This window comes from Coffea arabica, chromosome 4e (genome assembly GCF_036785885.1).
Source record: "Coffea arabica cultivar ET-39 chromosome 4e, Coffea Arabica ET-39 HiFi, whole genome shotgun sequence".
Taxonomy (NCBI): domain Eukaryota; kingdom Viridiplantae; phylum Streptophyta; class Magnoliopsida; order Gentianales; family Rubiaceae; genus Coffea; species Coffea arabica.
In genome coordinates this window covers 7824431-7892870 of record NC_092317.1, presented here as the reverse complement: position 1 = coordinate 7892870, position 68440 = coordinate 7824431, and the positions used below count along the sequence as shown (strand labels likewise).

Below are 68440 nucleotides of genomic sequence, written 5' to 3'. Positions count from 1 at the left end.
TTTCTCAAAAAAATACAGTAATGACTTAGTAATTGTATTTGTGTCAAAAGTAAAAATTGACTACTTTAGTTATATTTGTTTCATCGTGTTGGATTGTATTCAAATAACTTTTGTTTGATTACTTTTATGGGTTTCAATTGTGAAATTATAATGGATAATAACTTGGTGATATGTTGATATTTTAATATTTGATTATTTGCTAAAATTTGACTATAATAAAATTAGATGACAAATTTTTATTAGTCCTGCGGGCTATGTTTTTAGAACCGGACCGGATATCGACTCGGTCGAGGTCAGGGGTCAGGGGTCAATGGGTTCGACCGGGGGTCGATAGGGGTCGAACCGGATGACGTCATAAATAAAAATTATTTAAAAATTAAATTATTGTATATAAAATATCCAATAACATATTGATATTAATAAAGGTATATTTATATATATTTGATGTTTCAAATATATTTAACAAGAAAATACAAAGAAATTAGAACAATCAAGTAACAATTTATATTATTTAATAAACATTAACAAGTTTAGAATTAAAATTATGGATTTAATTGAAAAATAACATCAAATTTTAGGACAATATTTATAAAGTATGAAATATTTGAGGTATATTAATAAGTTTTTACAATTTAGGGGGTCAAAACATAATATTAAAAAAGTTTGAACTTTTTTTACAAAAGCTCCTGTTGGACCGGTTTTTCCGGTTCTGTACCGGTCAAACCAGGTTTTTGACCGGAGTTGACCGGGTTTTAAATCTCCCGGTTCTGATGACCAACTCGGACCGGACACTTGACCGGTTCCCGGTTCAACCGGTTGGACCGCCGGTCCGATCCGAGTTTGAAAACACAGCCTGCGGGTGGAAGCGGGGCGGGGTGGGGGCAGGGGCGTTCCTCCGCCCCGACCCAGCCCCGTTGCCATCCCTAGTTGTAGTTTACTATCTCTTTTTTTTTTTTTGGTTAAAATTAATGAATAACAATTGGTTAGTAGCTAGTAGTATTTTCTCAATTTTTACACTGTTCCTTTTGTAACCAATCCCATCCTTGTTTGGAAAGTAAAATTTATCCAAAAAATTTTTATGTTTTTCATGAACATATTTTTCAAACACATTTTTACTTCATAAATATCAAATCGTTATAGTATATTTTTCTCTTGAGAATAGCAATACAAACAGGCATTCTTAAGTCTTGTTTGATAACCCAATTCGGTACTTAAACTTAATGGGTTTAAATTTTAATATGTTTAACCATGTTTGATAACTAAATATTGAACATTTAAATTAATTAAGTAGTAATGACTTTCATAGGCAAAAATTGTTTCAAAAGATAAGTGATAAACTATTCACTTATTACTAATGTGACATACATTCAATTCTATCAAATTTAGTATTTAACAACTCAGTAACTCAAACGGATTCAGACTTCAAATTTTAGTTTTCAAATTTCAGTTTTATTAAATGCACTCTTAGTTAAACACTTCTGTGGTCATGGAACTAGGTCCCACAAATTCTTTTCTTTTTTTTTTCTTTTTGGTCTGTGGTTGAGATTAACATCGGCAAAAAATGAGTACATGGTAAAAAGTGATATTTCATGTAGCTTTGTTTAAGCTGTTCACAGTTTTTTGGGTTAATTGTGGAATACACCCTCAAAAGACCTAATGGTCCTGGTTTATTTCTTTCATTCTTCAATTAAATCAATTTTTGCTTGTAAAGTCTTCGTAATTTTTCCGTTGTAATTTAATCAACTAAGCAACCCCAAAAGCAACAGCAACCTTGTCACGTGCTATAGAGACACCTTTTACAATGAAGATACAAACATACCCTCAATGAAATCAACAATGGTTGCAGCCAAAAAAAAATACAAATTTCAACAAGATGAATTATTTGTGGAAACGAGACGTAACTCCAGTTCCGTTGGAATCGGCAATCAATCCTATTTCCGATAGGGGCAGTTGACAATTGAATCCGATTTTGACCACATTTCTGTTCCAAAATCAATGATTGGTTGATTTTTTGAGGGCTTATTGTTATTTTGTCACAATAGGTGATGATGTCTTTTGATGAAATAATGTGCAATTCGGGGCTACAAATTGGTTGATTGTGTGAAGGCTTGAAAAACACTTGGCTAGAAGGGGCCTATTTCTGAGAGTGGTACTTGCAATTAACAAAAGTTTCTTATGAAACTCTGGCCCAAAAGCCATACTTTTTTTTGGAATTTTACCCGAATGTTTTAACTTGCCAGAGCTGTTGGAAATGCTCTTATCTTTAGAACGTAGAAAAATGCTGAGCCAAAGAAATATGATATTGTTTTGGTGGCTGAAGATAGAAAAGAATAGATTAGCCCTCCCACTGATCAGATGCTATAGACGTGGTGGAAGCATTTCTTTACGTACCAGAGAGTGATGGGGAAGTAGCAAGCATGTTTTCGTTTCGTAACACCTAAAACAAACTTTAACCAGACAGGCATGTATTTTTCAATATGCTAGCTACTATTATCTGCAGAATTGAGACAAATGAACCCATGTACATGCTATAGAGTAACTGTTACGATTTAGAAAAAATTTGACTCAATGCACTGAACAGAACAAATATACTGATTATTTGGAAGGATTGAGCTGTTGTTGGTTTTATCTTATTAGATTTGCCCTTGGATTACATCTTCAAGACATTTTACATTCATTTAGATGGTGTATTTTTTTTGGATATTTACTTCGAAACTTTTTTATAACTTACTGTAGTTCTCTATTTTCTAGAAAATCACCTTCCTTATCCCTTATATCGCCTGCCATCCATCACCGACAACTTTCACTGCCTGTATCCATTTTCACTGCAGTACTTTATTTAATGTACTTTCTTTTTAATATTTTTTTCGAAAACTTGCAAGTGTCTTTTGTTTTCTGAAGCAGGTTAAAAAGAGGCCATTTAAATAATAAGAAGCCTACTCTTTTCTTTCTTACAGGGTCGGCTGTGGACCTAAATAGAGAATTACACTTTTGAACCACAAGTTTTGTATTTAGTTTTTATATATATATATCTTGCAATATTAAAAGAATTTGTCAGGAAATATGAAAAAGCCCTAGAAAAAGTGTTCAACCCGAAAATAGTGTCACTATCCAAAATGTCCTTCTTCTGGCTGTCAATTAATGAAATTATCAGTCCTCCTATATTCCAAGGTTTCAACCTAACATGAAAGAAAAGAAGAAACATGATAAGGGTATGCTTGGAGTTGTCCCGGCATAGGCTACATCTAAGGTTATGGTAACTTATAAAGAAACACTTCTGATACAAATACTTTTAAATTATCAAAAGTTAGACTCCTTCAATTACAAAAAAAAATTAGTTACCAAACATTTAAAACGTGCTTTTGATACTTAAAAATGCTCCCTTTTTTTTTTTGAAATTAAAGCACCGTAACTTCAAACGGGTCGTAAGTCAACCATCTGTCAAATTCACTTTAGTCATTTCGAGGTGTAAAATGTTGCACATGCCACGAAAGGGTGGATTTGAAAACTCGAAGAAATAGTCCCCACCCGCTTCTGCTTTGCTATAGTAGCTTCACTATTTGAAGAAAAACGTAGAAATCTCTATAAGAACCTGGAGCTTCGTTTGTCAATTGTCATGATTGATGAAGCATTTTTTGTCATCTATGCAGTTACAAATTACAATAATATATCATAAAAGTTCAGTATACTGTTTGTTTTGAATCAGTACCCTAGATGTCAATTTCATATATGCGTACAGAAGAAACAAAATGCAAATTTTGAAGCAGAGATTACTTGACAGAGAGGAAAAATCACTGTAAATTGAAAACAAAGAAAATTATAAATAACTCTGATCACTTGCCTGTCTCCTATCTGTTACAGTAGTGAATTGGGCAAGCAATCATGCCTAATTGCCTATGCCAAGAAGCACCTGGAGCCAAAAAACATGCACTACGGACTATAGCCCCGTGTCAAAAGGCGGGGAACAGGGGCCGTGATTGTTCACACGAAAATTGCATGATTTCTTCGACAACGATTCTTATTTTGTTGTTTGCACATTTTTAATTTTCATATACGTGTATATATATACATACACGTGTATCTGTTCTCTGATGATACATGTATATGTGTATGTATGTGCATTTCTTTCACGATATCATCTTTAAGGAAATATTTATTTTCTTACAAGTATTGTGCATGCGTTATTTTGAAACCTTTGACTGCATTAATTATCAAGGAAAGCTTCATGATTAGAGAAAGGAATGCAAGTCCAATGGATATTGTGTTCCTGTTCTATTTTTTGATAGTAAATGGAAATCGCTCTTGTATTAGGGAAATGTCTTTTCAATGCTCTAACGCTCACGCCGATTATTGACTGAATTATTTCATAACGTTCTAAGCTCAGCTCACATATTGGTTTAATGGGCGAACAGTCCAACTCTTATAACGTACTGTAGCCTTAGGTGGCGAAGTCCTGATACTGAGGTGCCAAACTCTTATAACGTACTAAATTATTTCATGACGTTCTAAACTCAGCTCACATATTGGTTTAATGGGCGAACAGTCCAACTTTTATAACGTACTATAGCCTTAGGTGGCGAAGTCCTGATATTGAGGTGCCAAACTTTCCGGTCGATATGAATCCCTAGGGAAGGTCAACCTGTTATCCTTAGAGTAATTTTTATCCGCTGAACTATGGTTTTTTTTTTTTAAATCTTTTCAATGAGCTACTCCTGTACAGTTGGGATGAAACTTAGAAGAGAAAAGTACAGAAGTCTGGACCACCTTATTTACATCATTCGACGGTCATTGGCTTTGATACCATCCCCACGGTTCAAGGGAAAAAGAAAAAGTATTCAGATGGAATAGAAGCAAAATTGATCTTATCGATATAAAATGCTTAATGTTTAAATGCTGCCCCTTATATTAGAGATGCTTTTGTATCAATTTTACATAGAATTAGGACATGAGAAAAAGAAGAATAATTCTTCACACATCGCATTTCATACGTCTCCTGTTTCCTCATTTTTTTCGTTTAACATAGAGATTAATCGAAATTTTCATACATGGTCGGAAACTTCTGCGCCCACATTGCTTTTTACAAGCATTTAGATTAACATAGTCAGAGATATCATACTTGGCAGGAAAGATTGACAAGTGAACACTGCTCTCTTTTTTTTTAAAAAAAAACTTTGGTAAGCAAGAGACGATATTAATTCTTTTTCTTTTTCATCTTGGTAAGAAAAGCTTTTTCTGATTAAATGCTAATGATGCAATCAGATAAAAGCAATAAATTGGATGGAACAAAAGAAAAACTGTTGCTGAATTTCGAGACCAATTTCTCACAAAAACATTTGTCACTGGATGACAAAAATTTTGACTTTCAACCATTGTTTTAAGCATTAATTAATATTCTATACTGACAGTGTATACACTTTCATCATTGGATGTATGACACATAATTCGAATTTGAATTTGAAATCCAAATTTTATACATATGTCATGCATCCAATCGTGATAATGTATATATAAGATTTACTCTTTGGGCGCAGAGTCCCCTCATTTATGGTTTTCACTATTTTCAGAAGATATGTTCATGATCTCAAAATGACATCCTTCTAATATGTTGCAGGATGGAAATTCCAGCTATCTGTCAACTCAATGCATTCACGCCTACGCTTTGCTAGTTTGAAACTACAATCATTGTTAGTTGAAGAATTGAGAATGAAAGAGCCTAGGGTAGAAGATCATGTGGATTTCGTGGCAACGGCAGTCAAAAAACTATTATTTTCATGTTTCATAAACATCTAAAACAGGTTCATGAATCACAGTGCATTAATGTGGTATCGTACCTGCACCTTTTGAATATGGAAGTTTCAATGGTTTTGTGACACATTCGTCCTGGTACATATGACTCTTGTTGTTGCTGTTTGAGGATAGAATGGTGGTTAATATGGTAAGAAAGCTCCGTAGATCTATTGTGCATGCATATACACTACAAGATTGTTAAACAAAATTCACCTATATATATATATGCCAAAATTAGCAATTAGCATCTTCTTCTTATGATAGAGTGAAGGATGTTTGTGGATATAAGACCTAGAAAATCATGAAATGCTCCCAAAAATTGACCAAAAACTCTGAAGTAGTTATTGACTAATTACTTCCACAAATACAAATCTGAATAATTCCTTTTAAACACATCTGACTTAAGGTACAAAATTAATCAAGTATGTCTGGAGAGGAGACCTCAATTCCATGCATTTTCTTACGAAAGTAAGAATTCGGCAAATAAATCTAAAGTCCCGGGTTACCTTCAAAAGCCGGCAACTTTTGAAGGCTCCAAGGAGACTTATCTACCCAAACCCTTCTCCCCCAAGACCGATGTGGGATTGAAACCCCGACAAGGGCCAAGCCTCCATAGGCTGCTGCTACAAGGTGGCTTCACTAATCCACGCACCCACACCCCAAGCTAGACGACCCCAATAGTATGTTTCTTCCATGGATTAACAATTAACAATTCAAAGAAAGCCTGGATTAACCACTAGGCTCCTTACTGAATCTCTTGTTCTCCTTCCATACCCATGTCGAAGGATACATCAATCAATCAATCAATCAATGCAATGCAAGTTTCTTCTTGTTTGTTTGGATTGGTAGGCTAGAAGAGCTGAATGACTGGGGATGTATCTATTCCAATTTCCAAGACTTGCAGTAACCTAACGTGGCCGTACGTACTCTATTTATTTTTTTATTTCCCCCAGCCCTCTCTTATTTGTCCTTACGTACGCTCTATTACTAAACGCAACGGGTAAGCTGTCAAATTGCCTTTACAGGTTAAATTTGGACCAGAAGGCTCAGCCACATATTATGACTAATGAGATACATACAACTGGTGGGGGCAACTTATGCTCGATCAAGTCCTAATATTAATACTTCTAGGTACAAATCAAATTCTAATTGAACAATTTTTCAAGGTGGAAAGACGTTGGAAAATCTCTAAAAGCTGATAATATGGCTGGCAATGGTTAGTATTCAAACAAAAAGGAGTCTTGCAAAGGCTATGAGATTCCGGTTGTCCACGGCATCGAAATGTGTTGCATGGAGGGAAAATTCAACGATAAAGACCTAAGACAAGCATCATTGTATATCGATGACTAAGTTGATACATTGATACTTGTGTTTGATCTTTAAAATTGAATTTTACTCGCACGCACAAGATTTCCTTGGCTTGACAACTGGAATCTCATAGCCAACGCGACTGTAGTCTCGAGGACCAAATTATTGTATCAATGACTAAGTTGATTGTCAAGATAAGTTAGATCAATTGATAAGTGCTGACTACTTTTTAATAAAAAATTGTGTTTTTGAATTTTACTATCGATATGAAAACTGTGTTGGTGAATAATATATAATCGAACTATTGCTTCGTTGATATACTCTAATCTAGCCCATGGTGGTAACAGAAAGTGACAGTACACAAACTTTAATCGAACAAAAAAAAATGATGACTAAGCTGACTACCAAAGATATATCAACAAATACAGCACATTTTTGAGGCTTGCTTGCTCATGTATTACTCATAGTAATTTTTGCAACATCAACGTTATTTTAGGGTTGAAAAAGTTGTGCCTCAATGAATAAATTTTGGAGTATCTATTAGGAGTTGTTAACTACAAGTTACCAAACTGCGCTAGCTACTTTGGTTTGCTTGTCTAGCTTTAGTCTTTCACTTATTTTACTTTCTTTTTTTTTTTTTACCTCCCACCCATCCTCATTCTCTTCCTACCCTCAATTATTACACTCAAAATTCGAACTCTAAATCTAGCAGCAGAGACAGTTCTAAGAGCTCTTTTTCTGACCATTGGATCAATCCCAGCGGTTTTACTTATTTTACTGCCATAGACCGCTCTGAGATAAAAGAGAACCTAAAGTTAGAAACATATCCCAATCCCAATAATGGTGTCAAGCTGAAATATAGGACGTTGCCTGCTACATATTGTACGTTAATCTTTTAAGGAAAGGAAGCCTTGGCTTTGTTCTACTGATTTGTCTGGTTAAAACTTAGAAGGTAAAAATTTCTGAACTCATTCTTTAATCTTTTATGCACTTCATCTGGGTAGAACGACCAAAGCTTAATTGACATGAGGTTAAATTGGCTTCTTTGGACTGGGGCCTTCCTTTTTCAGCCTGGTAAACGACCATGACCTATCACGAGGAAACTGGAGAGTACGGAGTGGTAGACTGGTTATGTATGCATGACAAATGATGGCACTAGAATTCTAGTCAAAGTCGAATTAGCCCATTATCAGAACAACAAATTAGCTTTTAAAAGAAATTCTTCCGCAATCAAATGTCACCACATGGGGTCATTGTGTTTTATTTCGCCTTAATTGGGATTATTTTGTTAAATTTTTTTAGTATAAGTAGAAGATTTCGAACTTAAAATCTTTAACTCAAATTACTCCGAACCATTCAATCTATCTATCCGTCCACTTGTTAATGTTTGATAAGCGATGATTCCATCCACCTCTCCTATTAAAGATGAGGATTCCACCATGGTTTTATTGATAATCTATTTCCTCAAACCAATGTGTTGTGCCAAGGATTTTATTCACAACTTTTAAGCAGTAATGATACACAAAACTTGGGATCATTGTTTACTGCGAAACGCGTATCAAGAATGCACTAGTGACAAAAGATAATTAAGCAAATATCACAAATTATCATTATACTATTTAAAATTCCCTATTTTGTTCATTAAACTTTTTATTTATCCAAAGTGGCCCTTCAACTAATTAATACTACATGCATTTTGCGATCAAAAAGTGTATATATCTAGTCTCATTAGTTGAGTGATTGAAAATGTAATTTTTTTTTATTAGTTGAGTGACAAAATATACCTTATTTTATTAATTAAATGACCATTTTGGCAAGATAAAATGTCTAGTGATCAAAACAAAGAATTCCAAATAATGTAGTGGCTCTTTTTGCCATTTACTCTAAATAAGTTGTTGTCATCTACTTTTCAGTGTCCAAGAACACATCATAAACAGAAACAAGAAAAAAACAATAATTGGGCACAAGTTAGAAGCATGTTTGACTATTGAAAACAAGTAGGTAGTCGGCACCGAAGTGAATGGGATACCTTCCTTTTAATTTCTTGTCAGCAGTCACAAAGAATAGAGCATTAATTAACATGTCTTCTTCAACTACTCATTTTCTCTTTGACGAAGAGACATATACCTTACCTTCGATCAAATTTAATTGAAGAGACAAAACTAAAAATTCTAAAGTGCATGGTACTTTAGAGTGATCCTGGATTCAATGGCCTTGGAGTTCCTTGTTCATGCATTTTCATGCTCTAATTTTTTATTCCAAAGACTAGATTTATCATTTTTGAGAGAAACAAAATGGACAGAACATATTTGGCCGCTCGCATATATAAATGCAGTAGGTTTTTCCTTTGATATCATGACTATGGTTAGTAGTATACAGATACGATGCAGTATAAGCTGTGAAGCCAACTGGATACATGTGAAACACAATTTCACTCTTTCATGAACCTGTTTGGTTGTCACAATACATGAACCAAAATTGTCTTCACAATACGTGAACCAAAATTGTCACAATATGTGATGGTTTTCGTTGACCATTTTCGATGAAATTTCTATTCACATCGAGTCCTCTCCCCCTTCCCCTTAGATTAGGCTAGGTTAGGTTATAGGAATCCTATCGTTACGACAAAAAAAAAAAAAAGAACCTGTTTGGTTGTTACTCGGAAATGACATGGATAATCACTAGTATTTTAGAGAGAAATAACTAAAGGATAAATTAATAACGAAGTCCCTTTACATAGTGTTTATTTGCAGGGAAAAGTGTGGAAAAGTGAAGGAAAGTTAGTTATTTTTTTCTTCATGCATGTTTGGTTGGCAGGAACGTTGAAAAATTTTCTTGCATTTTCCTGCACTTTCCTGTCTTGCAAATTTTGCAGGATTTTGAAGGAAAATATTTAGTTACTAACAGAAGTTTTAATAACTGCTACTAGCCGTCATTAACTTCTTATATTCTCTCAGTATTTTTCTTAGTAACCAAACGTGTATGGGAAACTTATTTTCATTTTTCTTGACCTCACTTTCCTTCACTTCACTTTCCCGTATAACTTTCCTTCTAATCAAACAGAGCCTTAGCGGTTTGGTTTCATAATATTCCAACATTGAGTTCTTGCACTTGAATTTCTCTTCATTTAAGTCTTATATATTTTAAACAATGGAGTCAATTTAGTCGATCAATTGGTTCCTATTCCTATACCAAAATGAGAATTAAAATTTGACCCGAAATCTTATTGTGTATCAGATATTATAAGCGCATATATAACTTCAAAGTGTAATCGAAGAAACAAAATATAGCTTTATAATTATCAACAATGGATTCTCTACCTCGAATGCATACTTCACTTAATTATAAAGTCTTACTGTGATGTGCGTAACTAGATCTTCTTTGACAAAATGATTATCAATTTTATTAAAAATATTTTGTGGAGTACACATGAAATGAGAGATAAGAAAAAATTTAGGGTCCAAATGAACGAAATTGATTTATAGAATTGACTTTGAAGACTTTATATACAGAGTTTCTAAAACTTGGATAACTGAATTGTGAACTTTTGGAAAGAGTTCAATGAATCCCAATTAATGCACCGGACAAAAAAAGAAATTATTTTAATTTAAATGATTCTACCAAAGCGTATTGATGGGGTGGTCTTCACTGTCTTATCTTATTATAGGAATGGTTCTGAAGGGAGAGCTAATTTCCATTTAGGCGAATGTTACATTACCTGACTGAAATGAAATTCTAGACCTAATGGCCCCATTTATCTCAAGTTTCAAAAAAAGGAGTAGATTTTCTTGAGTATAACGAAACTTTTGGTGGTTATGAATTGTTTGGTAGCACATTTTTGGGCTAAAAGGGTCAGCCTCATGCTCACAGAAAATAGCAGAACTCAAATGGCCCTCACATTTAAAGCTCAGTAAGTGAAGACCTGGATAAATTGAACTGTCAAACTTCTGGGATCAATCAAAGACTTTGGTGCTAGCCAGATGGGAATATAGAGACTTCGATGAAGACCTGGATAAATGACGAATGATAAATGCTTTGTCATTCAAGACCAAGACAAAATGGCAAATCTGTTCATGAGAAAAATGATGGAAGTAATTTGGAAGAAGGAAACTCAACAACGGCCATTCTTGGATAAGATTGGTCCGGGACAGGAAGCGCGAAATAAGGAGCAGAAGCAATAACTAGAAGAAGAAGAAAACGACGAGGGAGAGAAACAGAGGGAAAAAAAAAACAAAAACAAAAAGGATGGAGTGAACCTCGCAACCGATCTTCTGTCCCACACTCTGTGTTACTCTCTGTCCCACTTTTTATTATATTGCTATTTCTCCTATATAAACATCATGTTTTAATTTTTTTTTTGTTTCCTTAAAATCCAATAAATATTAATTGAGTAATACACAAAATTTAACAAACTCAAAAAACCAAAATACATAAAAAAAAAATGAGATTTTTTATGAATTTTCTGCTGTATTTTTTAATTTTCTATTATATATTACTTTTTTGAAGCTACTGTATTTATTTTTTATTCAATTAATACTTATTGAATTTTAAGAAAGCAAAAAAGAACTAAACCGTGATGTTTATGTAGGAGAAATAGCACAGGATGTGGGTGAACCTACCCTACTTCTTATAGATTTTTTCCTTTTAGTTTGCACATGGACCAATTGTTAACCAAGTCAATGGTTAAGGATAAGGGTTTGAACCAACTTAATCAATTTGATTTTTCTTTAACCGATTGAAGTTTAACATGTTCTTACGAAACTGAATTCAAGTGTTTTGAACATATAAGTTTCACAGTACTATATATGCTCTGTGGAGTTGAATTCAAGCTGTACTCAAAAACTTCAATGACAACTAATGTTTGTTGACGTGTAATTTGATTAGTTGATGATAAATTAAATTCAATCGAAATCTTATAGAACCAATATCAAATCGAATGCAACTAATCTAGTTTCTCTTTCCTTTCATGCATGAGTAAGAAAATCGATTTATCAGCTGTTGTCACTCTTAATTACTAACAAAAAATTAAAAAAAAAAATTCTACCATTATATTCTTAGTGAGTGTGATGCATAGTACGAGACAAAGTTTACCTTAACTTTTTTTTTTATATATATATATACTTTTCTTTCTCATATTATTGTACCAAATTTAGTTTTGGCCTTCCACAAATTATTAACGTGAGATAGCTTGTGCAGTAGGAGAAGTAACGGGGCAGCCCAACTTGAGTTCAGCCCTTCAGGCCCTCCTAAAGGTGCCCAAGCTTCTTCACCTATGAGCTAATCACACATGCCTGTGCTGTCAATATAATGCAGCAGCCATACATCATTTCAGTTTTTCCTAATATCACGTACTTCCAAGTTATGCCCAGAATTTTCTTTCTTAACTTGTTAGTTATTCATCCATCAAAATCTCTAGCTAAGGAAATTCACTTGTAAATTGTTACTACCAATTTCTTCAAGTTGTAACATCCAGTGGATGCGTACGAATACGAAAAGCTCTATGCATAGAAAATTTAAGGGAGAAAGGCAATTTGGAAACCAACTCTTAGCAGCCACCATGCACACAACTATACACAGACATGGACAAGAAGTAGATTTATGCATCCAGCTGATGGAACATTTCTGGCGTTTGCTGCAGGAACACAAAATTCTCCTTGGATAACGAAATTTCATGCGCAAATGTCAAGTGCCTGGAACCTATTGGACCGTCCAAAATTCATTCATGAACATTTAATAACAAAACTCCGACTTGAGTTTCTACTTATATTGTTTGCAGTCTATTCTGTCCCTTTTTTTTTTTTCCTACTTACATATTGTTATCCAATTTAGAGGGGCTGAAACCAACCAAGTGAGAATCTTATCCACTGATGATATGCAACAAGAGAGAATCTTATACTCAAGTGTTTCAAGTTCACTTATTTTTTTCCCAAACAAGTCTACCATTATCCTCTCAAAGCTAACAAGTGCGTATTCCACAACTTTTTCTTTGTAGATTTAAAAGCTAGCTAGAGGAGTAAATAGACGTTGACATAAGCAGTATTTTCCATCATGCAGTTGATCTTTATTCTTGTCCATCTAGAGGCTCATTGACCTGCCTGCTCTGTGCCAATCAAGTACAGAATATTGTTAATTACTGGCTATTATCTTTGGATTGAAACTAAAGATACTATAGTCGAATAGCTTTCAACTAGCATGCTACCTCCATTGCTCCATTACTAGCATCTTCAGGTATCATCTGTATAGCCTAGCTTATGTTCTCCGTATCTTGATGTTGTTTGAAAATTAGAACCCTAGCAGTTGCTTTTTTTTTTTTTTTTTTTTTTCTGGAAAGAAAATCGTGACATGTTTGATGGGAAAGAAGGAACAAACACATACATCTGATTTGAAAGAAGGTAGCAAATATTTCTTGCCCGTACGTACCTAAAATATTCTAGACAGTGGTCCAAAACATATATATGACAAAACTATAGTCACAAATTCTTCTTCTGGGAAATTGCCTTCAAAGGCAGCCAAAATCAAGAACGAAAATGGTCCTAAGAGATGAAACTATTTCAAGCCGTCAAATCAATCTTTCATGAATGCATGCAGCTATAAATCTTATCCCTAGTACGCGGAATGCAGATTCAATGTTGTTATTCAAAAAAAATGTTGTTGTCCTTGTGATTGCAACTTGGAAGTCGCATGCAACATGAATAGAGCTGGCTGGGAAATCAATTTTTATCGTAAAAGAAGAATGACCAAACAAGCATGTCAATTTTGATTGATAATGATACAAGTTTAGAGAGATATCAAAACGATTTTTTGTTTTTCGAAAAGAACAAAAAGTTCCGTGCTTTCGTACTTTGGTCTTCTTTTTTTATGATAACTAACGGAAAAACAGTTGGATACCACAAAGAAAAATTCAAAAACAACAAAGGTGAAAGGTGACAGTCTTCTAGTTGAGCCTAATTTTTCAGTCCTTTCAGCGCACGGGTCTTTTTCCTTTCTTGCTTTGCTCTTCTGATCTTTTTGGTTTTTTGGGACGTGGTAACATTTTACCACAAATTCCTGTGAGGACTTAGGGGTGGTAGATCTTATACTTAGCTTTGTTTCTTTTGTGTCGATTCTGCCTTTTACCCAGTTTAACAATGTCTCCTTTTACACAAAATTCAATGTGAGAATCTGTTAGTTTTGCACTTTACATCTTTCATTTTCGGTCGAGAAATATTTTGTACTTTAGTTGCAACTTGCAATTTCACAGGGTGTAAGATGATTCAACCTTTAAGAAAATTTTTAAGCGTTATTTTTTTGAACATGCGTCATGGATTTATTGTCTAAGATAAACTTTAGGTACTGTTAGTAGAAATAAATCATACTCATTTGGCAGATTCATCACTACCTATAATGTTTTTTTCTCTTTTTAGGGGATCAAAAGGAATGCCTTAAGACAGCTAAAATTCGCTAATATGACCAACATCTAATTATATGCTCCTAAGAGAGATTTGATAACATCAAAAGGATCTGAAAAGAGTGCAACTCCAACTAGAAATTAAGAATAGTCTTTGCAAGAATATCTGCACACATGTTACCTTTGTGCCAAAGACGTTTTAATGGCATTCCCAATCTTGATACATTTACTCTCTAACTTTCCCTGCCAAATTGAAATGACTATATGATCCTTGTCAACATCTCTAATTTTTTTTTATATATATATATAAAATGTTCGTGTATATTCGACTCCAGTCATCATCATAGATTAAGGCATGCTTCCAAGACTATAGGTTACTTATGGGGGAGATCATTTACAAGGATTTTCACAGATCATGTACCAATACAGCTCTCACGTTAGCAGTAATATTTAAACATGTAACCTTTTATAAGAAAGTGGCTCATCTTTACCAATTGAGCCTACTTTTTTTTTTTTAAATAAGTGAAATGTTTTGAACACAAGATTTTCTATTTATAATTCCTTTTACATTACTACCTAATTCAATTCATAACTGAATTAACTTGTGTTGGCACATCCTGAATGAGATGAATTCCAAGCAAGCGAAGAGTGAGATTCCACTTCCACTTGCCTAAACCCCGTATCCCAACTGTCTAGACTGGTTGGAACTAGCTTGTAAACATAGAGGACCAATTCTCTTCGTGGGCGAGATGGAGGCCCAGATTGCAATGAATCACTCAAAACACACTTCACTAAGTTGGGCAAACAACTTTAAAAGCCCAAGTCAAATATAGAAATGGACGCAACTACACCTAAAGCCATAATAGTATGAGCCCAAGGTGCTTAAAAACCAGTTTTCTTAACTCTTGTCAAGCCCATCTCCAGCCCCAGAAAAAACATCAAAGCCCAAATCACTTCCTTAAACCTTATCTCCAATTCATTTTCTCCCTTTTCTCCCTTTTCATCAAAATTTCAAACTTTCCTTTACTTTCAGTAGTTCACTGTTCTAAAACCCTGAACCCTGATTCCCCCTAAATTGAATTCCTACTAAAACAAGGAAAGAAATGTCTTTTTGATTAAACCCCAAAAAAAAAAAAAACACATTTCATCAATGGCAATTTCTACTGCTTAGAAATGTCTTTTTGATTAAACCCCAAAAAAAAAAAAACACATTTCATCAATGGCAATTTCTACTGCTTTCGGATATTCTTGTCGCCCTTATATCTCCCTCCGCTGTCCTCTCCGCCTTTGCCTTCATCAAGTAGTATATATATGTATTTTTTCATTTATTTATTTAATAATTGTTTTTATCTTTAATTATTGCTAAAGTTTTGTTCTTGTTCCCTTTTCTTTTCTTTTTTTTTTTTTAATTTCTGTAGGTACGTTTGAGCTGTGCAGCAGCAATGGAGACAATTGATGAGGCAGAAAACCAGAGAAGTAATTTTTTAAACTTTTCTTCTTTTTTTTTAATTCTCAATGATGGTTATGTATGATTAGTTTTTTTTTTTTTTTTTTTCATTGGTGGGTTTTTGTTCTTTGTGAAGTTTTTATTTTGTCTTTTTTTCCCCTGATTTTGTGTTGGGTTGGTGGAAATGAAGATAGTGAAAGGATTGGTGGAGATGGTCAGAAGGCATCCCAATGGAAAAAGTTGAATTCTGCGGACCTCGGAATTCGTAGTTCGATGATTCCAAGGCCAACGAGGGCGGTTCTTAATGGTCTCAAAAGAAAAGGTGCGACTATTTTGTGCGTATAACTGAAATGGGCTTTGTATTGTATTGGGAATTTATAGTTCAAGTGTTAGAATGAATTCAAATGGACATTGCTAGCTCAGAAATTTGATCTTGACGACTTTTGCTGGGGTAAAAAAGTTCAAGTGTGATTCACTATTGCTATGTAGATGAAAGAATCCGACAACTTGTTCGGCTTTTAGGATCATCAACTGACACTACACTAGATGATAATTGTGGAAATTGTTTGGAAATTGTTTTGTCAAAATTTTTATAAAAAAAAAAAATGCACACACACACGGAGAGAGAGAGAGAGGAATTACAATTGAATGTCATATTTTTTTTTTATTTTTGGGGGGGTGAGGGTGGACGGGGGTGATTATAGAGTTTTAGGTTTCATCAGTTTTATTTGTGTTGTTTTCGACATTTGATATCATGAATAGAGCACTCCGTTTCCTGGTATTTTATTTGTTTTTTTTTTCTTTGTCTGCATATGTGTGTGGTGATGTATCATTTGATAAAAGCACACACGTTCTCCAGTACTGTTCTAGTTTTCCTAAGGAAATCCTCCTAACATTTATTGTAGGATTTGAAGTTTACCTCGTGGGAGGTTGTGTAAGGGATCTTATATTGAGAAAAACTCCAAAGGATTTCGATATCATTACTTCAGCTGAACTTAAAGAGGTTAGTCTTGACTTCTCTCTTCCTTGTATCATGTTAGACAAGGAGTATTTCTTTGCTAACGGCCATTTTTTCTGTGATTAATACCAATGGGCTTTTCAAACTTTGTATATTCTATATTAGGAAGTGGACTTTCAAAAACAAGTTTAGCTCAATAAGAATGGCTTGATTTCCTGTAGGGCATCACTCTCTTGATCTTGGATTTTCATTTCCTCTGGTTTTCATTCTGTTCATGACCATTCAGCTTATTTTCTAGTGGGCTTTTAATAGTCGGTCTTGCCTTAGCCAAGGTACCAGAAGGCTGATAAGTTGACCCCCAGACTCTTATGGATATAATGTGGATTTGGTGATGTGCCAGGAAAATTTTGGATTTACCTCTTACAGCATAATGTCAGAAATAAAAATGTTATTGGGTACCATCTCAAATTTAAATGCAATTCTCATGCTTTGATTATCCGAAATAATATCTGCTTCTCAAAAATGGAGAGTACCATTTACTTGCTTTACAATTTACACACATGCAAAAGTTGCATTGGTTCTGAAAGTTTTCTGGGTCATATGTTGGTGATTTGTCATTGTTTAGTACGGCTTATTCTTTCTCTTGGAAAACCATGAGTAGTCAAACTAGACAATTGCTGTGCAATGAAAGAATAGGCTATATGTTGAACTGCTAATATTTCCAAGCCTTGTGGAAGTTTTGAGGATCTATTTGTAGGTCCTCACTGAATTTAAAAATACTGCATTCATAACATAGAGAATAAGTTTTGCCAATATAGCTCCCTCTATGTACTTATTTGTCAATACAGTAACAAAAAATTTGCACTGTGATAATAGCCTTCATTTTGCAGGTGATGAGAACATTTTCACGATGTGAAATAATTGGGAAACGTTTTCCTATCTGCCATGTTCATATTGGTGACAATATTGTAGAGGTTTGACAATTTGGTTTTTTATTAGAAGCGACAAAGTATATCAGCTATTTATGTATCATTTATACTTTTTCAATAAAATGTTCTTGATATAATTCAGATTAATTTCAATAAAACAGGTTTCAAGCTTTAGCACTTGTGGAAGAAATTCTAGAAGGGACTTCAGTTTGGTTTTTGAAAAGCCTGTCGGATGTAACGAGAAAGACTACATTCGCTGGAGAAATTGCTTGAAAAGAGACTTCACAATAAACGGGTTTTGGATTTGACCATTACTTTCTGAAATATAAGTATAAATTTTGTCAGAAGAATCACCCCACCACCCCCCTGCAGTTTTTCTTTTTGGGGTAGGCTGAGGGTACTGAGGACTTTTCAAATTTGCTACTTTACTTCCATTTTATATCTAAAACCCCCTTCTACTCCTTTTTCATTTTTGCAGATTGATGTTTGACCCTTATGCAAAGTTGATATATGACTACATCGGAGGAGTGGAAGACATTAGGAAAGCTAAAGTGTGCATGTATCTCTGAGGAGTTTCATTTTTCTCATCTACTAACTTTCACCCTTACACAGTGATCTAACATCACATTTTCTTTTGTAGGTGCGAACTATCATTCCTGCTAGTTTTTCTCTGACTGAAGATTGTGGTAAGTATCTCTATGGAAATCATTGTGAATTTCTGAATTTGCACATTGGAACTCAACACGTTAGTCTTTGGCCTCAGCATCATTTCTGCCTCACTTTTTTTTCCTTTTATTGGTTGTAATTTCTGCTTACGTTTGCAGCTCGCATTCTCCGTGCTATTAGAATTGGTGCACGTTTACAATTTCGATTTGCAAAGGACACGGCTCTTTCTGTTAAAAAGTTGACTTCTTCAATTCTAAGGCTGGACAGGGTATTGGGAATGTGTTTTTGGCATGTTATTTGTTTCTCTAATTTTTTTTTTTCACTTCGAAATGTATTATGACTTCTTTCTTAATTCCAATTTTTCCTAGGGAAGGCTCCTTATGGAGATGAACTACATGTTAGCTTATGGTTCTGCAGAATCATCGTTAAGGTTATTATGGAGATTCGGCCTTTTGGAAATTCTTTTACCAATACAGGTATAAATTTGAAGTTGCCAACATTTTAGGTGTATCCATGGGAAGCATATTTCTAAAGCAGCTTCAAAATGCAGGCAGCCTATTTTGTCGATAGTGGATTCCGTAGACGCGACAAGAGGTCCAACATGCTTTTGGTACTTTTTTCTTTTAGAAATTTTTAGGATCTTCTTTAACATTTACAAATTGTTTTACCATTTGTTTCTTGCTCTTTCTAAAATAGTATCATTCTCGATGCAAGCTTATTTTGTGGGTGAGGTTTTCAAACCTTATAACTCAGATGGATTTTGTCAATTTTTTAAGCTGCTTAGGAATTGAAACTACCTGCTGCCTGATAGAGTTAGAATGAAGACTCAAGGGAACTTGAAGTTTTAATGCCTTTATATAGATTCAATGCGGCTTGTTATCTTTTCATTTGACAACATATAGTCCCTTTTTCTAGTGTCGCAGTTTTAGAAGTTAATAGCCCATTTGGTACATTGGAATACTGTGGAAAGGCCATCTCCAACTTTTTATCCCTGTGTTGGATTTGACCTGCAGACTTGGCAACACCAATTCCTTGAAAATGCCCTTTTGAACTATATTTTTCAATTTTGATTTTGTACAAAGGCTAATGAAAACATTTCCTGGGTTCTTTGGAAAGAAAAATTGGCATGCGCTCATTTCTTGAGTAGTTACAGACTACAAGAAAATATTATACTCGTTCCTTTTGACTTCTGTTCAACTTGTTGAGCACTTTTTGATTTTGATGAACACTAGAATTATTTTAGACTTATATATATTTTGTCACTCTTTGCAGTATGCAAAAAAGGAGTTTTTTTGAACTATATCAAATATAATATGCCTGTTGCTAGATGCCTAATTGCAGTGTCGTATAAATGTCTGATAATTTTTGTTGATGTTGACAACCCTTTTCGGGTGGAAAAATGATTGACTGCATGATTCCAATATGATTATATCATATGATATAGCAATACACTATGCAATAGAAACAAAGTAAACGATGGCCCACCTTCTAGTTTTAGCTATTCCCACTTCTGTGTCTGTCGCATGGGTATGTCGTGATTTTCGGTTGCTTTTTGTTCCTGAATTCATTTACACATGGATACATGTATGTGACTTTTTTGTGTGGATTTTCCTGCAGTCTATATTTTCCAGCCTGGATAAATGTTTGGCACCTGACAGGCCTTGTCACAGTAGTTTATGGTAAGGTTTTTATTAAGCGCTTTAGCTGAGTTATTGCATTCTATGGTAGCAAATGATAATTTTAATGTTATTAGCTTTTATACAAATAGAAAATATTATTGTGGTTTAGTATAACGTGTATGATAAATAATTAATTTAATTATCAATCTAAAACATGAGCTGCTGGTAAAGAGATGCCTTTTCCCATTCGGTTTGCTGTTGACAAACCCAACCTTCAAGAATCTTCAGTAAAAGAGCATCAAATAGTTAATGGACTAAAACTGTCTAATTTGCATAATATAGGAGCCAATTGGGGTGAAATCAAACCTGTGTGGACTAAACTGCAGATTTCCTGCGAGGGCTCATTTTTTCAAATTAGTTTTTATTTGAATAAAAGAAGTTCTCTCTGTTTCTTTTCCTTTCATGCCATCGTTTCAAATTCTTAGAATTTTTATACAGCTGGTGTATGAGAGTGCAGATCATGTTGTCTTGCTTTACTAGATAGATGTCTTATGAGTGTCGGCGGAAAAGTACCTGGTAGAAAATGTTATGTTAATGGAAGGTGTAGTGGTGGAGGAGGAATGCATTAAAAGGCTTAGGATCTTGTTACTTGACCTGCAATGAGCTCTTATGAAATCTTTGTGTTCCAGGGTTGCATTATTAGTATTCCACAGAGCACTGTTTGATCACCCAAGTGACCCTTCAGTAGTTGCTGCATTCTGCCTTGCTGTTAACAATGGGGGAGATTTGTCTGAAGCATCAGATATTGCAAAAAGGATCACAAGACGGCATGATACCAATTTCGTTGAATTATTAGAACCTCAGGATCTTGACTTCGATTCTTTAGTAGCAGAAGTTAAGCATTTGGCTGCTTTAGTTCAGGACACACTTGCTAATATGACCGACGAATACTCTGTTTCGCGGGCAATGGCTCAATATCCCAAGGCACCATATTCAGATATTGTAAGCAGTAAATCCTCTTTTTTCTCCCTCAAGCATATGATGTCTGTCTTCTTTGCTGAGTGGAAGCTCGTCTACGAGTTTCATGTGGGTTTGAATGGTGATTTGGGAGTCTTAGATGCTTCACTGAAGTCAATATTGTAAATCAATGTGTTTTTAAGTCTGTTCTGCACGGGCATGATCTGGTATTAGTCAAACTAGAGGCATGAGCTCCAATTGTTGAGTTGGTGAGACCAATGCTGAAATATTTTTACTTTTCCCCTGCAGGTATTTATCCCATTAGCTCTATATCTAAAGGTGTGCAAGATTTTTGAATGTGTTCGAGCTGGAAAAGAGAGGGGATTTGTGCCAAAGCAAGGAAGCAAGATTCATCATGAGTTGTTGGCTTTGGGAAGCCTACAAGAAGTTCGTCATGTCTTCGCACGAGTTGTTTTTGATGCCTTGTACCCTATAGACCTCAAACAGTAGTAGGTGCATATTAGACGACAGAAAATCTAAAGATTGGTTTTGCTGTTATTCTCTCCCATAGCTGGAAAGGCAAAGTTTTGTCCCGTGGAATGAAAAAAAAAAAAAAATAGTGGAAACCCTTTTGACCTTTTTACCTTATAACCTTATTACCCTTTGATTAATTAATATATCTTTTTTTGATTGACCTCCTCCTTTTCTTTTATTTAATCCATAGGGGGTCAAATTCCTAATTGATGTCCAAGTTGTTACTGAATCTAGTTCAGATCTAAGAATAAAAAAACCACGCTCTGTAGGATTTGAACCTACGACATCGGGTTTTGGAGACCCACGTTCTACCGAACTAAACTAAGAGCGCTTTTTTATCCGAACAGACAAGGCTGTAAAGAAAAGGATTTATTTATAACCCCAATACTTTTTGTATGGATAGTATCATAAACACAAAAATGAAAGATTATATCCAATTCGAATCGATCTCAGTCGATCCCTCGTTACTGCTCAAAGGAGCAGTAATAGGTAGGGATGACAGGATTTGAACCCGTGACATTTTGTACCCAAAACAAACGCGCGTTATTTGTAAAAATTATTTTTATAACAATTGGTTCTACATTTGATGAATAATTTGTTAAAGAAGTTTTGAAAATGGGTAGATGGGTCGGGTCATGTTTTGATAGTTATCATAAATGGTACTCTAGTAAAACAGTTTAAAATATCTGATGATAAACCTAAAACAGAACATTTTTTATATGGTTGGATTACTGTACTCTTGTAAGGGTAACATAGAAGAAGCTTGCAGAATCACCTTTATGTAGTATTTTTTTTTGTTTACGTAACGGCACATTTAACCTAATCTAGTTTATTTCTACTTCTGCTCGAGGAGTGGGGTGGGGTGGGGTGGAGCCTATTGTAGGGAGTGGTCCAACTGAGCCGAGGGAACTTTTATGTAGTATGATTGAGGGGATGTTCTAAAAGTAGCAAATCCTAGACATCTCAAGAATGTTGAGACATTGAAAAACCTACAGTTGAGTTGGGGAGTTCTTGCATATGGTGTCGTGCAAAATTATACTACATCGAGGAATTCATTCTGTCGAATGTTAAGTCATTAGGCATTCCAAGGAGAAAATGAATGCAATGTCAAATCAAATCTATATAACTGATAGCAAACACTGAACTTTACAGCTTGTAAGTAAAGCCTTCTGTTGTTTGGAGGGTGACTGAAGCTCGTCCTCAGGAAAAAAAAGTTATAACTACAAAACTTATGAGAATGGCAACTAATATAATGAAAGGCCTTGAACAGATTTCACAGCCCACCAGGATCATGTGCCATCCTCGAAGGTAACTTCGTCCTTTTAACTGATTTTGCTAAAAAGAATGACCTATCGAAAAAATGATTGAAACAGAAAGGAAAGGAACTTATGATCGTGAATTATCAGGTCATCCCTCAAGCTTTTGCTGGTGCGGGAGGAGCAGCACCACCAGTAGTTGGTCTGCAGGAGCAACAACAACATTTCATGAAACGTATCATTATAAGAAAAAGAAATTAAATGCAACTACATGTGTTAAAGATTAATGAGAAGTACCAATGACTTGTGTATGGTTCTGCTGAAAATGGATGGATATACAGAAAGAGAAAATTAAGGATGCAAGTGACTCCAGAAGCAAAAGTAGAGAACTTACAATCCAACAAAAACTTTGAAAGCATCATAGATTCCCCATTGTGCTCCAGTGAGGGTACCAATCATGACTATACGTAGAGGAAGGCCACGAGTAAACAAACCCCACAAGCCTAGGTTCTTTACAGCCTGCAGCAAATAAATTGTAGCAGAAATGATATAAGAAATTGCAGGGGAAGGATAACAATTTCGATTTAAGGATGGTGATAAATCTTTACTTACATCACCCACGGTTGCCCCCCTGGCATTGTTGAGGAAAGAGACCAGGTTATCAGCAGGATGTGACACAATAGCGCAGAATATGCCAGCCACATAACCACCAGCAAAGCTAACTCCAAGCTGTAAGGATTTGCTACACTGCTCTTTAGGAGTTGGAATGGCATATTTGTACAAAGATTCCACTATGGTCTCAAAAGATGCAAACTTCATCATTGTGTCTGCAAAAGTACCATTCCAATTATTGCCAACCTTTCTTGGATATTTATATCAAGAACCAAACTTTGCCTGGGATATATCTAGTGACTATTTATGTAATGCAGGGCGAAATGCTTTTCAATACTCAAGCTCACAGAATAGGACTTAATGTTCTTACATAGCTGTCAGAGTAGGAGTTCCATTATACTAAAAGATGTACACTTAATCTGCCATCAAAATCAAAGAATAAAGTTTGTATAGCAAATGGTGCAACTGCAATTTCAACACCCAAATTCTACAATGCGAGGAATGTACATATCGTATCATAATGTAGAGATTAAATAATGAATTTTTACTGGAAGCTTATATAATGCCATTTTCTCAGGATAAAATTTGATCATAAATTAAACAGAAACACATGATGCAGTTAATTTATATGTCAATTGAGTCTCTCAATTTCAAGTCAAATTTGACCGTAACTTAAAAGGCAGGTTATCAGCGAGCTCATGTCTGTGCATGGGAACACATTTTTTGCAAATAAAGATGTTACAGAAGATAACTGTTTATGGCATGCACATGAAAGCCTCATGCTAAAAGCTAATTATACTTGTTACAGAAAAATATCAGCAAAATAGACTGGGAAGTATTCTTGTATTGGAAATAGCTTGCAGTTGTGAATGCTAAAAACCTTACTACAAGTTAAGACGCAGAGTAAAATGGATCATAGTTCATTAGAAAAAGTGAACTAAAGCTTTAAACCGGCAAAAGCATGCCCACGACAGAATAGGCAATGGCGAAGAATATCACTTCAAGATATAAAAATAATGAAAGAGTATAAACAAGGAAGCTTACATGGAATTTGTCGTCCCCATAGAGGAACAAGCCCCTTGTAAAGCCTGCAAAAAAAATTAATTATCTATGAGTAACATTATATAATCCATAAAAGAGGCCTTCAACTGTATCAGGAGAATGACAAACTGCATTAACTACTTGACATGGTAACGAAAACCTTACCCAAGTGGACCTTCAGCCTTGATAAACTTGGGAAGTCCATCTGATATGCCTCTGGCGAATCCAGGTTGAGTCTGGACACGAACCTTAACTGCTTCGAAGGGACAAAGGGCAACATCAGCAATGAATTCAGCAGATGCAGAGCCAGCAAGGTAGATCAAAGTTTTATACTTGGCTGCATACTCAGGACCGGCAATATCAGAGTAGTATTTCTTAAAGAATTCATAGAATCCAAACTTGCAAGCTCCCTGAGCACTATAACCAAGCAGGGTTGGCACCCAACCCCTAAAAAAACCTCTTGCACCTTGCTCCTTGAGTAAAACACCGAAACCAGAAGTAATGCCCTTGTATTTTGCAGGGTCAATCTGAATACATAAGGATTATCAAGTTAATTCAATTACTACACCATTAGCTTAACAGAAGAACAATAAAGATTTAATTAATTGCATGATGTTTTATGGCTGAATCCTGGTGACATACCACCACTGTTTCTTCCAAAAAACAAACACTAATATACCTTCTTTTTTTATATATATAATACTAAGATACCTAATGCATCTTACTACAAATTCAGACAATGAGTGGATTAAAGATTATGCCACACAAATTAGAAGCACTAAAGAGGCAAATGGCATGGCTTTAGAAGTACTCCTATAACAATGATTCACCTACATATTTGCACAACATGAAATTTCTGTTTCAATTTTTGCATCTAATCATTTTTTTCCAGCAGAGAAAACAACTGCTTCTGATCATGTACAAACGTAGAACTGAGAATGCATTAACAAAGTAACGATAGCTATTACCTTCAGCAAAGGAAGGGAAAGGTAAATGAAGAAATCCCCAAAAGGCTTTTTTTTTTTTTTGGTGCTCAAGATAGTTCAGTTCTTCTCTTACATTTTGGAATCATTGATAAAATGCTAAATACAAGATAAATGTAAATATATCGCAAGTATATTTCTCACTTAATATAGTATAAAATAAAATGTATAAAATTCAATAACAATTACAATAAAGAACCAAGATCTAATAGTCTAAACTTACTGCTTAGTATAATTTCTCTACCTAATCTAATAAAATTCCTTATCTCGCATCTCTTTCACGGACACCCTTACTACATTGATTCCAATGCAAAATAGAGCCTAACAGATAATCCGAAAAGGAGAATGAAAAAATAAAAATAAAACAGTGCATCGTCATGAATGAAGTTATTAACCTGCATATTACACTTGACCAGATCAAGAGGGGTGACAGCCATATGAGTTAGCCCACAACTAAAAATTCCTCCTGCAGTGCAAGCAGCATAATAAGCGGGCGAAAACATCTTAATCTTTCCAGTGGGCTCATTAGGCGCTGGAATCACAAAATCTTTCTTCACAATCCCTTCATTCCGTGCTGATGATGAAACACTGGAGTGCGAAAATGAAGCACTAGACATCAGAAAAGGGCTCTCCACATCAATCAATCCCCTTGACGACAACGAAGGAGGAGAATAAACAAAAGATGGGATCAAAGATGCTCTTTGAAACTTGTCTGAAACAGCCATTGCTAGTGAATACAGTCAGCTCTGCAATCGAATAGTAGTACTGAAGTGTTGTTCTTTCTTGAAACCAGTTTTTTGGCTTACTTTTTACTCTCTTTTTTTTTGGGAAGTTTAAGGAAGTGGGATGATTTGTGTAGATTTATTTGGTGATAGAATTGAGAGAAATCCCAAGAAAAAGAAGAAGGGCTGTCCGGGAGAGTTGGAGAGGGAGGGAAGAGGGGAGGAAGATGAAATTAACAAGGCCTTTTGGATGCGGATTGTAAGGGGTGTCAGTCCACTGTTCGCGCGGTTTATAGGGGCCGTTAGGGAGTTGGCTTCCTCACTCATTCCGTATTTGAGTTTGACTTTTCTTTTTTGTTGACCTGTGTTTGAATAGCTTTTGAATATTTTAAGATTGCAGACGCCCCGTGTTCTTCACAAAGTCTTCTCATTCTTTGTCCCTGAATTTTTTTTTCCCCTTTGTTCCTTTTTGAAGGATTTTGTAGAACAATTTTATCTCCAGTAATTCTTTTCATTTTGAAAAATTTATGCATCATTCCAATCAAATAAAAAAAATTGGGGGAAATTTTTTTTTTTTTAGTCATATAGTTAGACTATACTTACATTCTCGACAGGATGTCATTCACGTTAACAAATACTACAAAATGTTAGGGATAAGAGATTATTTAAAATATTATTTAAAATAATTATTATAATATTTTTTATAATATAATATATATGAGATAAAAATATATTAAAAAGATAAAAGAAATGTATTAAAAATATGATTATAATGCAAATAAATAACTTTTTTTGTAAAATAATTCCTTGTGTATAACACCGTTTAGCCACTAAAGCGCTGACATAAGATTTAGCAACATTTCCACCGGCAGCCCGAAGGACCAGACTCAGTCAGGAAACCTTACGGAACTTCTTTGTCTATACAAAATGAGCATGGGGTCATGGACAAGGGGCAGGGTGCAACCGTCCTCAACGGTTTTGGCCATTTTTAACAGCGGTGTAATTTTATTTGTATAACGTGTAACTTTAGTACAAAATTTTGCGGGTCCCACACACGATGTGAAAATTGATGCATAACTTGTTATCAGGACCGCACAAAATTTTTTGACCAAATCATGGTCATTAACTGCTCAGGACGGTTATGCTACCCCATTTCCATGGGGTCATAATAGCATGCGTGTGACAAGTTCTATAATTGAGTTCTTTTAGACCCTATTGTTCAATGTATGTGCAATTCTAGAACAAATTATTTTTTATATGAAAAAATTGAGTATACAGTTTCATTAAAAAGAAAAAAAAACCCTTGATTCATAATTGTTTTCTGAATAGGTTTTTAAAATTAATTTGGTGATTATAATGTTGATTGGTAGTTATGCAGGTAATAATATGCATTTGAATAGTTCCTCAAAAAAAAAAAAAGCATTTGAATAGTGAAGGTGAAACTCAGTTGTGATTGTGTTGGTTGACAATATAGGCTTCTGGAAGGTTATGTGATTAGATTAGAAATGTAAAATTAAGTTTGTTGTGAGAGTAAAGTTGGGCTTTTTAAAAAGTGACAAAAAAAAAAAAAAAAAGTCTACACCAAACTATAACACACCTTTTATATACAAAGTAAAATGTTGATCTGCTATTGCGTCAAATATGTAAAGTTAAAAAATGGTACATGGAATCTTAGGGCCTGTTTCATAACTCTCTATTTACTGTTGAAAATTAATTCATTTGGAGTGTTTTGAATTCAACATGCTTGATAATAGACGGAGCAATGTTTCAATTTAATAAAAGATAAAAAAAATAATAATATTTGTGCGATATTTTAATTTAGTGCTATAATTCTATTAGTTGTCAACCAACTAAATGGAGCATAATTTTATTAATATTAATTCAACACTTTAATGCTTTAAACACTTTCAAACTTCGAACACCAGATTTTAGTCTTATCAAGCGGGGCCTAGTTGAAATAGTTGGGCCGGCTGCCAGCCTATCAGCTAGTGTTGTATAACAAATTCGAATTCAGTAATTCGGAAGTTCGGATTCGGAATTTTTTGAAAATTTGGGAGTAGAATTATTGATCGAATTCGATTTCGAATTCACCAGTTCCGAATTCAATTCGAAATTCGATAAATTTCGAATTCACCGAATTCAAAACCTTTTTCCCCCTTTTTTTTGTTTGATATATTGTTATATAATATAAATTCTATATTACATACATTATAAAAATATTATTATATATATAAATATATCTATAAATATATATATTATAAAACAAAATTAAAATCATAAATTTTGATTTCAAAAACTCCGTTACTGAATTCGAACCAAATTCACATAATTCGAAATCGAAAATTCTGATTTCAATGCCGAATTCCGAATTACCGATTCTGAAAATTCCAAATTCAATTCGAATTCGATCGATAAATCAGAATTTTTCAATTTTGCCCACTCCTACTAACAGCAGAACTTTGGGGACATGTAAAGGTTTTCAACTGGCTTGGGATTTTGACACGAGACATTTGTTACTTCGAAAGAAAATTCTCGAAAATTTTTTTTTTTTTCTCCAACGTTTACTCTTATTATTACATAGTTTTCATATTATTACAGATTTAGCAAATACAATGATGCCTTTGAAGATATTACAAATCCCAGAAGATCAAATGCCAACCTGGAAGGCAGCTCTGACCTTTTCAATTTGAATGTTATCCCTAAAAAGAATGGCCTACAAAAAAATGTCTGACTACAGAGATAAGGAACTTGTGTTCTCAGATCATCAGGGAATCCCTCAAGCTTGCTGCTGGTGCAGGAGGAGCAGCACCACCGGTAGTTGGTCTGCAGGAGGAAGAGCAACATATCATTACAAGAGAAAGAACTAAAACACAAGTAGAGAGATCTTATCAATTCATGAAAAGGACTAATGACTTGAAAATGCAAATGCTGAAAAGGATATACAGGAAGAAGATCATAAAAAGATGCAAGTGACTCCAGAAGCAAAGGTTAATGAGTAACTTACAATCCAAGAGCAACCTTGCAAGAATCATACAATCCCCATTGTCCTCCAGTAAGGGTACCGATCATGAATATACGAAGAGGAAGGCCTCGAGTAAATAAACCCCACAAGCCTAGGTTCTTTACAGCCTGCAGCAAATAAATTGTAGCAGAAATCATATGAGAAATAACACAGGATGGATAACAATTTCAACCTAAGGGCAGTAAGTAATACTGCTATATATCTTTACTTACATCAGCCACGGTCGCCCCCTTGGCGTTGTTGAGGAAAGAGACCAGGTTATCAGCAGGATGTGAGACAAGAGCACAGAAAATGCCAGCGACATAACCACCTGCAAAGCTAACTCCAAGCTGAAAAGGTTTGCTACACTGCTCTTTAGGAGTTGGAACGGCATACTTGTACACAAGTTCCACAATGGTCTCGAAAGATCCAAACTTCATCATTGTGTCTGCAAAGATATCATTCTGGTTATTTGGCAAATACAAGGCTACCAATTTTTCTGAGAGTATATCTAGAAAGTAACTACCAAGTAAGAAGGAATGGAAAAAGATGTGTGTTTTTAGCAGAATAATTTTTCCAAAAGTTGCTTGTTGATATCCAAACCTCATTGTTCATTTGCTTATTTTCAGAAAACTAGAGAGTAGCAGAGAAGGATTTTCCGTGTAACGGATAGATGTATACCGACTCTTTCATCTAAACCTATGATTAAGTTCCCAAAGTAAATCACACAACTGGAAATGCGTTGCAACACCTAAAGTCTACATTATCAAGAATGTACATATCGCATCATAACATGGAGCTTAAAAATTTTTTTATAGTGATAGTAAATGAAATTGCCCTTTTCTGAGGATAAACCATGGTTTGCAAATACAAAAAAAAAAAAAAAATATCATAATGCAGTTAATGTACGTGTGTTTTTTAATGAGTCTAACGTTTCATTTTCAAAATTGGGATCGACTTGAAAAGCAGGTAATCTGCAACCTCATGTCTGTGCAGGGGACACGCGGTAACTGAAGATGTTGCAGAAGAAACTAGTTTCTGCACACGGCAGCTTCAAGCTAATTATACTTGTTGCTCAATATACTATCAGGAAAATAGATTGCCTAGTATTTTGTGATTGAATAAATAGCCTGCATTTGTGAGTCACTACTGAAAACTCTAATTGAAGTTAAGACTGAAAGACTATTACAAAAGCAATTGGAGATGATCTAAAAATATTCAATGATGTCATTGAGAAAATCAGAAAGCTAGAGCTGTAAATTGGCAAAGCATGTCCATGACAGAATAGGCAAATGACCAAGAATAACACTTTGAGAATTAAGATGTAAAGATAGCGAAAGAAAATAGACATGGAAGCTTACATGGAATTTGTCGTCCCCATAGAGGAACAAGCCCTTTGTAAAGCCTGGAAAAATATAAATTATATATAAGATTGGCTTTAGAATGTATCAGCAGAATAAGAAACTGTATCAACTACTTGACATGCAATGAAAACCTTACCCAAGTGGACCTTCAGCCTTGATAAACTTGGGAAGTCCATCTGATATGCCTCTGGCGAATCCAGGTTGAGTCTGGACACGAACCTTAACTGCTTCGAAGGGACAAAGGGCAACAACAGCAATGAATTCAGCGGATGCAGAGCCAGCGAGGTAGATCAAAGTCTTATACTTGGCTGCGTACTCAGGACCAGCAATATCAGAGTAGTATTTCTTAAAGAATTCATAGAATCCATACTTGCAAGCTCCCTGAGCACTATAACCAAGCAGGGTTGGTACCCAACCCCTAGAAAGTCCTCTTACGCCTTGCTCCTTGAGCAAAACACTGAAACCAGAAGTAATGCCCTTGTACTTTGCAGGGTCAATCTGAATACATAAGGATTATCAAGTTAATTCAATTACTACACCATTAGCTTTATAGAAGAACAATAAAGATTTAGTATGCATATGCATAATGCCTGATGTCTTCTGGCTGATCTCTGGTGACATACCATAACTTCTTCTTCCAATAGACAAAACTATTATATCTAATGCATCTTATTACAAATTCAAACAATAAGTGGATCAACGAATAGGCCAAACTGCAAAAGGAATTATATGATTTACCTACATATTTTTCTCAGTATGAAACTTCTAGTTATGCATCTAAACTTTACTTTTTGACCCACCATAGAAATTAACAATTTCTCATCATATACAATAAAGAACCAAGATCTTAAAACCTGAACTTACTGCTAATCTAAATGCTCTTACAACATTTCCTTTGTCGCATTTCTTTCATGGATACGGTATTATATTGATTCCAACACAAATAGAGCCTGAGACATAAGCCAGGGGGGGGGGGGGGGGTTGGGAATAGTGCATCATCATCATCATCTATTAAGTGATTTACCTGCATATTACACTTGACCAGATCAATAGGGGTGACAGCCGAATGAGTTGGCCCAGTACTAATCGCTCCAGCAGCCCCGCAAGCAGCATAATAAGCCGGTGAAAACATCTTAATCTTTTCAGCGGGCTCATTAGGCGCTGGAATCACAAATTCTCTCTTAACAATCTCTTTATTTCCTGCTGCTGCTGATGAAACATTGGAGGGCGAAAATGAAGCACTAGACATCAGAAAAGAGCTCTCCCCATCAATCAATCCCCTCGATGACAATGAAGAAGGAGAATAAAGAAAAGATGGGATCAAAGACGCCCCTTGAAACATCTCTGAAACAGCCATTGCTACTGAATGCAGTCAGCTCTGTAACGGAATTGTAGTATCGAGTGTTATAATTGCTTGGAACCTTTTCTTTTGCTGCTTTCTTGTGGAAGTTAAAGGAAATGGAATGGTTTGTATATATTGATATTGGTGATAGAACTGAGAGAGATGCTAAGAATAAGAAGGGCTGTCCGGGAGCACTTGGCACAATATTAGAGGTGGCATTGGATTGGCACTCAAAATATGTCACCGAGGATCTCAAGTGGTCCGGGAGAGTTGGAGATGGAAGGAAGCAGCCTAGAAGATGGGAAGATGAAATACGGCATTGGTTGGGTGTTCCAAGGCACCGTTTGGATTGAAGGAATGGAGGAAAGGAAAGGAGTGGAATTGGAAGGATTTAAAATTTTCTTGTTTACATTAAGTTTCAAGGAGGGAAAGGAAAGGTTAGGGAGGGAGTGGGTCTAGTTTTTTCCTTTTTTTTAAAAAAAATTTCATTCCAAAAGTGGGAGGAATGGAGCAAAAAAGAATCAACTTAAATGAAATAATTAATTTTTTTTTAAACATCCTTTTTTTTTAATCTTCTCAGTTTACGTGATCATTGAATTTTTCCTTCCTCAATCCAAACAACACATCAAATATTTACTTTCTTTTCTTTCTACTTTGGAAAAACACACTCTATAAGTGTGCAAATTGATAAAAAAATTAAGTTGTTTTTACTAAAGCCAATGAAAACTATTAGATTTTTTTTTTTTTACAAAAATAAAGAAGTTGTTATATTATTTTATTTGTTTGCCAAAAATAATAATAAAATAATAAATGTTATTGAAAGTAGAAATTGTTAGAAGTTACTAAAATTTTAAGTTAGCTATCTTTAGTAAATCTTTACTCTTGTGAAGATAAAATTAAAAAACTATAAAATGGCACAAAATTTTAACACCAAACTCCTTCCTCATACTTTATATATGGAAATATATTTATTCTAAACCAAGATGGATAAAACCTACTTTCCTCTACTCTCATTTCTTTCCCATTTATTTCCGTTATTCCAAACGGTACCTAAGGTTCGCGCGGTTTATAGGGCCGTTGTGGAGTTGGCTTCCTCGTTCAATTTGTATGTGCTTGATCAACTTTTGAATATTCTAAGACGACCAAGGTTCCCTTTCCACAAGAAAAAGGGTAAAAAAAGAAGATGACCAAGTCCCCTGTTCCTTCCAAACATTTCACACCTTTCTACATGAATTTTTTTTGTTTTGCTCTGCTCCTTTTTTTGAGGATTTTCTACAACCATTATTGTCTCCATTACTTTGAATTTGAAAAAATATATATTTTTTTTGAATGTTACTAGTGAACCTAAATTACCCCAACTTATTATGTGAATACATGCACATATCAATATTTATTGCACCTTTAGATACTTCTCCTAATTAACTCAAATTTCGAGACAAAGTGACACCTGAGTTCTCTTTTTTATCATGTGCTTATCGAGCACCCATTAGCTAAAACCTTCAAAATTATATGCATTATTTTTTAGGTAATTTATTTATTGAGAGATCATATAGGGTATCCTAGTAATTCTGCTATTATATTTGTAATAACTCGCTATCTTCGTTGAATATGGGTAGTAAACTAATGTACTTAATAAAACTATTTAAAGGGAACTGCACTTTGCATTCATTTATTATTTCAAAGGACCAAAAATAAAATGAACCTATATTTTTGGTGGTCTTTGACGTTTCAATTTGGACCAAATAGAACTTTACAATTAAAGGATTGAAATTATGTGGAAAGATTTGACATTCGCATTTTTGTGATACGATGTGTGAGCATATGAAATGGAAAAGTGGTTGAAAATATATATATAAAAAAAAAAGAGGTGATTGAAATACAATTTATACCTCTATGCTACGGCAAAAAAAAAAAAAATCCTCATCGTTTGCCATCCAAACATACCTAGTACTCAAATTATTCTCATTCTATTCAAGAATTAATTTTTCTTATGCTGAGATAACATATACATTAAAGCAAGGATAAGGGAGATTAATGTGTGTTACATGTGAAAATTTTGAAAAACAAGTTGTAATTAATTGTCATGCATTCTAGCTAATATATTATAATAAACATATTAATCCCGCCAACTCCCCAGTGGAAAAAGTAAACAATTACTGCCTTACAAGGCAAGGCACTTTCTTGCTAAACACGACGGCTTTGACCAAAAGAATAGTCAAAAGCTTCCAAGAAGGTAAACACGGGACGGTTTCGCCAGGAAAGCGCTGACACAAGATACAGTAAACTTTCCTCCTCCAATGGACCATAAAAGATAAAACCAGTACCCACACCGCTCAGATGCATAACGCAACTACTTTAAGGAGAGTGGTGCTGTATTGGGCATGCCTACGGCCCAAATTTTTCTATACAGATAAACTATGGTCATCATATCAGCCCATTTGTGTTTGATTGAGCCTTAGTTGAAACACTTGGGCCAAATTTGGGATTATTTAGCTGCCGCATCCTCTAATAAATGAAAATGTTCTCCGAAATTTGTTTGCTGGTTTTTTATGGAGTTTTTTTTTTTTATCGTAACAATAACATTTGTATAACCTACTCTTGTCTAATCTAAAAGAATGAGGAGCAGACGGGAATTCTAAGAGGAAGTCACATTTGTATAACTAGTGACAAGGTGAGAGGCAAAGTTGAACCCTTGACCTCCTCACCAAGACTTTTACCAACAGCCCAAGAGGCTGTTAGCTTTTATGGAGTTCACAAATCAGTAGTTTATCTCTATGTTTATTAGCTTTGCTTGTAAACCCATTGTTTATTAGCAAGTCATTATCTTTGGTGTTACTTTTTTATCTAATTACTTTTTCAACTGTTTAACTAATTCCAATGTCGAGACAATATAAGACCGTGGAAGGTAAAAAAAAAAAAAAAATCATAAAATAAGATGCAAAAGGTTTAATATCTTGTGCAGAATAAATCAATTTGCATCACAAAAAATGACAAGGGAGAGTGGAAATTGTCACTTGGCCTGTCTTAAATTATCAATTGGCAAATTAAGAAAAGAAAGTAATAGAAAAGGTTTGGTGAGGGCCTGAGGGGATGTCACAGCAAAAAGTTGGTACCATTTATACCCATCTAGAACATATTATTATACCCATTGTCGATAGAGGCTTATAAAAAAACTTGGCCCAGCCTACAACAATTAATTTGAGCCGTAATATTAATGAAGTACTACTTGTTTGTTGACTTGGGATTTTCCTTGTTTGGAGCATTCAAGCAACAAAAAAGAATATAAAATTGCTAAATAATTTTTTTTTTATTCAATCTCATTTCTCACAGTATGAAGATGCCTGCATTTTTTTTTTTTAATGTCAAATCGTTACATAATCTTTTGCTTCATACCTTTTCTTTTATTCTGATCTGAATCTTTTGCTTCATATTTGTAACTTGTCCAGAATATAAAAAGCAAAAGGATTCGGTCTTACATCTTTAGGATTTCGATCTCAAGTTTTGGATTTAATATAAACAATAATGTGAGAGTTTTTCCAAACCACAGTGCACCAGTATGGAAATGGAGCAATCCATACAAAGAGACTGCTTCATTAACTTGCTTACCATTCCCAACTAGTATCACTGCACAGACAAACAAGACCTTGAAATCAGGTCATCTAACATTATTGTTAATGGAGCATTAATCAGTAAGTAATTAATGCCTAAAATTAGCTAGAACTAACCTTGCATGTGGTATACTTCATTTTACAGGGGGTTTCTGAGGTTTGTGGGGGGTCTTTATCTCTTAGCAGCAGCAGCCTTACAGGCTTTCCTGTGGGGTTTCTATCCCACATCGTTCTTGGAGGGTTAAGGGTTGGGTAGTTAAGTCTCCAGGAGGACCTCAAAAGTTGGCCGGCTTTTGAGGTTACTTCTGGGATTAGATTTATCTGTCTAATTTCTTACTTTTGTAAGAAAAGGAAAAAGTATACTTCACATTTAATGGTAGGACGAGAAAGAAAGAAAGAAAGATAACCATTTAATGGGTTTTTCATTTTCTTCTGTTTGCTAGCCTTGAATGAGCATTGAACCATATTTAAAAAGATTTTCAAACCAACATAAAATTAAATTAACCTTTCTTGCACATTTGGTGGATCTTTATTTATTTATTTTTTTTTGTACACTAACAAGTTTGAGTGCATGACATCGTAATTTGTATTCGAATTACAGATTCTTCTTCTGTATACGTGGCATGCATCTAGTTCTATTCATACGAAGGCGTCTCTATGGTATATAAAAGATTAAATTTTATAAAATTTCAAAAAAAGCAAATCATGAAAATTGAGATGTTTGACACTAGCTAGGCACTAAAACCAACTTTTATACCAAAAAAAAAAAAAAAAAACCAACCCCAGACGGAAAGCTAAGCACAAATGGAGGCAATAGAACCAATTCATCAATAGCTGCCAACACAACTACAATTTTGTTTGGACATACAACACCTTTGACTTCGAGCATTTTGAGCCGTCCCCGTCAAATTGCCCTTCACTTTCCTCCTACTGCTCACCTTACTACTGACAAAAACAAAACATCATCATTTCTGCACCACAGAAACGATCAATACTTTGTTCTAAGGGGAAAATATAGTTCAAACAGGAAAATCATTAACTAGGATACATTATACAATAATGGATGGTGACATACAAACGTTTTCCAACTTAAAAAGGCTATGGCTTGAATGGGATATTGGAGTTAACTACGTTGGTTGAGTTTCTTTTGACCATTTTTTCAGCAGAAAGAAGGAACACAGGAAAGGGAGTATTAGCGCCCCACAGATTCGGGTGGAAAAATAGGTAGGTGCAAATTCAGATCCAATTACCCCAAATGTATTTAATAATGGATGATTATCCAAATTTCTCAGGTCTTCTTGAATTTTCTTAGCTTAAATGTTGTTAGGTGAAATTTCAACTTATATACACTTGTCTATCTATTTTACACTTCCAGTTAAACGGTAATAGTGGCACAATAGATGTACAAGTCAATACATACATTTCTTGAATAACCCGCAATTATCTGCACAATTAATATCTCAGTATGCAACTACCTATCAAGTTAATAAATTGTGATGTTTTATATGCTAAACATGCACTGTATAATCAAAATTGACGTACAAAAGAATGGTATTTTTTTTTCTAAGGATTAATTTTTTCAATATCACGACATAAACACTAGTAGATATCGATAATTCAGTATATGTAAATACTAATAGATATCGATATGTCAGTATATATAAACACTAGTAGATATCGATGATACATCAGTGTATATACTTTCAGGTAGGAAAACAAATTTTTTAGTGCGAAAAAGTCACATATGTGCATCACATGGTTACAAAGGGAGAGACAGACAGACCAAACATTAACACCAAAGTCACAAATATGGTATGACAAACACATGCATGCACATATAAAAAGCTTCCAAATACAATGCTATTGGATTTTGACATCAAACTCTCCTACCATTTTTGCCTCTCTGCCTCTATTTTTAGTCTACATTGTTAAGCTCTTGGTTTTTCCGTCTAGGACACCTCAAAGGAATCGTGGGTCAATCTCATAAGGAGCTAGTTTTTGGACTGTTCCCTAGTGCAGGCTACTGAGCATATTTCTCTAGTGGTTTTCTTCATTGAAATTTCTCTTCTATTAATCACTTCCTTAAATTTCCTATGGATCCTGCACTCAGGTCTGAGACCATTTCCAATGAATTTAAGGTAAGGTTACTGCAATCTTTTCTTATTAGCTAATATGTACTGTTTGTTCTGGGGTCAATTTCCATTCTTGTTTGATCTATGCTATTTTTCTGTTTTTTCAGAGCTTTTAGTTAAGAAGCAATAGCTTGAATGGTTTAAGTCTTGGGAACTTAATTCTCCATTTGAATCACAAGTTTATTGGGAATTTGTAGGAACAAAATCTGAAAAGTAAAAATGAAATCAAGAAGATAACTTGTTGAGTAAAAAGGTGCTTTTTTGTTAATCAATTCGGAAGTTAACAGCCAAACCAAAATTTTTGGGAGAGAAGTCACAATCTCACTTTGTTTAAGTTTTCTCAATTACCTTATATTTATTTTATTTGTGGTTCAAATTCAAGTTTATCTTTTTCTGCAAACCGCATCAAACCACTGATGAGAATTGCAGTGATGAACGACTGCTTTTATCCTGACCTCTGCTTGACTGCTTCATTTCACATAGGTAATAAATGCAGAGCCAACAACCAAAATTTATAATTTCAAGAAAGTAGACGATAACGAGTTTTTCTTTCTTCATTTAAGGTTTACTTCATAAATTAGTTTCACACTTCCAACATCAAGAACTCGTTATTTAGAGAGGACTTGACAGATCGAAAGCTGAGGCATAGTGTAAGTACTGACTAGTTAAAGAAAGGGATATTCAAATAGCAGAATAATCTGCATCTTTTTGTGTTCTGTTGAATGAGGTAGCCGTTTACCGGTTCTGAAATGTTGAATTTTTAGTACCTTGTTAGTATGCTAAGTAATCTAATCATGTTAACGTCAGATGAACAAGAAACAAACAATCATGATGATAGGCTGCGTGATAAGTTTGAGTTTTTTGGTTGATTCAATTAACCCCGTTATACCTTATAAGCTAGGTAATCTTGAAGGGGCCAATGCCAGCTGTGTGCTCAAAATTTGCTTTCTAACGTGTCAGATTGTGTTTAGGAATTTGGAGTATTTTCTCACGCACAGTCAATCGATGAACTGTTAATGTGTGAAAAGCAGCAATTCCCTGTGGAAACAAGAAACCAAGGGGAAAATGTATGCGAAAAGTAAATGGAATTGGTTGTTATGGAAGAAAAGCTTGAATATATTGGAGCAGTAAGAAAATGGATGTACAGAGCTGGAAAATGTTAATTCTCATCATTTTCGAACTTGCAGTTAATTTGGTGAATTAACTATCTAAACACTAGATACTTTTGAGCTTGTTTAACAATTCCTCTTCATAGCTACTGCTTAATGCGTTATGACTACTGCCAGGGAAATTCACAGGGCATCATCTGAATTTTAAGTTTATGTTTGTTAGGAAAATAGGGAGAAAGAGACATGGCGGCGTACTATCCTTTTGTCATTTCAAAGTCTTGGAATAGTATATGGTCGTTTGAGCACAGCACCCTTGTACGTTTTTGGATCAATTCTTCCAGATGATCTCAAATCTGATAAGGAGATACACGAACTCTATTCCTTCATTTTCTGGACTTTAACCCTGATTTCCTTGCTGAAATATGCGTTTATAGTTCTGAGTGCTGATGATGACGGAGAAGGTAATGAATGATTTTTGACATTCCTTGATTAAAGATGGCACCATGGGACCTTCTTAACTCTCCTCGATCTTTGCAGGTGGTACATTTCCATTATACTCGTTACTCTGCAGGCATGCTAAAATGGGACTGCTTCCAAATGATAGAAGTGCAAGTGAAATTATACAACATGACCGAGGAAGTCCCAGGATTAAGGTACCCTCAACAACAAGGAAATGCATTGAAAAATATAAAACCGGTCACTATTTTCTGCTTTTTCTGGCTTTATTTGGCTGTTGCATGATTATAAGTGATGGAGTGCTCACCCCTTCTGTTTCTGGTTAGTGAATCTTTGTCCTTTTTGCTTAATTACATTGCCTGTTTTTCAATATATCAGAATTGAGCACTAAAAATTATTGACAAGTTTCTATTTTCCTCACATCAGTATTGTCTGCAACATCCACCTTTGGAAGATCAATGATAAAGTTGTCTCATCGGTGTAAGAAATACCAGAGGACATACATCATATCTAATAAATTTGCTATTACCAGTAATGATCGATCCTCAAATATGACTTGACGTACTTATAATTTGATTTTTCCAGTGATCTCTTCCCAAAAAATCAGAGAACACTTGGACGAGGTTTTAACCAGATGTAAGTCCTTCAATCACAGTAATATTTACTACTGGATCTACTTTGTTTTTGCTGGTTCTTTCGACCAATTTTTACATTCATGAAGTAATTACAAAAATGATTCGTAGCCATACTTGTTGACATGCATTATGTTCTTCATTGAGCAATAAATAATTTGGCTCAATGAAGACCGGCTACCTTAAAGATGAGCGTTATTTTGAAAAAATTCGGAATGATAAAAGATTGCAGCTAAGTTCACACGCAAAACTTCTGCTTTGGACAAACATGTTATTTTTTTAAGACACACAAGAAATTTGATCAACTCATTCAAGTTAAGAAGATACTTCTTGCTCTGAGGTTAGCTCTTCATTTTTCCTTCTCTAATTGTAAGTACTAATACTTCAGCAAGATACCAAAAGATGATTCCAGCACCCCACAGAATACAAAGTGTATTTTCACACAGAACACCAAACTTAGTATCATTACTCTTGTATCAAATACTAGTAAACATAGTATGCGGCCTATTACATAGTACCTTCTTTTTTTTTCTTTTCTCATTTAGATTTCTACCTTGTAGTAACTTGTCCTAAGATTTATCTTGCTTTCCGTATCCTGAGGTGGTTGTAAAGGTTACCCTTGTGCTTACATAATTTACAGTTCTTCCAGTTTAACATCAGCAATTACCAATACCATAACAATGAGTTCTTGCTTCTAATTCCTTGACATGTCATTAACCTCTCAAAGCTTCTAATTCCTTAATATGATATTTCAGTACCGGTACCAATGGCATGTGCTATACTGGTCTGCCTCTTCACCTTGCAACACTATGGGACCCAAAAAATCAGCTTCGTTTTTGCTCCAATTGTTATTATCTGGCTGACCTTCATCAGTGGTATTGGTCTCTACAATATCGCTCAAAATCACGAAATCCTCTATGCCATTTCCCCAACATACATGCTCAGGTTCCTTAAGAAAGTTGATATCATAAGTTGGAAAGCATTGGGGAGTATCATCTTATGTACAGCAGGTTAGTTGTAATTAGAGAAATTCGTGCTTTCGAATTGGTTGCATTCTTTGATTTGCCAAATTTCCATCAAGTAACAAGAATTAATAGTTTCCAGGATCAGAGGTGATGTTTGCAAATTTAGGTCACTTCTCAAAGAGATCTCTAAAGGTATATAGGAGGATTATATTCTGCCATCAATTGCGCAAACGCACGAGAGTAAACAAATGCTTTTGGATATGTCTCTAATGCAGGTTACATTTGTCTGCTTGATTTATCCCGCACTCATTGTCTGTTATGCTGGTCAAGCTGCATTCATCTCCAGATACTTGGGCACTAAGGATGCCAATGTTAATCTTAGCGAATCAATACCCAATAGTAAGTTGTTTCTCTTGTTTTACATGTACATTTGGAGTCTGCATGACTACTTCAGCTACAAATTTTCAACTCTTACTGGTGAAAAACACATTGGAAATTTCAGAAAATCTGCATCATGCTTTTGCGGTATTATCAGTATTTGCTTCAGCCGTAGGAAGCCAAGCAACTATTACTGCCAGTTTTTCCATCGTAAACCAGTGCCAAGCACTCGGTTGTTTTCCCAGAGTTAAAGTTGTCCATACATCAGATAAGATTCGCGGGCAGGTTTATGTACCAGATGTTAACTGGTTATTTATGACCCTCTCAATAGGAATAACTGTTGGTTTCCGTGACATAGCACCAATTGGGAAGGCAACAGGTATGCTTTATCAAAAAATGAATCTGAAATTGTTTCACATGGTTCTTGGTTATATCATGCCCAAATGTTGATACACTATTCATGATTGAACACAAGTAAATGAAACAGTCCAAAAGATATAATGAATTATACTTTAAAAAGGCAAAAGTACCAAAATCACTCACATCGAACAGTTAAAACCTCTATTTAGTGTCATTAGTTGGACGCAGCAAGCATGTTTCAGTAGGCTGGCACTATATGCATAATTAACTAACTAATGTGCAAACAGGGAAGATTTCTAGGTGAAATTTAAAAGCAATAGACTGCTGTGATTTTGTTGATATCCTTTTCTTTCCTCTCCTCTCTCAACTCTGAAACAGGTTTAGCTATCATTTCTGGGATGCTTGTAACAACTTGTTTAATGTCACTTGTGATTGCTTTATCCTGGGAGAAGAGTGTGTTCATTGCTGCTTGCTTTATGTTATTCTTCGGCTCACTGGAGGCAACATACTTATCATCTTGCTTGTTGAACTTCCCAAGGGGAGCATGGTTTATAACTGTCCTATTATTACTTTTCTTAACAACCATGGTTTCCTGGTACTATGGCACTGTGAAAAAATATCAGTTTGATGTTGAGAACAAGGTTTCAGTGGAATGGCTAACAGATCTTAGCCCTGGTCTGGGGATTTCTAGAGTACCTGGCATTGGCTTCATATACACTGATATTTCATCTGGAATCCCAGCTTTCTTCTCCCATTTCATTACAAATCTTCCTGCATTTCACCAAGTACTCATATTTGTATCTTTCAAGTCCTTGCCAGTCCCCTACATTTCTGAGGATCAACGATACCTTATAGGCCGGGTTGGACCTAAAGAATACAAGATTTATCGTTGTGTTGTTCTACATGGATATCGTGACCATACAAGGGACAGCGATGATTTTGAGGATCATATAATCAGTTCAATAGGAGAATTCATTGCCAGGGAGGAACGTGATTATGAATCCCTCTCTTCACCAGAAAGAATGATGGTCTTGGGAAGATCAATGGGAGATGGAAATGCATTGATTCCTCTTACCGCAGATAGTTCAGACAACAGTCATCCAACCTTGACTCAAAGGAGCCATTCAGATGATCCAGCAGAGCTTAGTTTTGCGGCCATCAGGAGAAAAAGGGTTCGATTTATGCTGCCCAAGAATAGTCCTGAAATGAGTGTTTCAGTAAGGAAGGAGCTACAAGAACTCGTTGATGCAAGGGAAAGTGGCACTGCCTATTTCTTGGGTCAATCCCACTTGTCATTGCGAAGGGGCTCAAATTTGTTGAAGAAATTGCTCATCATGGTATATGTATTTCTTGACAAAAATGCTAGGGAGCCTCCGGTTGCCCTGAACATTCCACATGCTGCTCTTTTGGAGGTTGGTACGGTTTATACAATATGATAAACCATTTGACTGTTGAGAATACCAATAGCAAAAACCTTCCCCTCCTTTGTATACATGACTCATCCTAAAAGTTGAATCATTGTCACAACATATACCAGCAAATAATTCAAAATCTTTCTCTCGCATTAAGTTCAACTGTTTGTATTTGCTTTTGGTTCTAACTATTTGTATTTGTATATACATGCTCAGTCCGAGAGAATGACTGTTTGTGTGCCGCAGTGAGAGAGAGAGAGAGAGAGAGAGAGGTGGCCATGATATATGAATCTATATTTGATAAATCAGCAATAAAATCCTTTTAGGTTTTCACAATCAGACAACCCGTTATGTCAACAAACATAAGGCAAAACTTTAATTAAATTAAACAACCAAAATCTGGTTTCAAGGATTGACATAAATTCATCTAGTAATTAACCATAATACTGAAGACATTACGAACCAACAACTTCAGTTTCTCCCTCTACTACTGTTTCCTCAGCTGGCCTATCCAACTTCACGCCAACATCCTCTGAATAGTCACCATGAACCTGAAAGCAGAGATCGCATCAAATACCAAATCACTGAAGCATTTCCTTCCATAACACAAAAATAATTCACTACTAACGCAAAAGCTCTTGGGCAAATGCACATGGCAATCATCTTTATGCACCAGAGTACCACCAAAAAGTTCTTCTCAATCAAACAATAATCAATTTGAAGCAAAAAGGTCAATGTAGAGGGAGTGAAGTTACCTCCATCAACTTGCCCAGATCAAATTTGGGTGCCTTGAGGATCTTCACTTTGCGAATGTAAACATTTTGCAAAGGGAAGATGCTTGTAGTTGACTTCTCTATCTCTCTGCCGATTGACTCCGGGATGATTTTGGCAACCAGCTCCTTCAAATCACAGGAACTTGCTTGGTTTCTCATGATCTCAACCATTTTCTTCCGAATCTAAGGTGGAAAAAAAACCGATATCAGGGGAGCACCTTGGGTTGTTTTTTTTTTGGGGGGGGGGGGGGGGGGGGGGTGTTGTTGTTGTGTGTTGCACTGTTCAAGGAACTATTAAGCAGACCAAGTTAGATATAAAGCACGGTATCAAACTTAGAGCTTGCGAGTTACCAAAAATCCTAAACAAACCTGACGGATCTGACTTGACTGAGCATAACAGGTCCTCTTCTGTTGGTTTGCACGCTTCTTTGTAAATCCAATGCAAAACATCCTAAGGGTGTAATTGTCTGTTGTCTTGACATCCACATGAGCCTCAATCAATGTCTGCCACTTACGAACCAGGGACCTGACTTTGTCTGTTGTAAAATTCATTCCCTGGAAATTAAAAACAGACCTGAAGTGAGCAAAATACCATCCAAGTTCCAAAAAGATGTTGCACCATTAAGTACCTAACCCACCCAGAAATTTGTGAGGACATTTTTGCCTTGCACATCTTCTGCCCTCAAACGGATCTTCTTGAATGCATGATCCTCATCCTTCTGAAGATCAGCCAAGCTTACCTCAAATACTCTATGCTTTAGCCCTTCAGAAGCAATCTAAGGAAATGAACAAATCATCAAATTCAAATGCATCAGCAGCTACTGAGCATGTCTAGACATAAACAGGAGCCAGACATAGCACAAATTCACATTACAGCCCAAACAGGAAAGATAAATTCAAGGAGCAACAATGAAAATCAATAAACTATAAAATGCTTATTAAACAAGCAAAAATCGCAAGTGATGAAAAACTCTTTGTCATGTAATTCCTGAAAGGGGCAGATGACAAAGTTACTAGGGTTCAAGTTTATTAAGTCGAAATCACACATGCACAAAGCACCCTGCTTATTTTGATTACCATAAATAACAATTTGTATACAATCAACAACATGCCTAACTTAAAGGGACTACAGCTGGAACACAAGATGTCCTAGCATGCAACAACTTGGTAAAACTTGAATACTGTGTTCTAAACTGCAAACGTATCAACAGCCACAGATAAGAAATGGCCAAATTCTGCAAATAACATAAAATAGTGGCATCTGAGACTACCAATAAAAACAGAAAAGGGAGGCGAGAGAAAGTATGATCCGTATTTCCCATCATCCACAAGATCACAACAAAAAATTATTTTTCCCTACAAAAGTAGTTCATCAATTAGAGGAAACAGGTTGATACTGAATACCCACTACCGTGCAGCTATCAAATTGTCAAGTCATTTAGATCTCGATAACCACAACATCTCCAGTTCATTCTGAATAAGCAACAATTTTAATTTTCTTATGGAGACAACACAAAAATGCTATTAGGCTGTATAATAATCGTATGTATCCCAATACTTTCCTTGCCATTTCTTGCAAACACGACTAATGGCATTTTCTGGCTTCACTGAATCTTAACCCGCCAAACAAGCCATCCTACAATCCCCCAACCCCACAGGAGAAAGATTCCTTACAGACTTCATCACTTTTTACGACTCTAGAATGTCGTTGAATGCTTTTTGATAACCAGGACCTCGTTAACACTTTTTTCCTTGTTTAATTACTTCCCGCTTTTAAACAAATACAGCACGTCTTCAAGTCCTTTTATAACAAACAAATCCAACTTTTTCTAATATTCTTCTTTCATCCATACAAGACGTAAAAAAGAGCAATCACATGCATCAACAGGATCAAATATAAAAAATAAATAAATAAACGAATTAATACCTGCAAACAACACAAGGAAAAAGCAAAAACATTGCAAACTAAGTGAGATAAAGCAGAGGGGAGTTCTAACCTTAGTGCCCTGAGTTCTGGAAACAAGAGTCTTTCCGACATTTCGAACCTCAAAAACAGACGGTGCCTTTATATCATACCAATCCTTCTTAGCAAATGGATCAGCCCTGCCCAACCAACCAGCCAAATCAACCAAATTTATCTCAATTTCTTCAACAACAAGTCACAATAAAACTAGCCATACCACTTATTGGCCGTTCACAGATCACATCAAATATTGCAAAAACTTATCATATCAGCTAGATAACCACCAAAAACATCAATTAAAAGAGAAAAAGAAAAACTTTATATCCATCTACCCATCATATATATATAAAGAAATAAGAAATAATAAAATGCTTACGCCTTCTTCTTTCCACCCTTTTTGCCTTTGGAAATCCTCTTGTTCTTCCTGGAAAAACAGTATCAAAAACTATAAGAATTAAAAGAAAAAATTTGAGACACGGAAACCATTATTATCAATGTCAAAGTGTTTAATAGAGTGGTTGAGTGCGTGAATGTGTGAGAGAGAAAGAGATCAGAAAGAGTACCCGACGGCCATTTCTCTGTTGCGGAGAGAAGACTGAGAGAAGTAGAGATAAAGAGGAGGTTTTAGGGTTTTTGAACTCTAGTATGAGGTTTGACCAGGAGATGCGTCAAATGGGTTTTCGTGTAATTTCGACGAAATATAGGACCTCCTACCAAAATGTAAAGATGCGTAAACTACCTAGGAAGCCCTTAAATTATTCTAATTATCTCAAATTGGCCTCTCATCTATTTTAAATCTCAAATTGGTCCACTATCACTAGAAAGTAAGCTAATCAAATTTTGATCCTTCAATCTATGTTCACTGTTAAATTCATCAAATTTTGCCCTTAGTCCATTAGTTTTAATGGCAGTGATGAACTGAAAGATTAAATTTTGATCACTTTTTTTTATTATTGATAGGTTAATTTGAAACTTGGAATAGATGAAGAACCAATTTGAGATAGATGAAAAAATAATTTGAGACGCTTAGAACAATTTAGGAGCTCTTAGATAGTCTATGCACCCAAAAAAAAAAAGACCAGCCAAAATATAAACATAAAGTAAAATATTAAAAAACAGTTTGATGCTTAAGCAATTTTAACAATAAGACAAATATAATCAATAAACAAAACATAAGTATAATGATAAAACTTTTTAGAACTTTGCTTACATATTATTTGAGTCAAGTTTAAACAAACTTTTCAAGTAACTTTAAAATTATTTAAGCAAAATTTCAAGTTTAACACAGCAAACTCTAATGAAAGTTAATAGAATTAGCCCATAATTAATAAATCATGTACAATTTTGAATGATTGTTGATGAATAAAATTTTAACCAGCAGTTCTTCTCCATGTGTCTTAACTACTTTATTAGCTAACCCTTATTTAACTCTTTTTAGCCCTATATGGGATTAGCGGATGAATCACCATTCCAAATAAATAAATTTTTTAAGAACAACGAAGCATAGTGCTTCTATGCTTCCTTATGATGTCCTAGACCGGTTTGAACCCATACCAATGGCTAGCTAACCCTTCCTGTTCAACTCAATTGATACACCTGCCTTGGGAATCCAAACGGGTGTTACCATCATTTACAAGGACATAGATACGCCACCAACCTCAAAATAAAAAAGCTCTAAAATGGAGTACTTTAGATGTATTGAACGTCTCAAGAATTGAGACTTTGTGAGTCTATCCCCAACATCAAAATCTCATATAGTCATATCTTAGCTGCCTTACATCTTAAATTTACAGTCTCGCTTAAAAATAGCGTTGTGAATTATTAGAAATATTTTTACTGTAGCACTTTTTGTGATGTGATGTATGTGAGATAAAAAAGTAATTGGAAAGATAAAAATGTGTGTTGAAAATTGTAATGATGATGTAAGCAAATATATTTTGGCAAATAAATCGCAATCCAAACAAACCTCGATCATTTATGAGGAAATAGACATGGTATCAACCTCAAAAACTCGAAGAATCGAGTGCTTTTGAAGCGAAAAATATGCCTATGAGAATGCAAAAACATGCTATGAGAATCCATGGTTACTTATTCAGCATTTTATTGAGGAAGTGCTACAAAGAAGAAAGAAACAAAGTCCATCAACATTTACAATTGAGCTAGAACTGAGTTTTGAAAAACTTTTAGAGAATCCCCCAACATCCCAATCAGAGGCATATCCATCTTTTTTACATGTTACAGAGTTGCACTTTGGTGTTGCACTTAATTGGAAACCATGCTTTCAGTTTCTTGTACAAAACCATCTCCTGTCCAGTCCTTGTCAGATGCTAAACCTTTTCTGATAGCTTTCCTCTGCCGAATTGCTTCTTGCTGTCTTTTTACCAAATCCGTATGAGTTGTAAAATACTCCAGTGACAACCTGGGGATAGGCATAAGACCAAAAAAAAAAAAAAAAACAGATTATGGTACCTAGAAATATTTTAGCAAGAAAACAACTCTGCTGGCAATTGAAAGTACATCTTAACGACATAATATACCCTTTGAAATCATCTATGGATGAAAAGTTATGCTTTTTCATGAAATCCTTCAGCTCAGAGCAAAGTTTCTTCACAATACCATATCCATGCATCATAACCCCAGTGCAGACCTGCAATAAATTCCAATATACGGCAAAAGACAGATAAGGTATCATTCCAATTAATATTTCCAAGACAAGCATACACAAGTTTTGAGTTCCACATGAAGACTTAAACTCCATGTCCTTTAATATGTTGTTCATAGCCAAAACAAGCTTACTATATGAATGGGATCCAGGACTTTTAAGTAGCTTTTTATAAATTAATACTCGTTATTCTATTGTATCAGCTTCAAATTTGCATCAGGTAAACACAAATATTGATAACCAAACAAATGTTATGATTAAGAAAGTCCCACAGTTAAAATGAGTGCAATAGACGTATGCCCCAAGATTTCCCATGATGATTCCCGAGACAGATGAACAAACAAGATAGGTGACTAAAGGAACTCCAATATGGACATATGAAGGGCATGATACAGGATTACCCAGAACAACTTGAACAAAACATGCAACAACAGTCCCTTTTCTTTAAATCAAACTTCTCAAAGCTTCAAAGGCACATTATCTAACTTCTCACCAGCATGCTGTTAAAGCAATTTTTTCTGCAGCTTCATACAAGCATATATTCTATTAGGGAAAGAAATTGCAACTAATATGACCTGAACTGTGTCTGCTCCAAGAAGAATGAACTCAGCAGCATCACCACCTGCTTCAACACCTCCTATACCAGAAAGTGAACAATCTTTATCTCCAAATTCTGACCTCATCATTTGCGCAATGCTCATTACTTTCGCAAGGGCTATAGGATGGACAGCCTTTGAAGAGTAGCCTCCAGGAGTTGAATATCTGAGAGCAAAACATCCAAAGAAAGTGTAAGAGGGTAAAACGTCAGCCCATCACACAAATGTTGCTCATTGGCAAATACTAACCCTTCAACACAAGGCTCAGGACGTAAAGTGTCGAGATTGATTCCCATGACACTCATGATTGTATTAATGGCTGACACTCCCTCACATCCTGTTCTTAGAGCAACCCTTGCAGGCTACAAGAAATGCAAAGCAGGAAGATTATATATAAAAGAGAAAAGATCAAGAAATTTACCTAAATCAATCAGAACCCAAAAACATAAATAGGCTTCATAAGCAATATCCATTTTCAGATACACTTCTATTTCAAAAATATGCTCCATGGAATGTCCAAATCCAACCAAAGGGAAAACACTTCTTTTTTATCTTAGTTTATCAGATAGATTTGGCAACAAAAACTAAAAAGGAAAGTGAAAACAAAAACAGATTTTGATACTATAATACAGAAGCTATTTCCTGGCCTAATAAATTCTCAAGCTTCAGCATAGAGCATAAACCATACGGTGCCTATGTTCAAGATCCTTGTCTTGTACTTGGTCAAAATTTTCAATACAGTACCCAAGAGCAAAAAGAGAATAAGCTACCTGAGTTATATCAGTGATGTTTGGCGTCATCTTTGCCCAAACAGGAACTGTGGCTTTCTCATTAATCCATCCACATACCTCCTCCAACAGTGCACAATCTTGCCCAACTGCAGCACCCATTTTCCGCTCTGGCATACCATGGGGGCATGAAAAATTAATTTCAATAGCATCCTGTACCACATTGTCAAGATGCAGATTATCAAATATAACACAAGAGAACATATTTGTATTAGATTCTAAACACATTTGTGCACTGCACACAAGATCGTTCACTTACAACTCCAGTTTGCTCAACACGATCAATAAGTTCGTGCCAGGCAGCTTTGTCATACTCTTCCATAATTGAAGCAATAAGGATCCTATCTGGGTACTCTTTTTTTAACTGTTTAAATTCGCTTAACATTGTTTCAAGAGGCCGATCACTTATAAGTTCAATGTTTTCCCAACCAATGATCTCTCCTCTGGTTGAGCCATTTGCTCCTGCTCGCAATTTGGCATACCTGGGAGTCACGTTTATAACTTTTGCAGCATCCAGTGATACCTAGGGCACATTGTCACAAACAAAGTTTTATTCTGAACATCACCAGTAAATCAAATATATACGTCTGATTTCATGAATCTTTCTCTTACTGGGTGCAGAACTAATCAATGATAGTAAACTATTATCAGAAGAAGATTCCGCAGCAATCAAACATTTTACATGAACAAACCTAATTTAGCTAAAACTAATAATTTCATGCTTGTCCAACTAAAACTCTACCGTATATGAAAAGAAAATTGTGTTCTTCAGCCTTCTTTCTTATCTTATTTTCTGAACATGAATCAAACCATAGTTTGATAATGTAGTTGAAGGGCCGTGAACTTTCTACGTGGCTTCTTGAAATTCTATGGAACCTTATCTCCAACTAACCATAAATTCTTCGTTTTTGTCTGGATCATAAGTACAACCTCCATCTCAAGTTCAGCTCGAACACCATTGGAGTGATGAACTGGATCAAGCCCGCTTAAAACCATATTTTACTATTTCAGTTAGTCCTTTTCAAATAAAAAACTATCAATTAAGAAGCTACAAAATTACATCTTTTTTAATCATATTTAAGAACAAAAAATGCTGATTGAAAAGGAGAAGAAATTAAAAGAATACAGGCATAAGAAGACAGAACTTATATTCAAGAAAAATAGAAAAAGTTACCGTTTTGGCGATGACAGCTCCCCAGCCTTCATCAAAAGCTTTCCTCATAACGGCAAGATTAGTTCCAGGCGGACCAGACCCAATAACAAAGGGGTTGGGCATTTTCAACCCGTTTACAGTTACACTAAGATCCAGTTCAGAAGTGCTAGTATTGTTCTCAGAAGCCATGACCCCTAACCCAACTCTGCAGCTCTTCTTGATCGAATTATGCAGCTGTGGCCGATGAGTCATCGGTAACTCGACCACCGAGTTCCTGTTGCTGATTTGCTGAGTCAAGCCGCTGAGAGACGCCATATCCAAGAAGGAATTGAAGCTTTCCCTTTTTTTTTCTCGTTAGCTTGGTATTCTTCGCTGTTTCGGGTTTCTTTTCTTATATAGTAATAAGGCGGTGGATGAAGATGAAAATGAATATCTGTGGAATCTGAGTTTATTACTTTAATAAAACTCTGAAGAAATAAAGAAGTAAATTATTGGGATTGGATAGGAATTCGAGACAAAGACGAGAATCGTATTACGTCATAGTGCTAGAAATGCTGGCAGGGGTTGGCATCTCATTTTAAGGGGTTAATTATAATTAATCCCCCCGTCCTGTTTCTGATTTTTGTCATTTAATCCCTTGTAGGATAAAATTATTCTTCAATTAGTTTGACTTTTCATTTATTCTTCTTTTCTATTTTATTTTTTTTCTCTTTCTTTTTTCTTCTCTCTTTCATCCTTCTTACTATAAAACTTTTTTATCTCAACATAAAACTTTAACTGGAGTTTAAAATCCAGTATATAGGTGAAGCTTCGAAAGACATCAAATGTTAATCTCAATTTTTTATACAATACCATGTGTCACAAATTGTAATTCATGATCATTCATCAAGTCACAAATTCATCTTGTGATTTTTTTTTTAAATAAAATGAGAAATTATGATAGGAAGGGGAAAAGGCAAAAGAATTAAAAAGTCAAAAATTGCTATTTTGGGAAGAGGTTTGAATATTTAATGACCATTTGAGGAGAAAATAGATATTTGCAATTCCTTTTTTTTAGCTTTAATCATTGAGATGAAGTTTCTTGTGGGAAAGAGCAAGAAGGAAAGAAAGAAGAAAGAGACAAAGAAAGTAAAGGAGAGAAAGAGGGGAAAGAAAAAAAAAATACCAAAGAGAGAGGAAAAAAAAGAATTTAGGATAATAGAGGGGTAATTTTATCTAATGGGGAACAAAGTGAGACAACAAAAAAGTTAGGGATAAAGTGAAAAATTGGAGATGCCTTAAGGGAATTAAGTATGATTAACCATATTTTTTTAAGTCATAATTGTTTGCGTGATAATTAATCTAATGATCTCTCAAAATTTAAAAACAACAGAGTTTGATTTAATGAAATATTTAATTGGATAAGTTGACAGATGAGGTAGTCGCTGAGTTGGACAAAGAGACAAAAAGGTGATTACTCTAAACCCCTTCTGGTATCACCCCTGTTTCTAAAATGGCCCCCATTATTTTTTTTGTGTCAATAGACTCCCCCTGAGCTTCATAAAGAAATATCTTGACATTTCTATTCTCCTTTCTTTCAAATTTTTCCCATTATTTCTTGTACTTTTTCTTTCTTGCCCTTCTTCAAAGGACTTTTTTTTTTGGCAACTTGAACATCACTGAATATTTGGCACCTCTTATGAGTTAAAGACAATAAGTAACCATACTTTTGTGAATTAAGCATATTGCTCTTTTCAGAGTACCCACTTAATCACTATTTTATGGTTACTCTACAAATTAGATTATTATTTCTTTATAGAAAACACAAACTTTGAGATATTAAGCGAGAAAATAAATTATAGTTAGGTCATTATTCTGAAAGGGGAATTTGGAAGATTCATAAACAATGCACCCCTCTCTCTCTCTCGCAAACACATTGGCACAAACGCATGGTTAATGACACTTTTACTTGTCAAAGACTTGATAAATTTACTCGATTAATAGGTTATTGCACTATTTATTGAGAAATTAACAGTTTTAGATATTACAATTATCAGGTGACCAAGTGTTGCAGAGGAATGATGGATTAGATAGTACGAAGAGAGAGAGTACACGTGAAAGATCTTGAATTTGAAACCTCTAATTTACACTTCAAAAAAAAAAAGAAAGTTGATAGAGTTCTAAAATTGCATACTTTAGGAGGACAAATGCAATTAACCCAATAATTTATTTACCAAAATAAAATATAGTGTAGCAGCTCGATCAGATATACAAAATACAAGAGTCATTCTTCCCATCACATGCAAATTCCCAAAGACAACTATGCTATGCTTGCTTCGAATCATTAAAGTCTCGCGAGGTAGCCCGACCGACAATACCTAATGGTATTAAAAAAATAACAATTATATACTTCTTTCTAATTTTATATCTATATATATTCTTTCTTTTTTTTTTGTACTAAAATGATCATTACAAAATATTTTGTGTGCTACAAGAATCATTGCGATATATTAAATTCAAAAAGTCAATTGGTGTCAAAAGTAAACATCAATGCCTCATAGGTAGGGGAAATAAAACTATGAGGTAGTTATAACTTATAACTTCCAAATTCCTAAACATCAAATTAGATGTGTAACAAATGTTTGACACAACTCGAATAGTGCCTGTTGGCACATGAAATCTGCTCCCAGCTGAATTTGTGGAAGCCCAACTATGGCATCATGATGGAAGCTTGCATTATAGTACTTTCCTTCAATTGTGTGTAATGTATATATATGCATGTATCCATAGCAAGTTAAAGCAATACAAAAACTAGATAATAAAAAAAATGAAATCGATTTTGGGTTAAAACCAAAATCAAATACATGAATTTGATCGACCAAATTTATTTAATTTGATTGAAAATAAGATTAACTAATTTTATGCTCACCTGTAGTTGCAGCAAATCTCTTGATTCTTTCATATTGCTTGGGAGTAGTCGAAAAGAAAGGAAGAGAAAAGATTACTAATACGGATAATTTACACATTTACAGTCAAACTTACATTTCTTGTGTTAGTTTTTAATGGAAAAAATGTGACGATTCATAGGTTCTAAATGGCCCAATTTTACCTTGAGATACCATCTTCCAAATATTGCTAACTGTTTTTTGTATTCTAGTAGCTGTATGTAGTCGGAGAAGAAGGGAGGTAGAACCAATGAAGATGAAAATGAATATCTTCTGAATCTGAATTACGATAAACAGTTATGAGAATCGCTAATGTTTTAATTTATTATTTGGGATTTAAGACAAAGATGAGAATTGTATGCGTTGTCTAGCATGGAGCTGTTGGCTGAAACTTTGGCATCTCATTACACTCACTAGCATCGTGTATGATTTCTCCCTTTTCTTTTCTAATGTATACAAGTGTGAAAACAAAAGATGATTGAAAAATATAAATTATCTATTTAACGGTTTATATATGAGCTGGCTGACGTGTGTGCAATTTTTTGAACTAAAACTTTAAATTTGTATATGTGATATGCATCTGACTTCTCGTGTATACACTATTAGTATTTAAAAAAGATTATCCGAAGAATATATGTAAACAATAATATGGATAATCTTTAAAAAAAGAAAAATCTTCAATGTAAACAGATTCGTGTTGACTAGATCCGTTTCATTATAGTTAGACAGATAAAATTGAGTTTGGAGCCCTCGGTGAAAATATAAATGTTTTTGTTATTTTTATACACACTTTGATATTGGCTCAGAGAACTGGAACTTAAATTTTAATTGAGTTGAAACCTGATATATCAACACAGGATAGTACATCAATTACGCATATTGGAATAAATTTATAAAATTTAATTAGGTTCGACGAGGTGGAGTCTAGTATAGGTTAAAGGAGAAGTGTAGATGTTGTAAATTGCCAGAAGAAAAAAGAGAGGGAACTGGGAAGAGCTCATGCCATATATCTGACTATCTTTTCTTTTTCCCTTTTTGGGGTAAATATAGAATTGCATAAATAAATAAAACAGAAGTACAACATATGTCACCTAGCTATTACGATCCAACCTAACAGTAGTAATACCACGGGGAACAGACCCTTCCGATTGAGAGAGGACCCAGTGCGGTCGAAGTTTGATATAGTTCGATCCGATTGCTGTATTTTTTATATTATTTGATATAATAGTAGTATTTCATGCCATCCTTTGGGACGTCTCTGAGGTGGTCGCGAGTAAGTTCCATAAGTCGACGATGGCATTGACTTTTAGTCAATTCTTTGACTAAATTTCTCAACACAGGCCCTTAAGCAATGCAGGCTAGCCGGTGGCAGGTAGCAAGTAGGGGGTTCGTGTTACTTAATACAGACGGGTGTTCCAAGGGCAATCCAGGTGCTAGTGGTGGGGGTGGAGTCCTACGGGATCCAGATGGTCAGGTATTGGTGGGGTATTCGGCTTTCCTAGGGGTCAATACTAGTTTGCGTGCTGAGGTTTTGGCTCTTTTAACGGGTCTCCGTCTCTGCGTTCAGAAAGGGTTCACACAGGTTCGAGCACAATCTAACTCGTTGGTTTTAGTGGGCATCTTGCAACGGCGGTTCCAATGTCCTTGGCACATTCGTAAAGAAGTAACCCAAATATGGCAGATCGTTGACGATCTAGGGCTGTTCTCTCATTACTTTAGAGAAGCAAACAAGGTGACTGACATACTAGCTAATGAAGGTTTTTTGCACTCGCACGATCCTGTTAAGGTTTATGATCAGTCACACAACCTTCCGCAGTTGGCTGGAGGGGAAGTTAGGATAGATAAGTTAGGTTTTCCGTCTCTTCGATCTGTAAGGGTCCCGTCTGTTTGACTGGCCTTATTCTCTGCTTGTAACTTTGTGTTGGGGTAATAAAGCAAATTATTTCAAAAAAAAAATTATATTATTGTATTCAAAGTAAAAATTGTGGATATAAATAAATTATTTAACATGTATTAAGTGCAATATTAAAATATATTTATACATCAAAACTTTGAACATGTATAATAACTTGACGAAACTGCAGAAAACACAATTATATTGAGTGCTTGTCCCCTCCGATGTCCTACTCAAAAGCAAAAGAGAGTTTACAAGTACATGATTCAAAAAATCAAGGTTTATCCAACTTGCAACCTAGTGTTGACTACGCAATACACGTGCTTGAGCTTAACTTGCTCGAATTGTAAGAGCATGAATCTGCAATTCGTGATAATGGGATATAAATAACGAACCAAATTGTTATTTGAATTAAATAAAGATAAAATGTCATCACAATCTACTTCAATCCCTAGAAGGGATGTCTTAAGAGATATGGCCAGTTTAATTCCATCTCTAATACCCCCACAATTCAGCTAGCATATTGGTGGCTATTCCCAAGTACAAACTCTATCCCTTGAACCCACAGCCCATATTTATTTTTATTTTTTGCAAAAACATAAAATTTTGGTTGCCTGAAGGATGTGACTGGCATATCACATATTAACTGGTTCTTTAGCTTTATAACGAAGCAAGGCGATGTGATGGGTGCAAAACCTTCCCGTTCCCCATCCCCATCCCCCTCCCCCTCCCCCAGTACAACTCGAACCAATTAAAGGATAGGTGGAAACCACCTTGTTACCTTTGGATATGTGATAGATGGAAGGATTTAACCAACAACTTCTAGAGTAATTAATTGTTCGAGAGAATTTTAAAACTTTCTTTAGATACAAGTCAAGGATCAAATTTCTTAACTCTGCGACATGCACATTGTAATCCCTATCAGTAACGTAACGGACGCATGACCCTGGCACTCAAATCGCGATTACTGACTGTGGCAAAGGTCGACATTATGTTTTCTCCAACGACATTTCGCAGTTTTCCACAAGCAAGACCAAGACCTGTAAAAAGTCGGATGAGGCCTATAATGTGTAATTAAGTGGTAGCAACAACTTGTAACTATTGTGTCTATCGTCCTGTATGGTTACACCACTGTGACATAACATCCGGTGGAAATTTTGTAGTTTTCCTTTGTTTTTGGCACTCATCTGATTGATTGTTCAAACAACCCAGTGAAAAGGTGAAGATCCGCAGAGGGAAAATAGCTTGATTACTTAGTTAACATAATATAAATATATCGAAGAGTGGTTAATTACAGTCAATAAAGATGGAACATCTTTTAAATAGTTTCTACTTGCGATTATCAAGAGGTTTTTCGCGTTTGTAAAATGTAAAGGAGAAAAAAAAGTATCTTTTAGACATATAAACCTTTCACGCTATAAAAATTAGAAACAAATTTACCTTTTTGGCTTTAATTAAAAAAAAAAAGAAAAAGAAATTAAAAGTACAGGCAAGCTCAAGCTAAAAATAAAGAACACTATTGAAGATGCAATTTACTATACTCTTCCGTTCTAGTATTTAATTTTCACTTTTTAGATGTCTTGAAATAGAAGACTAGTTGAAAATCAAATGCAACATTACTAAAGAATGCGTTTTGCTATGCAGAAAGTAACTTTTACAAATACTTATTACTCCAAACAACATTGAATTAAAAAAGCTTTGTAGTTAATTCACTCAAGAATAATGATGATCATTTATTAATCTCCGTAAAATGTTAGATTACCGAAAGATGATCATAATTTGCAACTGCTGGAGATAATGGAAATGGTTGTTAATTAATTCGATCATTTTTAGATAACCCTTATTTTAATTAATTTCAGAGTCCATTCCAAACGTCAAAAGTCAAGTCAACCATCACTATACTTCTTTGGGCTCAGTCTTCTAATTTTTTTTTCCTCTGTCAATTAGCCATTTTTACTTGATTCCTACTCCTACTCTTGTACTAATTTATCTAAGGGAGGGTCTAATTGAATCAGAAAAAAGTGAAACTAAATCATCCTGAATCAGAAAAAAGTGAAACTAAATCATCCTTGAATGAGACGAGCACGTTATAAATCAATTTAAATTTAGAAAAGTCACGTATTAATAACAAGTTATTCAACGGGCGCACTATACACCCATTTGAATTTAGAAAAGTTACGTATTAATAATAACAAGTTATTGAAAAGTAAGGATGGAAGTATTTATTTCCCACCTCATAAACCTACAACCTAAGGGGTGCTGGTTTCCTAATTGAGTTGTTAGACGTTTCAGGATTTTTAGAGTGAGGGTTGGTAAGGGGCTCTATAGTCATAGTGGGGCTTTTCTCCCCTATATATGTTGAACTCATTCCTTGGCAGCCTTCACCGTTCATTCATAATTTTTCCTAGTCTCGAGAATAGAATGGCTGGTGCTCACAGATTTATCCAGCACTTTAGCCATCCTCATCCGTTGGAGCTCTCGACTTTCCAATCTCCACAAGGCCTAACAAATCCACCAACCCTTTGTTCATGTTGCGAACTTCCACCGTCCGGACAAATATGCATTTGCTGGTCATGCAATTTCATGCTCCATTTGGGCTGCCTCCATTTCTGCTGCTCCCAATTCCGAAACTCCATCACCCACCCCGCCCACGGCAACCACCCCCTCACCCTCCTCTCTACCGCTGCATATCCCAGCGGCCAATTCATCTGCAACGCCTGCCGCAAACCGGGAAGGGGCTTCAACTACCATTGCAGCCACTGTTCCTATGATCTTCATGCTATATGTGCTCATATGCCCTCCAACTTCACCCACCAGTCCCATCCCTGCCGTCTTTCACTCACCTTCGAAGTCCCTTTTGTTACTACTACCTGCAACATTTGCCGCATGTTCATAGGGTCTAATGAGTGGCATTATAGATGTAGTGCGTGTAACTTTGATGTCCATTTGAGCGGCTGCTCGAACAACCCAAGTCCCGTGCGAGGCGTGGTTGGACCATGGCGTCCAACTGGTCTGGGGACTGCTTTGGCTCAAAGGATTGCTGAAGTTATTGGACTACGCCTAGGGAGCTTTCTGGGGCAGGCCATACTTGGCGGTGGTATTGGAGGTGATCAGGGGAGCGGTTATGGTTATGTGGATAGCAGTAGCATATGGGATTCACTTATCAGCGTCTTTGGCTTTTAAGACTCAAATTAAATCCTCCACAGAAACGAGTATCTAGGGTGAAAACCCTCTGAAATACACCTGCCATTGCAGAGAGCCTGAATTCTAGTATTTCTGTTGCTATTATATTTTGTTAGACCTTAATTACCAAGTATTCGTATGGGAAGTTCTTTAGGTGTGTAATTATATGCAAGTAACTTTCATGTTGCATGCCAATAAGCTAGTTGGGTTTCTGGAATCGTCTCCATGACGGTGAGATTTTGAGTTTGAGCCCAGTCAGTGGCAAATGGTTAGAAATAAAAAAGGGTTTCACGTTCAATGCTGTTTGTGACTTTCATATTGTATGCCAAATTGCTCAGTGGTACACTACTCGACTCGTCTCCATGACTCTGAGATCTCAAGTTACTCCTTCCACTAATGTGACTCTGGGGCATGTTATTTGATAAAGTGCAGCATGTTGCCTTGGAGTGGATCAAAATCAAAAGAACCAGGGTAAATTGGGAGCCAGCTGTTGAGTAGGGAGTCGGGACTCTCATTCAATCCTTCTGGCTATTGGATCATGTTCTTCTGAGGATGCTGTTTTAGCTTTGTTTCAGTAGTGTCATTGCATAGTGTATCTGTGTTGATGTACTTTAGGTTCTACCCCCTGTGTACTGATTTCTACATACTAATAGAAGTTCGTTAACAGCCAAAAACAACAAAATTGCATCCACTTATTTAGATCCAAAAGTCTGACAATATTCAGGCAATTTGTGACTGTTCCCGCTGATTTTTGGATTGATTCCCAGTTGCCGATTTACACCGAAGAGTCCTCATTCATTATAACCACCAAATTTCTTTATAGCATAGCCGATCACTTTCCTGCCGATTGGCAGCGGATATTACACCAACAGTGACAAACGAAAGTTTCATTTTCCAACAAAAGAAAAAAATGGAAGTGAATTTCTAGGTTTTCTTGTTTGGAGTGGCAAGTTTAATTTTGTTTTTCATTTTCACCGGCTCAACAGAGTCCATTGTCCGCATGCGTGATTGAAACTTGAATTTCCAGGACACTGCATGGTACTTTCCAAACGGGGAAACTAGGAAGTAGCTGGGAAATGACAAAGAAGGTGAATGTGTATTGTTAGCTTGACATGTTTCAAATTTAGAATTTTAGGTTAATTGCAAAATGCAACCCTAAACTACACTAGGTCTGTAATTTGCCCCCATTGTGTGTGTGTGTGTGTGTTTTTTTTTACACTCTCGTCGTTCCTCATGTCTTTCTGACCTACAACTGTTAAGTATAATATTCGAATTCTAAACTTATAACGAGAATTTTTTTTTTCTACTTCTATCATTGCACCTCTCACCAGCACAACTAAACCAACATGCCTACAGGTGCAATTACACCAACACCTCATCAAAAACCATCTCATGCCCCTCCAAAAAATGGTATATGCTAGACTGAATTAAATGAAGGCTGTTCAAATTTCGAAATTTAGAATTTAAATTAAAATTAACTGTCATGCATTCAAACTCGCAAATATATATACTGTCCAGTGTAGAATAGATTAATTCATATTCAAAACGATTACTCTTTAATTTCTTTAATTCTGCAAGCACAGGCTGACTCAAGGCAAATGAAGAGCAAGTGTTTGTGCAACTGTTGTCTGTAGATAGTCATGAACAAGAGTTTCGTGTGTTAATTTTTTTAAAAGAAAGTGAGAATAGGCTACGGAAAGTACAAGAAGAGTAACAAACGTGAGTAAAAACCTTTACAAGATTAATTATGTATATTAACGAGTGCCCTATATACTACTGTTAAATAATATACTCCATTAGTTAAATCTTGAAATCCTATATATGTCTTGTTAACTTTAATACATCAGTGTGGCTGCGAAAGAGTCAACCATGCAGTTCAACTCTAGTCGTCTATCTGTAGACCTGTTCCAAAATATCTACTAGTAATATTTTTCTTTTTCTCATTTGAAAGAAAAAGCAACATAACTAGGTGACTTGCTCAAAAAAATCATTAAATGAGGTGCATGAATTGTCGGAAAATCATTAAATCTAGGCTTCCCTTCTAGATTCATATCCCCATCAGTCCACCTTATATGTGATGCGATGCAATCAATTATACAAGTCAACTTGTTGAAATAGGCAACGAGTAGCCAAGCTTTCCTTAAAGAAGATGACATATATACCCAACACTTAATCCTGAGTTTATTGCCAAAATAACACTCTTGCTAAAAAATATTCTCAATGTGATTTATTTCAAAATTTATTCCCATAATGATGTTATTGTTGTCATCTAGTTATCCTGATTGCCATGCAGGATAACAAGAAAGGAAAGTTCAAATCTAATTTATAGTATCCAACATGAACTAAAAATTTAAATTTTTATTATTATAGAGGCACAAGAAGATTGCATAACTTTTATAATTTCTTTATAATTATTTAAAATGAATTCTACTATTATTGACCTTGCTATTATTGGTCTTTGATTTTTTAAAAATGTATCAAACCTATTGCATATATTTTTTCAAAAAATAAATTTTAAAAATACAAAAGTTGCAACAAAAATTGTAAGTAATTGAAAAACTTGAAGGCTATCATATTTGTTTATGTTATCATTCCTACTCCTTCAAAAGACAAGAGAATAATTTTCATTTGCCTTGAGATTATCAACTCAAAAAGCATACTTTTTAGATGTTGTTAATATAAATATTGACTTCTTAGAATTACGTTTGACAAGGGAAAAATAATGATACAAAAAAATGCGGGAAGATTTAGAAAGAAAATTGGAGAAGATATTAGATGGGAAAGAGAAATGGAATGTGCTTTTATCTCCATCCTGACACATATGCAGCCTAAGTGGCAAAAAAAGGATTATAAAGGTAATAAATTTTAAAATTAGATTACTTTGGATATATGTTTTGGAAGAAGAGTTATTTTGGCAATAAACTCCATAATCCTCGTTCAGAAAAAATTGCTCAAAAAAATCATTAAATGAGGCGCATGAATTGTCAAAAAATCATTAAATCTAGGCTTCCCTTCTAGATTCATATCCCTTTCATTTCACCTTATATAGGACCAGTATATTCTTTCCTTTTCACTTTCCAATTACATTTTCTGAATTCCTTTGGAGTGCTAAAATGAAATGAACTGAAAAGAAAAATTGATAAACGGTGATAATGATCAAAAGGCAAAACATATGTAGATTAAGGTTCGGACATCTAATATTAATTGTCTAAAGCAGATATTGATGGTCTATGGCAGTTTCCGATTCCGTCCGTGCTTGAAACAATTTTGTCTTCTCCATACAATTCTGGACCCCATATGTATGCACATGATAATTGCACACAAACACTCTCAAACTTCCTCTCTTAATTGTCATAGTTGTTCGATTACTATTATCATTATTGTTGTTGATTCAAAGAAAGACTCCAAATCTTACATGCAAGAAGAGAGAAGAAGGAAGAGAATTTGAGAGTCGAATAAAAAATTTCAAAGTGGATTAACTAATGTGTCTAGTTAACTTGAGTCTTAAGAACAATCTAATATTGGGCCCATATTCTTCTTACCAAGTAACTTGATCTCATTATCAGTCCAGGCTCTTTTAGTTGGACTTCATATTCTGCAGCCCAACAGAAGCAAATATAAAATAGTGTGGTGAAAAGGAGAGTGAGCTAACTATTCCTGCTGTGTCGATTGAAAAATAAATGCAGAAGAAAATGAGGTGTGGGGCGATGCGTATACGTATACGCATAGTTCTACTAAATAGTGGCCGTCGTTTTCACTCTTATGATGATTTTTAATCACGCGCAGATGCAAGGAACCAAGCAGCCTTTTTTTTACAAAAAAAAAAAAAAAATTTCAAATTTATTTTTCTTAACAAAAGTGAGGTGAAATTTAAGAATCGAAAATGACCAAAAAAAAGAGGATTTGAGATCTTTCTTTTTTCTCTTGCCAACCATTCTCTATTCAATTTCACAAACATGATCGATCTCATTGAGTCACTTCTCTATATAGAGTGTCACTTCTACTAATAAATACTATATAGTTTTCACTAAACATTCATGGATTGAATTTGTGTTTGGATTTAAATGGCAAATATGGTTGCCAAGTACATTGGTTAGTTGGATAAACATGGATTTTGGTGTTTCAAAGACATGAATGTCCAATATCATATAATTGCCACAAAGAAGAAAACACATACTCCCATCATATATATTTTAATGCTTTTCAAAACACTTTGGCTAAGTAAATACTCTACTCCTAGTATATTGAATAAAAATAAATCATATGAATGGATGTTTATCGTTAGAGAATTTGTTTAAAGGGGCAAAACCATTTTAAATATAAGACATAATTTGAATTAATTAGTGGTACAAATGATACGATTAGATGTGATACATTACATAGTGCCATTAGAGCTCGATAAAATGTTGATTAATTTTGTAATTAAGGTTGAAATGGAAGTCTCATGATCTACTACAACATTTTTTATTGAAGAAACACCTCACTTTTAAAAGTATTATTCTACAATACTTAGGTTTTGTTTGGCAGACAAGTTTTTTGTCAAGTTTGTCTGCTACAAGTTTTTTAAAAACTTTAATTATAGTAATCTCAAAAAACTTTTCAAAATTTTTAAACTACATACTTCAAAATATTCAAAAATTTACACATTTCAAAAAAATTTTTAAAAACTTCTACAGTATGTTAGAGTAAAATTTTAGATAAACACCTAAAAAATTCACTTGCCAAACGGGGCCTTAGTGTTTTTTGAAATTCTCTAGATATAGTATATGAGTTTTCATCATATAATAAATCATATATTAGCTTTGATGAGTGTGCTGGTTTTATCGGTTGCCCTACAAAACAAGAAAAAAAAAGAAAAGATACTATTATATGATGCTTTTCACCTAATTAACTTGATCTCATTTGCCTCTATGGGTAGTTAACGGAAGAAAACGACGTTGACGTATGATATCATGCAGTGGACCCTTGGAGCTTAACACCTTCTTTGTTTGATTGTTTGCTTGAGAGCAGACGTGGTCACATTCATGCATCAGCATGGTCTCTTGCAAGAAGGATCGCTTAGGCTGCCTTTCAATACTGCTAATTTGGCTGGCGTGGCGATGGTGACTCATCTTTCCATCATTTTCGCGGCGAGCTAATAAAACAATTATAGAAGCCCCACTTGTGCTATTCCTACTTTAGGAACCCATCAAGAAATGCCCACTTGAGTTTGTACCTATCCCATCTTATCATGCTAGATTGTACCAATTACTTACACAATGTAGTTAAGAATCTTATCGACTCGCTCTGGTTTGTTTATTTTAATTGATTATAGATTTTGATTTTAAAAAATCGATTTTTGTGATGTTTTCGATTATTTTTGTATTTTGATTACAAGTTTTTTTTAATGACAAAAAAGTTAAAATATATAATCACCCAATGAGTAACTTTTACTGATTCTGATTATTCTCTATAATCATTTTTCATAGTTAAATTTTATAAAATCTAAAACAACCGAGAACAAGGCCAGATGGAACCATATCATATGGTTAATTGAAATTTATGGGCACTAAATCAAACTCGACGAGTATGAGTATTAGTAAGATACCTATGAGGTGTTGGTTCGACTTTCAAATTCTTACCTTTCCCTGCTCCCCTCCAAGACCTGGGCTGTCCCTTGAGCAGGAAAAAAATGTTATTTGTCCGAATTTTTCCGAAAAAAGAAAAGTTAGGAGACGAATATATAATTAGTCAAAAGTCACATGTAGCAAAATTTACACGAGTACTACATATATGCCATTCAGTTACACAAACCTTTGATGACTCATAAATCAATATCTGTTTATAAATTTCTTACCGACATTATTGTATTGGAAGACTTGAGCGTAATTGGTTCAACTAGAATGATTCTCAATTTTGTACTAATACATTATTGAATAATAGATCACCATCAACACTGAACACAGCTTCTGACTTGTGAGACTATGTTCATCTGAACTTGTACCCATTTTTTAAAAGAGAAAAAGTAAGTGAAGAAGTGAACCTATAATTTAATATAGAGTTCAAAACTCGAATAGAATTGCTGAACATTATTATCTTACATACATCACATCACAAAAAATGCTACAGTAACAATTATTATTACGTAGTAGTTATTAAGGGCTTGCGGCTTGGTCACAATAAATTTCTATTGCTAGGAGAACAACGGGCAAAGTTTTGGTTCAAGTTAGCTCCTGAGATGGCCATTGGGGTAATAATCATAAAAGGAAATACGCAACTGGCGGAACTGATAAGGAAGCTGAGAAATACTTGTTGAATTGGCCGACCGCATCTAACCTAGAATTGCACGTGGGCCATGTGGTTTAATTTGATTTAATGTGATTTGATTATTCTTAAATTAGATTGGTGGCTATCACCTAGATTAGAAAAGCAGAGGAAGCTGCGTCGGATTCTACATTATTATCTAAAACTTTTTCCAAGATGAATGCTTTTGTATTTCCCCCAACCTTTTTCTTTTTGGGGTGGTAATACTGAAAAGGGTTAATTTCACTTTGCACTCTTCGACTATTCTAGAATTTTAGGAGTTTGACCTCCACATTTAATTGTGAAGTGGAAGGTCAAGAGTTCAAACCTTGCCTCCCACTAATATGTTTCTATATGAGATTTGTTCTAAATTCATACAGGTGCGTGGTGCACTCATCTGATCTGATGGTGGTTCAGTCCTCATCAGGTTTCCCCGACTCAGTTGGGCTACCCTCTAGAGTAAGTTCCGCCCCTGCCCCCCGCCCCCTACCCCTGAATAGGAGTAGGAATACGAGTATGTTAAATTAGACTAGATGTACCGTTACATAAAAGAAAAATAAAAGATAAAAAAACTATTCTCAAATTTTTACTTCAGTTTCTAAGTTTTAAAGTGAAGCACTTTAGTCATTGAAGTATAAAATTAGTCCCACTTTAATTCTCGAAATATAAACTTTATCCCACTTTAGTCTTCAAAATTATAAAATTTTTCTCACTTAAATATAAAATCCACCTTACTTTCATCAATGATTTTACTTAAATGGGATAAATTTTATATTTTAAAAACTAAAGTGTCCCATTTTGAAATCTAAGGGATAAAAATCAGAATTCAAATATAATTAAAGGGTGCAAAATGAAATTAATCCTTTCCTTTTTGTGGTGAGATTTCTCATTTGGCGGTAGTAAAAATGGTTGTAAGACTCTGTCTTGACTTGCAGCTTGCATCCATGGACATGGTAAGGAAACGGTCTTTTGTTAAATTATTCTATATGTTGAAATGATTAGTCCCATATCACATTTTATGACATATTATAATATTCCCATACAGCAAACAAGTTTCTTTGGAGATTATGCTACTGATACTGATATCTAATGCTTACTCAATAATAAAAAATTTGTTGATGTAACCAGATCTTATAAGCAAAATAAATATTGAACTACATCTATCCCCTTCACGGAGCTGGAAAGGAAAAGGAAGGGCCAGAAGCTTTTAGTGAGGTTCAAGAAATTTGGAATCCTCCTAGAAACATCAGCTTGAAAGCCCACTTCTTGTTTGTTTATAGTTCTTTCTGCTGAGGAAGTCATAATGTGTCACTTTCCATATATTTTTAATAGCATTTGGTAAACTTTAGGTGACCTGTCGATATTGCTTGGAGCCTCGTTTTGTCAATTTCTTGCCTAGTTTTTCGGAAAACAGCCACCATAAGTTTACATAACCACGTAACTCAATCCAGAAAAAAATTCAATATCAAGATTTTTACTCTAATGCTACTCTTGATCCAGTGCTTCCTGATCCAATGATTCGTCTTTTGTTGCCAATACACTACTGACATGTGAGTTATATCTTGTACGTCTTGGTAAAAACTCAAATGATCGAGAAAATTAATGAACATCAACAGGGTATGCTCTTGATTGACTGATTCTCTTCACCAAATGGAAAGAAGAAATGAATTTATTGAAACAAAGGAACGAACCTAATCAATTAAACATCCCAATTTCTAACAGCAGATTTACTGTTGAAATGGAGCAATTTCTATACCTACAAAAGGCTGAGGAGAAAGAATATACAATGAAACAAAAACAAAAAAAGTTCCATCGATCTCGTCTGTACAAGCTGCAGCAAGCTGAGACTCTGCAGATTTCGTCACAAAATTGCAGATTCCAAAACCAGATTCAACCCTTTATGTTTTGCAAAAAAGGGTGGGACAAAAGCTGAGTGGCAGTCCATCTTTTACTTGAATCTTTCTGCAAACAACACCCAATAAAGCTCCTGAACTCTTTAGAGACATATTCTGGCAAGCTCGGAGGCTCGCCAAAGCATATAGCACACATTAATGTTGCCCAGTCCGGCCTCTGTCCTTCAGGCAAGTATGGAAAATGTCCCATATATAACTCCAACAGGGTCAATCCTAAGCTCCATATATCACCTGCATATCCATTGTAAGTCCCACCGTTTCCATAAGTATCGGGATCAAATCTTTCCGGGCTCATGTAAGCACAAGTGCCCACATAGGAATTGCAGGGGTCCAAAGTTCTGCACATAATTTTGCTGACACCAAAATCAGCGATTTTGACTTGCATCTGTTCGTTGACTAGTAGGTTTGATGGCTTCAAATCTCTGTGAATGATTTTGTGAGCATGCAAATGTTCCAGCCCCTGCACCACCTGATATGCTATTTTAGCGACCATTTGTTCCGAAAAAAGGTCTCCAGATTTTGCTAGGCTTTCTAGAGTGCCTTTGTCCATGAACTCCATTAAAATCGCGATATCCCCACCCCATTTTTCCAAGACTCCATGACATTTCACCACGTACGGAGAGTCCGTCCGGCGGAGAATTGAGATTTCGCTGAGGATTTGGCGACGGTTTATGGGGTCGCTATCGCCATGGACGACTTTTAGAGCATAAGTGGCTGATGTGCGTTTGTGACGAACTTTGTATACGGTGCCACCGTTGCCGTGGCCTAGGACTTGGACTTTTTCGATGTCGGCAGCGGTGATGGTGGTGGTGGTTGATGCTGTTGCTGTGGGGTTGGTGGTTGCGGTGGTGGAGAGGGAGGAAGGAGGGAGTGGTAAAGGAAATCGAGGGCGGCGTTCGGAATGTTCTGGCAGTGGAAGGCGGAGATTCAATTGGCGGCGGTCTTTAACCAAGGCCATTAGGAGTTGAGGCTATACTATACACTAGAGCAGCGGAGCAGAAGGTTTTGGAATGATTAGTCGTTAGAGGAATGGAAAAGTGTGTGTTTATATAAGTGGAGAAGGAAAGCACGTGTTGTAAAGATATCAAAAGGAAGGAAGGTGTGTGGATAGAGAGGAGAAGGGTCCTACATCCCACTATTTGGATGATGAGATATACGTTTACGTGAGAATTCTTGTCTGTTTTCTTGATTCTTCATAATCTCAAATTTGTACTACTTTTTACTTGGCATGTACACAATACTTATTTACAATAACTTGAACAAAAATCAAATGCTACACTTTTGATTTGAGGACTGACTAATGGAATTCTATATCCTCATTTCAATCCAAACAAAGCCATTAAT

At 35.2% G+C, this 68440-nt stretch overlaps 7 protein-coding genes and 1 non-coding gene across 10 annotated transcripts; 2 read left to right on the top strand and 6 right to left on the bottom strand.

Annotated features, from left to right (window-relative positions):
* Positions 1–15452: 15452 nt before the first annotated feature.
* Positions 15453–21752, top strand: LOC113741306 (uncharacterized). 2 transcript variants are annotated; one of them, XM_027268805.2, is made up of 14 exons: positions 15453–15782; positions 15901–15958; positions 16120–16251; positions 16835–16932; positions 17778–17861; positions 17978–18111; positions 18295–18367; positions 18457–18502; positions 18641–18750; positions 18851–18958; positions 19033–19092; positions 20100–20161; positions 20791–21103; positions 21368–21752. In XM_027268805.2, exons 1-14 carry the CDS (start codon positions 15702–15704, stop codon positions 21566–21568), a joined length of 1560 nt encoding a protein of 519 aa, XP_027124606.1. In that variant the 5' UTR covers positions 15453–15701; the 3' UTR covers positions 21569–21752. The 2 variants fall into 2 exon arrangements, with proteins under 2 accessions (XP_027124606.1, XP_027124608.1); XM_027268807.2 differs by having other exon boundaries at positions 15710–15782; positions 16124–16251.
* Positions 21753–21849: 97 nt separating this feature from the next.
* On the bottom strand, positions 21850–21923 carry TRNAW-CCA (transfer RNA tryptophan (anticodon CCA)). Its single transcript has one exon. It is a non-coding gene; the product is annotated as a tRNA-Trp (tRNA).
* A 765-nt stretch (positions 21924–22688) lies between these two features.
* On the bottom strand, positions 22689–26423 carry LOC113741915 (mitochondrial phosphate carrier protein 3, mitochondrial-like). Its single transcript, XM_027269573.2, has 6 exons — positions 25880–26423; positions 24667–25028; positions 24505–24548; positions 23461–23675; positions 23243–23367; positions 22689–23052 (listed from the first exon to the last, which is right to left on the bottom strand). The coding sequence occupies exons 1-6, from the start codon at positions 26207–26209 to the stop codon at positions 23007–23009; spliced, it is 1122 nt and encodes a 373-aa protein (XP_027125374.1). The 5' UTR covers positions 26210–26423; the 3' UTR covers positions 22689–23006.
* Positions 26424–28787: 2364 nt separating this feature from the next.
* LOC113742286 (mitochondrial phosphate carrier protein 3, mitochondrial-like) lies at positions 28788–32108 on the bottom strand. The gene is made up of 6 exons (XM_027270091.2): positions 31596–32108; positions 30708–31069; positions 30569–30612; positions 29441–29655; positions 29211–29335; positions 28788–29029 (listed from the first exon to the last, which is right to left on the bottom strand). Exons 1-6 carry the CDS (start codon positions 31926–31928, stop codon positions 28963–28965), a joined length of 1146 nt encoding a protein of 381 aa, XP_027125892.2. The 5' UTR covers positions 31929–32108; the 3' UTR covers positions 28788–28962.
* Positions 32109–37388: 5280 nt separating this feature from the next.
* On the top strand, positions 37389–43127 carry LOC113742285 (potassium transporter 25). 2 transcript variants are annotated; one of them, XM_072047475.1, is made up of 10 exons: positions 37389–37659; positions 38986–39223; positions 39300–39539; positions 39645–39698; positions 39804–39854; positions 40606–40860; positions 40955–41007; positions 41091–41214; positions 41525–41572; positions 41932–43127. In XM_072047475.1, exons 1-10 carry the CDS (start codon positions 37615–37617, stop codon positions 42987–42989), a joined length of 2166 nt encoding a protein of 721 aa, XP_071903576.1. In that variant the 5' UTR covers positions 37389–37614; the 3' UTR covers positions 42990–43127. The 2 variants fall into 2 exon arrangements, with proteins under 2 accessions (XP_071903576.1, XP_027125891.1); XM_027270090.2 differs by having other exon boundaries at positions 37390–37659; positions 41318–41572.
* A 122-nt stretch (positions 43128–43249) lies between these two features.
* On the bottom strand, positions 43250–46374 carry LOC113742287 (small ribosomal subunit protein eS1-like). The gene is made up of 7 exons (XM_027270092.2): positions 46265–46374; positions 46078–46125; positions 45736–45841; positions 44377–44514; positions 44108–44293; positions 43721–43921; positions 43250–43516 (listed from the first exon to the last, which is right to left on the bottom strand). The coding sequence occupies exons 1-7, from the start codon at positions 46273–46275 to the stop codon at positions 43421–43423; spliced, it is 786 nt and encodes a 261-aa protein (XP_027125893.1). The 5' UTR covers positions 46276–46374; the 3' UTR covers positions 43250–43420.
* A 1396-nt stretch (positions 46375–47770) lies between these two features.
* LOC113742710 (dihydropyrimidine dehydrogenase (NADP(+)), chloroplastic) lies at positions 47771–51428 on the bottom strand. Its single transcript, XM_027270631.2, has 7 exons — positions 50922–51428; positions 50007–50270; positions 49730–49900; positions 49209–49321; positions 48939–49125; positions 48239–48348; positions 47771–48120 (listed from the first exon to the last, which is right to left on the bottom strand). The coding sequence occupies exons 1-7, from the start codon at positions 51213–51215 to the stop codon at positions 47964–47966; spliced, it is 1296 nt and encodes a 431-aa protein (XP_027126432.1). The 5' UTR covers positions 51216–51428; the 3' UTR covers positions 47771–47963.
* Positions 51429–66786: 15358 nt separating this feature from the next.
* Positions 66787–68133, bottom strand: LOC113743045 (mitogen-activated protein kinase kinase 9). Its single transcript, XM_027271111.2, has one exon. It carries the CDS (start codon positions 68052–68054, stop codon positions 67074–67076), a length of 981 nt encoding a protein of 326 aa, XP_027126912.1. The 5' UTR covers positions 68055–68133; the 3' UTR covers positions 66787–67073.
* Positions 68134–68440: the final 307 nt, after the last annotated feature.

What these genes read in the sequence shown, in the direction of transcription:
- LOC113741306 (XM_027268805.2), top strand. Translation starts at nt 15,702, where the DNA reads ATGGCAATTTCTACTGCTTTCGGATATTCTTGTCGCCCTTATATCTCC. An exon ending in TCCGCCTTTGCCTTCATCAA is followed by an intron (nt 15,783 to 15,900) that starts GTAGTATATATA and finishes TAATTTCTGTAG; the next exon opens with GTACGTTTGAGCTGTGCAGC. An exon ending in TTCTCTGACTGAAGATTGTG is followed by an intron (nt 18,503 to 18,640) that starts GTAAGTATCTCT and finishes TTACGTTTGCAG; the next exon opens with CTCGCATTCTCCGTGCTATT.
- LOC113741915 (XM_027269573.2), bottom strand. Translation starts at nt 26,209, where the DNA reads ATGGCTGTTTCAGACAAGTTTCAAAGAGCATCTTTGATCCCATCTTTT. An exon ending in ATGGGGACGACAAATTCCAT is followed by an intron (nt 23,676 to 24,504) that starts GTAAGCTTCCTT and finishes GTACTTTTGCAG; the next exon opens with ACACAATGATGAAGTTTGCA. An exon ending in TTCAAAGTTTTTGTTGGATT is followed by an intron (nt 23,053 to 23,242) that starts GTAAGTTCTCTA and finishes TTGCTCCTGCAG; the next exon opens with ACCAACTACTGGTGGTGCTG.
- LOC113742286 (XM_027270091.2), bottom strand. Translation starts at nt 31,928, where the DNA reads ATGGCTGTTTCAGAGATGTTTCAAGGGGCGTCTTTGATCCCATCTTTT. An exon ending in TGGTCAAGTGTAATATGCAG is followed by an intron (nt 31,070 to 31,595) that starts GTAAATCACTTA and finishes TTATGTATTCAG; the next exon opens with ATTGACCCTGCAAAGTACAA. An exon ending in ATGGGGACGACAAATTCCAT is followed by an intron (nt 29,656 to 30,568) that starts GTAAGCTTCCAT and finishes ATATCTTTGCAG; the next exon opens with ACACAATGATGAAGTTTGGA.
- LOC113742285 (XM_027270090.2), top strand. Translation starts at nt 37,615, where the DNA reads ATGGATCCTGCACTCAGGTCTGAGACCATTTCCAATGAATTTAAG. An exon ending in CCATTTCCAATGAATTTAAG is followed by an intron (nt 37,660 to 38,985) that starts GTAAGGTTACTG and finishes TATGTTTGTTAG; the next exon opens with GAAAATAGGGAGAAAGAGAC. An exon ending in TAGCGAATCAATACCCAATA is followed by an intron (nt 41,215 to 41,317) that starts GTAAGTTGTTTC and finishes TGGAAATTTCAG; the next exon opens with AAAATCTGCATCATGCTTTT.
- LOC113742287 (XM_027270092.2), bottom strand. An exon ending in CCAGAACTCAGGGCACTAAG is followed by an intron (nt 44,515 to 45,735) that starts GTTAGAACTCCC and finishes TCATTTCCTTAG; the next exon opens with ATTGCTTCTGAAGGGCTAAA. An exon ending in ATGTCCTCACAAATTTCTGG is followed by an intron (nt 44,294 to 44,376) that starts GTGGGTTAGGTA and finishes TTTAATTTCCAG; the next exon opens with GGAATGAATTTTACAACAGA.
- LOC113742710 (XM_027270631.2), bottom strand. Translation starts at nt 51,215, where the DNA reads ATGGCGTCTCTCAGCGGCTTGACTCAGCAAATCAGCAACAGGAACTCG. An exon ending in TTGGAGCAGACACAGTTCAG is followed by an intron (nt 48,349 to 48,938) that starts GTCATATTAGTT and finishes AATTTATTGCAG; the next exon opens with GTCTGCACTGGGGTTATGAT. An exon ending in TCCATAGATGATTTCAAAGG is followed by an intron (nt 48,121 to 48,238) that starts GTATATTATGTC and finishes GCCTATCCCCAG; the next exon opens with GTTGTCACTGGAGTATTTTA.
- LOC113743045 (XM_027271111.2), bottom strand. Translation starts at nt 68,054, where the DNA reads ATGGCCTTGGTTAAAGACCGCCGCCAATTGAATCTCCGCCTTCCACTG.